Source organism: Salvia splendens, chromosome 14 (assembly GCF_004379255.2).
Source record: "Salvia splendens isolate huo1 chromosome 14, SspV2, whole genome shotgun sequence".
NCBI lineage: Eukaryota > Viridiplantae > Streptophyta > Magnoliopsida > Lamiales > Lamiaceae > Salvia > Salvia splendens.
Genome location: NC_056045.1, coordinates 4,095,422 through 4,156,876, shown reverse-complemented (window position 1 = coordinate 4,156,876; position 61,455 = coordinate 4,095,422). Strand labels below are relative to the sequence as shown.

Below are 61,455 nucleotides of genomic sequence, written 5' to 3'. Positions count from 1 at the left end.
CCACGCCGAGATTCATGGGCGCCCAAATTGAATGGGAAGCGGGCGTTGAAGCAGAAGATGACGGAGATGATTAATCGTGAAGTAGGAGGAGACTAAGAACTTGATGGGTTCACAGAGGAAGCTTTTTTGCTTCTCCATAACTGAATTAGCTTCTCCATAAAAAAACGCCAATGAAGTGGTTGTGTTTCAGAAAAGACGCCAGCGAGTGGTGGCTTTTTTCAGAAAAGACAGGCAATCGGGTGGGCGTCTCTTAAAAAACGCTTAATTCGGAGTGTGCGAGTCAATACAGAATTGAGTTGTTTTTGTCTCGGCAAAAATTTGAAGGAAATTAGGCGAAAGTATAAAACGGCAACAGCGTGTAAGCGTTTTTGAGAAAAGACGCCTTCCACGTAGGCGTCTATATCTGTTATTAAACAGGCCACACCATAGGCGTCTATATCATGTTAAATCACGCCAACATAGTTGGCGTTTTTTCACGTAACACGCCAACCAAGTTGGCGTGTTTTAACTTAACTGTATTTGGAGAAAATACGACGACAATATAAAACGCCAATTATGTTGGCGTTTTTACTTATAGACACGCCAACGATGGTGGCGTTTTTCCCATTTATGGAAGGGATAACAAATGGGTACATTTTCGTTATTTTAGTGGCAAAGTAGCCTATAAACCGATTTTCTCAGTAAAACTATCTAACTATATCTCAATTTCATCAGCAATAGCTGTTCTCAATTTCAGACCTGTCTCACTGATTTTGATTTTTGAAGGATAAATATTCTACAGTAAAGAGAGGTTTTGTTTCTGCATATATTTCCTAGATCTGAGGCTTTTTTGTTATTTTTTAGTTGTTGACATTTTATGCGAGTTGTTGACATTTGATATTCTCTGTATTAAAATGTGAATTATAAGTGTTATTTTTTAGTTGTTGACATTTTAATACGGGCTGTTGACATTTGATATTCTCAGTATTGATATGTGAGTTATAAGTGTTACTTGTTAGTTGTTGACATTTAATACGAGTTGTTGACATTTGATATTCTCGGTATTGATATGCGAATTATAAGTGTTATTTTTTAGTTGTTAACATTTTAATACGAGTTGTTGACATTTGATATTCTCGGTATTGATATGCGAATTATAAATGTTATTTTTTAGTAGTTGACATTTTAATACGAGTTGTTGACATTTGATATTCTCGGTATTCAAATGTGAATTATAAATGTTATTTTTTAGTAGTTGACATTTTAATACGAGTTGTTGACATTTGATATTCTCGGTATTCAAATGTGAATTATAAGTATTATTTTTTAGTTGTTGACATTTTAATGCGAGTTGTTGACATTTGATATTCTTGGTATTGATATGTGAATTATAAGTATTATTTTTTAGTTGTTGACATTTTAATGCGAGTTGTTGACATTTGATATTATCAGTATTCATATGTGAATTGTTGACATTTTAAAACGAGTTGTTGGCATTTATATTCTCGATATTGATATGTGAATTATAAGTGTTATTTAGTTGTTGACATTTTTAATACGAGTTGTTGACATTTGATATTCTCGGTATTCAAATTGAATTGTAAGTGTTATTTTTTAGTTGTTGACATTTTAATACGAGTTGTTGACATTTGATATTCTCGCTATTCAAATGTGAATTATAAGTGTTATTTTTTAGTTGTTGACATTTTAATACGAGCTGTTGACATTTGTTATTTTTGCTATTGAAATGAAATGACGATAATACCCCTAATTGACATAATCTGCTTGCATTTGACATTTAGAAATGAGTGGCTGAAAATGCATCTCAATTATCAATTAAGCTAAAAAATCTCAACGTAACATGACCCTATATATTCATATGATATTTACTGTTTTAGTGCTCACAGTATTTGGCACTTTTGTAATTCGATTTTTTTTTGTAAAAGTACAAAATATACATATTATTAATGATTGACTTTCTTCTTTTGACCTTTTTACTCGTGATAACGAAGATCTATTAATTTTATGTTGATTTTTTTCAGTTTTATTCTTAGTAATTATCGTTATTCTTTTTTTGTTTTATTCTATTGATTATAAATTTGATAGGGAATGATTTATTTAAGTATGATTTAAAGTTTTGATAAACTAAGAGCATCTCCAAGGGGAGAGGTAAATGGAGAGGTAAACTCTTATAACTATCATATTTAACTTTATCCATGAAAAATCATTCTCTAAGGAGAAAGGTATTTGAGAATGTATTATACCTTGGAGAGGTATCTTTACCTCTCCACTAATGGAGAGGTAAAATCTTATAACTACCATATTTATTTTCTTTTCATGAAAAATCATTCTCCAAGAGAGAAGGTATTTGAGAAAGTATTATACATTTATGTTTTGGAATGCATTTTGTACTATTATTTAATTTTTAAAATTAATTTACCTTTTATATACCTTTTTCCTTTGAAATGTGTTAATTTTTGAAAGAGTATATTTCACTTTTTGAGAAGATAAGTAGAGGATATATCTCTTTCATTCATCTTTCCTCCTTGAAGATGCTCTAACAAACTAGTGGTGACGAACAACCCCAATCATTTGAAAATTGACTATATAATTAATTACTCCCTAGTATCCCAGTCTGCAAATAAGAGTCATGTTTTTCATTTTAATCCGTCCACAAATATGAATTTCGATTCAGTTTTACTAGTAGTGGTAATAGGGTCCCACATTTTATTCACATTTAAATTTCGTGATCATTTTAACTCATTAATTTACCTTATACTTATTCCGGGAGGCGCAAGTGCAGCCACCCCAACAAAATGGCAAAGCTCAAAGCTGAACTTAAGAATGTTGTTGGAGATAAAAGCATTGTGGAAGGATCCGACATCTCCAAACCCACAATCAATGAAGTGTTGCGATTTCACCCTGTTGCGCCTCTATTGGACACACAAGTAAATGGTCCAACAACACAAAGGTAATTGTCAACTTTTGGGCAATTACAAGAGATCCAAGCATATGGAAGAATCCTGAATCATAAGGATGAAACAAAATACAGGTAATGTGTTAAATAGATAGGCTAGGAAGCACATAATTAGTAAGTACTCCATTTGGGTTTTAAATTTTATATGTGAAAAGAAGAGAAGTGGAGTATATGTTAAGGATGATGAAGGTTAATCATCAAAAACACATGCAACCAAAAACAAACACACACACACACCAAATCGCGCCAGCAACACTGTAGCAAGAAAAGAAAGATGGGCGATAGGGAGATGAAGATCGACATGACTTTCGAAGCGATTCTGGCTTCAAGAAAAAGGAAGCTTGGGTCAGATATGGCAAAGGGCTCAAATCATCAAGAAGATGGTGGTGGTAATCCCAGAAATCTGGAGTTGATTCGCCTACTTAAGGATGATGGAAATGAGGGGCTCTTGGGCACGTCTAATGAAGAAGCAGATGCTGGAAATCCCATCTTGCATCCTCTTCAAGAAGATGATATCGGTAATCCTAGAAACCCTAGTTTATTTGATAATGGAGAAAGGGGGAGTTGGGCATGTCTAATCAATAAGAAGATGGTGAAAACAAATCTTGCTTCCCCTTTTCTAGAAAAGGGCTGTTGGGAACAAAAAGTGAAGAGGATGTTGGAAACCCAAAGGCTTCTCTTCAGGTGCAAGATGATGCTTATGGCAATCCTAGTCCACTTGTTCTATTTGATGATGGAGAAAAGGGGCGGTCGAGCATGTCTAATCAAGAACAAGATGGTGGAAGCCCAATCTTGCTTCCCCTTTTCGACGATGGTGGAGAAAAGGGGATGCTGGGAACAAAAAGTGAAGAAGAAGATGCAAGAAAGACTTCTCTTCAAGTTCAAGATTATGCTTCTGGTAATCTTACAACCCCTATTTTGCATCCCTTTTCCTTTAATGATCAAAACATTTGGGTCTTCTTCTCAACCCAGTTAATATTGGAATATTAATAGATAAACTTAATTTTGTAACGGAAATATCTACATGTTACGTAAAATTGTCTGGAATTAGACATGAGAAAATATCTAAATATTTTAGTAGAATTCTTTAGAATATACTCTCTCCGTCCCTAAATTTTGTCACACTTTAACCGGGCACAACTTTTTAAGAAGTGTAATGAAAAGTGAGTTGAAAAAGTTAATCAAGAGTGGGTCATACTTTTATATATTAGTTTTATAATAAAATGTGGTTGTAATGAGTTAATTGAATATAGGGTCACTAATAAAAATTGTAAAAAGTGCAATGTGACAAAATTTAAGGGGCGGAAGGAGTACTAATTATCTAAAAATATTTAGATTTTTATAGAAAAAAAACTAGATATTTATAATATAAAAGAATGAAATAGAGAATTCTAGAATAGAAAGTGGATGCCTATAAATCATGGAGAAATGATCATTTTGTACAACTTGAGAAGTTTGAGAAAAAGAGTTTCTTATTTTTCTCACTTCACATCTTCTAACCATTTCCCATAATATTCCATCTATTGTCTTCTCAAATATTTCCTCCAAACTAAAATATCTCATCCAACATATTGTATCTTATATTCCAATAATCAATACATTCAACAAGATGTTCCAATTCAGCCGGCTGATAAGAATACAATCTAATGCTTACCAAAGAGCTCAGTGCTCGTGATGTCAATCTTGACGTCAGTCTAATGGTCATCGCGAGGCCGACTCCTAAAAATTGACCAATACTTTAACCGCCGAGAAAAGAGAGAAAGTTGAAACCGTATATTAAGTGTTGTCGTGGCTGATCAGATAGGGCTACGTATACGTTGGGGTTGAGAAAGCATGGCAATTACCTAAATCTCGGTATGGAATGAGGATTGCTGACTCTATCAAATCAACTTAAGAAATAAGAAAAGAGATGTGGTGCACACGGGGTGGGCTTCCAGAAAAAATGGTCTCTTTTATTTAGTTCGATATGTTTGATGTAATAGTTATATGTTGTTGCTTTCCCTCTTCTTTTACTTATGGTGTAGTTCTGGTGTAGTTCGATTTTAATGTAATCATAACGTGATGTGACTTTCCTTTTTTCTTATTTGTGGTGTGATATCAAATGTTTTATATCAAAGGTTGTCCCTCGTCCCCATCGTATTTTACATATTTCCTTTTTAATGTATTTTTAAAAAATTATAATAAATAATTAACATGAAAAAATAATAAATAATTAGAAGAGAGTTACACTTAAACTATGGTTGGATCGGTACTGTATACCGTACTGAATATGGGCATACCGCGATATCGTACCGAAAAGTACAGTATGAGAAAACATGATACGTATCTTGCCGATTTTTTCCGGTATAAATGCGGTATACCGAAAATGCGGTATATGAAAAATATGAAAACCGGTTACCGTACCGACATTTCGGTATACCGTACTGTGCTGCGTTATACCATGGTAATACGGTATGCCGTGATATACCGCAAATCATACCTATTTGATATATAAAAATATAAAATATTGAAAATAACATTTTATCTTAAATATAATATTATAAATATATAAATATGTTAAATATATATAATTATTAACGGTATATACCGCAAAATTACACTATATACCGTAATTGCGGTATGATGCGGTATACCGCGGTATATACAAAATTCATACCTTTGTCGTACATAAATCTGTCGGTAAGGTATTATATCGTACCGAAAAGTGCGGCATACCGAAAATTTGGTATTTTTCGGTATTTTTCAATACGGTAAGTGCAGTATTTTGATATTTCGGTATATTTTGTCAGCCCTGACTTAAACAAACCTAAACATTTTTTTTCAAATTTTGTTAATAAATGGATAAAGTAAAATTATTTATACTAAATAGATTTGAGTTTAGTGTAATAGTTGAAAAATAGATTTAATTTTCATACAAACGGTTAAAAATGCTTTTACAAGACGTACAATTATATAAACCTGGGCAATTTTCATTGATTTAATTTTGAGGAAAGATTCTTTTTGCATTTGTCGATGATATGGTGATATGATATCACCTTTGACAAATGTTCATAAATTCAGTAAATAAATGAATATGGTGATATGATAAATTTGTTAAATTTATCATATGAATTGACGATATCGTTATTTCGTAAAGCAAATTAAATAAAAAAGAAAAGAAGGTTGAAGTTTTAGTTCATCTTGTGATTCTTGTTATTATCCTGTAGTGAAAGGGAATGGGAATGTTGTTAGTTAATCCCACAGCGAATGGGAAATGGAATTGAAATTGAAACTCAAACTCGTCTATATATATCAATCAATCTCAATCTGCAAATACCTCTCATCAACACAATTCATCTTTATATATATTCCTACGCTGCCAATATATCTATAACAGATTGAAGCAAGAATGAAGCTGTTTGGAAAACATATTGACACTAATGGCAATCTCTCCCGCTCTCCAACTGATGAAACTGATGATAAGAGTTCGATGGACGAGACTGTAGAATTGGGTAATTTTATTGCTTGATTATTCACAATGGTATAGTACAAGATATATAGGCTAGACTATAACTATACAAGGTAAGATATTCTCCCAATTAAATCTTGCTAATTATGTGGTAGAGATATTCCGTAATCTTCTTCATTCAATACGTAATATTCTCCTTTGATTTTGTAGATGCTCCGGATCTCTTTCCAACACTCCCCCTCAAATTAAGTGACGGGATTTCCAAAACTTAACTTGCCCAGTACTTCTTGGAAATTCTTCGCGGAGACGGCCTTAGTCAAGACGTCAGCTAACTGGTCTTCAGATTTCACATACGGGATCTCCACTATCTTCTCTTCAAGGTTTTCCTTAATGAAGTGTCGACCAATTTCGACGTGCTTTGTTCTGTCATGCTGCACTGGATTCTCTTAAATGCTGATTGCAGCTTTGTTGTCGCATAGCAGCTTGCAAGTCTTCGGTGGTTCCAAATCCAACTCTCTCATTAATCTTCTAAGCCACAGTATCTCGGTTAGCCACTTCGAATGCCTCTGAATTCAGCCTCGGCACTTGAGAGTGCTACTACCTTTTGCTTTTTACTTCTCCAAGTTACCAAGTTCCCACCAACAAAGGTGAAGTATCCTCCCGTGGATCGTCTGTCCATCACGTTCCCTGCCCAGTCTGCATCAGTATATCCGTGGATGTTTAGGTGACCATTCTTCCGAAATAATACTCCATGTCCAGCAGTTCCTTTCAAGTATCGTACCACCCTAAGCGCTGCCTCCCAATGTTCGTCTTGAGGACTGTGCATGAATTGACTGATGACTCCTACAGCATAGGCAATGTCTGGTCTCGTGTGGGATAAGTAGATGAGTTTCCCAACGAGTCTCTGGTATCTTCCCCGATCCGTAGAGTTTGCACCTTTCGTGATTTGGAGCCCATGATTCTGGACTATAGGAGTGTCTGCGGGCCTACAGTCCAGCATTCCTATCTCTGCCAAGAGGTCCAGTATATACTTGCGTTGGCTAATGAAAATTCCTTTTCCGGACCTAAGTACTTCGATCCCGAGAAAGTACTTGAGGTCACCCAGATTCTTCATTTCAAATTCCGCTGCCAGATGCCCCTTTAGTCGCTCTATCTCGGCGTCATTATCTCCTGTGATAATCATATCATCTACATAAATTATCAAGCAAGTAATTTTCTCACCTTCTCGTTTGATGAAGAGGGTGTGATCGGAGCTACTTTGTTGATACCCATACTTCTTCATTACTTCCGTGAATCTGCGAACCATGCTCTTGGGGATTGTTTTAACCCGTACAGGGTCTTCTTCAACTTACATACCTTCTCTCGCCCGAACTTCTCTGAAAAACCTGGTGGGGCTTCCATGTAAATCGGGTCTTTCAATTCTCCATGAAGGAAAGCGTTAGTAACATCATACTGATGGAGAGGCCAGTCTTTATTTGCCGCTATAGACAGAAGTACTCTTACAGTGTTCATTTTGGCAACTGGAGAGAAGGTCTCAGAATAGTCAATACCTTGAGTTTGAGTGTATCCTTTCGCCACCAGTCGAGCTTTGTACCGTTCAATACTTCCATCTGGTCTCCTCTTGATGGTGAAGACCCATCTGCACCCTACGGTATGCTTCCCTTCAGGCAGTGGACTGATCTCCCATGTGTGATTTTTCTGCAAGGCTTTCATCTCAACCAGCATTGCTTCCTTCCAATGTTTGATCTTTATAGCTTCTTCAAATGTTCGAGGTATCTCCTCCTCGTACAAGGCGGTCTGGAATGCCCTCGCCATTTTAGAGATGTTTGCTTCAGCAAAGCTTGCTATTGAGTATCTATTTCTCCTCCCTATTCTCTCCGGCGAATATCTCTTGGGAGGAACTCCCCTTGTACTGCGCGGCGGAAGTACATACTGTCCTGTGTCTTGATCAATAGTGGTATCTTCCTCTGTATCAGGGGGGTTAGGAATAACAGTCGTATCCTCAGAAGGTGTGCCAGAAATTACCTCGGATTCCGGTTCGGTTGGATCAGAGGAACGCGGCAGAAGCACTGAAGAGCTCATTTCTGCAAACAAATTCAGCTCATGAATGGTACCAACTTGCTCTGGTGGTCCCATATCAAAGTGACTTGGCACATGCCACCGAAGGGAGTCGCTTTCTTGGATCTCCCCCTGTCTCTCACTCTCCCCCTGAGTCCCAAGGTGGTAAAAGAATTCTGTTTCGAGGAAGTTGCAATTCATGGTAGTGATAATTTTCTTAGTTTTAGGGTCATAGCATCGATAGCCCTTCTGAGTAATCCCATACCCCATGAATACACACTTAATCGCACACGGAGAAAATTTGGTTCTTTCTTGTTTTGGAATGTGAACGTAGACGGTGCAACCGAAAATTTTGGGTGGAAGGGATAAGGCTGCAGGAATTTGTGTTAAGGTAGCCAGATGATCCAAGGGTGTTTTTCGATGTAGTGTTTTTGTGGGAAGACGGTTGAGAAGGTAAACCGAAGTAGCAACTGCTTCAGGCCAAAAAATGGGTGGGACTTTGGAATCAAAAAGGAGTGCCCTAGTCATTTCAAGGATGATCCTATTTTTCCTTTCTGCTACCCCATTTTGTTCTGGCGTGTGAGGGCATGAAGTTTGGTGGATCAACCCGTTATCCCTAAAAAACTGAGACATAGAATTGTTCACAAATTCCCCCCCGTTATCTGACCGTAGTATCCTAATGTTTGTTTGAAATTGGGTTTGGATCATTTTATAAAACATAGTAAATTTTCCACCAACTTCTGACTTATGTTTCATAAAATATACCCATGTAGCCCTACTGCAATCATCAACAAATATCACAAAGTATTTAAACCCGGAATTAGTACTAATAGGTGTCGGTCCCCACACATCAGAATGTATTAAAGAAAAAACAGTGTCAACACGTGTATCATTGGGTTTAAAAGAGTTATATTTATCATACTCCATTAAGTAAAGATCTCGTTATTTTTTTTTAAGAAAATAAAAAAAAAAGATTGAAGTTTTAGTTCATCATCATGTTATTATCCTACAATGAAAGGGAATGGGGATTTTGTTAGTTAATCCCACAGCGAATGGGAAATGGAATTGAAATTGAAACTCAAACTCGTCTATATATATCCAATCAATCTCAATCTGCAAATACCTCTCATCAACACAATTCATCTTTATATATATTCCTACGCTGCCAATATATCTATAACAGATTGAAGCAAGAATGAAGCTGTTTGGAAAACATATTGACACTAATGGCAATCTCTCCCGCTCTCCAACTGATGAAACTGACGATACGAGTTCGATGGACGAGACTTCAACTTCAAGGAGGAGAAAGTTGGCGACAAAAAACTCTAATCAAGAGGATGTCTATCCTCTTGAATTTTTTATGAAGCCGTTTGGCGATATAGATATGGGCGAGAGTTCACCAGAAAAGAGAGAGTTGACGACAACAAGCTCTAATCAAGTCAATGGCTTATCCCTCGAATTATCTCTGGGACCGAATGGCCATGTCGATACAGGTGAGAGTTCACGAAAAAAGAGGAAGTTGAGCCCTAATAAGTTATAGGGAGTAAGTACTACTTACTAACCTTGTCTTCAAAAGCCTAAAAACTCAGAAAGCTAAAAATATTAGTTAGAAGACGCAAACTTATAAGTTGGAGTATAAAGAGATAAAGATAGGCTGACTATCATCTCTTCAATAAACTGATCTACTTCTAATTTAGGTTTTGTAGGAGTTTTATAAATATCTCCATCTTTTCTTTTGAAAATTATTACTCCGTATATCTTCGGAGGATTATTATAGATTTTTAGGCATGGTAAAGGCGTTATTATTCTTATTCTCATTCAAATTTGTATCTATCTTTACCAATGAAATTAATTTTTTGTGGAGGAAAGAAATAGAGATTCTGACCCATCCAACAAAAAAAGGCCACATATTTATCATCTTTTTCATCTCCAATTTCTATGCTTCCTTTCCCCTTTTGTTTTTCTCATGCTCAGCCACTTAGCTCAAGTTTCAAACAGCTAAATCATGGCTTCTCTCTATACTTTTGCGCCGCCGTCATACTCAATTGGAATTCTCCGCCGTCCCTCACTCGCAATTTGTTCCCCTTTATTTAACCGCGTTGTTCCTGCCGGCCTTAATTTGAACGCCAATCTCAATGTAAGGTACACGTTCTCTCATTTTCAAGCTCCAATTCATCATCAATTTTCTCTATATCGACGCATTCTCGGTTTTCTCTTATCTGATCTTGTTAAAAAAAAATATGTAATGTAGCGATTTTTCCGGTTTAGATTGGATATTTGGTTTCGCGACTCATTGAGCTGAGAATATTTGTAAGTATTGCTTCTAGTTTCTGACTGAAGCTTTTTGCGGTTGCGATTCAGATAGTGACGAGTTCATCTTTGTGTAGAATTGGGTAATTTTATTTCTTTATTATTCACAATGGTATAGTACAAGATATATAGGCTAGAATATGACTATACAATGTAAGATATTGTCCCAATTAAATCTTCCTAATTATGCGATAGAGATACTCCGTAATCTTCTCATTCAATACGTAATATTCTCCTTGATTTTGTAGGTGCTCCGGATCTCTTTCCAACACTCCCCCTCAAGTTAAGTGACGGGGTCTCCAAAACTTAACTTGCCCAGCACTTCTTGGAAATTCTTTGCGGAGACGGCCTTAGTCAAGATGTCGGCTAGCTGGTCTTCAGATTTCACATACGGGATCTCCACTATCTTCTCTTCAAGGTTTTCCTTTATAAAATGTCGATCAATTTCGACGTGTTTTGTTCTGTCATGTTGCACTGGATTCTCCGAAATGCTGATTGCAGCTTTATTATCGCATAGCAGCTTACAAGTCTTCTGTGACTCCAAGTCCAACTCTCTCATCAATCTTCTAAGCCACAATATTTCGGTTAAGCCACTTCGAATACCTCGGAATTCAGCTTCGGCACTTGAGAGTGCCACTACCTTTTGCTTTTTACTTCTCCAAGTTACCAAGTTCCCACCAACGAAGGTGAAGTATCCTCCAGTGGATCGTCTGTCCATCAGGTTCTCTGCCCAGTCTGCATCAGTATATCTGTGGATGTCTAAGTGCCCATTCTTCCGAAATAGCACTCCATGTCCGGCAGTTCCTTTCAAGTATCGTACCACCCTAAGCGCTGCATCCCAATGTTCTTCTTGAGGACTGTGCATGAATTGACTGAGAACTCCTACAGCATAGGCAATGTCTGGTCTCGTATGGGATAAGTAGATGAGCTTCCCAACGAGTCTCTGGTATCTTCCCCGATCCGTAGAGTTCGCTCCTTTTGTGATTCGGAGCCCATGATTCTGAACTATAGGAGTGTCTGCGGGCCTACAGTCCAACATTCCTATCTCTGCCAAGAGGTCCAGTATATACTTGCGTTGGCTAATAAAGATCCCTTTTCCAGACCTAAGTACTTCGATCCCGAGAAAGTACTTGAGGTCACCCAGATTCTTCATTTCAAATTCCGCTGCCAGATGTCCCTTTAGTCGCTCTATCTCGGCGTCATTATCCCCAGTGATAATCATATCATCCACATAAATTATCAAGCAAGTAATTTTCTCACCTTGTGTGTGATCGAAGCTGCTTTAATGATACCCATACTTCTTCATTACTTCCGTGAATCTGCCGAACCATGCTCTTGGGGATTGTTTTAACCCGTATAGGGTTTTCTTCAACTTACATACCTTCTCTCGCCCGAACTCCTCTGAAAAACCTGGTGGAGCTTCCATGTAAATCGGGTCTTTCAATTCTCCATGAAGGAAAGCATTAGTGACATCATACTGATGGAGAGGCCAGTCTTTATTTGCCGCTATAGACAGGAGTACTCTTACAGTGTTCATTTTAGCAACTGGAGAGAAAGTCTCAGAATAGTCAATACCTTGAGTTTGAGTGTATCCTTTCGCCACCAGTCGAGCTTTATACCGTTCAATACTTCCATTTGGTCTCCTCTTGATGGTGAAGACCCATCTGCACCCTACGGTATGCTTCCCTTCGGGTAGTGGACTGATCTCCCATGTGTGATTTCTCTGCAAGGCTTTCATCTCAACCAGCATCGCTTCCTTCCAATGTTTGATTTTTATGGCTTCTTCAAACGTTCGAGGTATCTCCTCCTCGTACAATGCAGTCTGGAATGCCCTCGCCATTTTGGAGATATTAGCTTCAGCAAAGCTTGCTATTGAGTATCTATTTCTCCTTCCTATCCTCTCTGGGGAATATTTCTTGGGAGGAACTCCCCTTGTACTGCGCGGCGGAAGTACATATTGTCCTGTGTCTTGATCAATAGTGGTATCTTCCTCTGTATCAGGGGGGTTAGAAATAATAGTCGTATCCTCAGAAGGTATGCCAGAGATTACCTCGGATTCCGGTACGGTTGGATCAGAGGAACGCGGCGGAAGCGCTGAAGGGCTCGTTTCTGTAGACAAATTCGACTCATGGATGGTACCAACTTGCTCTGGTGGTCCCATATCAAAGTGACTTGGCACATGCCACCGAAGGGAGTCGCTTTCTTGGGTCTCCTCCTGTCTCTCACTCTCCCCCTGAGTCCCAAGGTGGTAAAAGAATTCTGTTTCGAGGAAGTTGCAATTCATGGTAGTGATAATTTTCTTAGTTTTAGGGTCATAGCATCGATAGCCCTTCTGAGTGATCTCATACCCCATAAATACACACTTAATTGCACACGGAGAAAATTTGGTTCTTTCTTATTTTGGAACTTGTACGTAGACGGTGCAGCCGAAAATTTTGGGTGGAAGGGATAAGGCTGCAGGGATTTGTGTTAAGGTAGCCATATGGTCCAAGGGTGTTTTTCGATGTAGTGTTTTTGTGGGAAGACGGTTGAGAAGGTAGACAGAAGTAGCAACTGCTTCAGGCCAAAAAATTGGTGGGACTTTGGAATAAAAAAGGAGTGCTCTAGTCATTTCAAGGATGATCCTATTTTTCCTCTCTGCTACCCCATTTTGTTCTGGTGTGTGAGAACATGAAGTTTGGTGGATCAACCCGTTATCCCTAAAAAACTGAGACATAGAACTATTCACAAATTCCCCCCCGTTGTCTGACCGTAGGATCCTAATGTTTGTTTGAAATTGGGTTTGGACCATTTTATAAAACATAATAAATTTTTCAACAACTTCTGACTTATGTTTCATAAAATATACCCATGTAGCCCTACTGCAATCATCAACAAATATCACAAAGTATTTAAATCCGGAACTAGTACCAATAGGTGCCGGGCCCCACACATCAGAATGTATTAAAGAGAAAACAGTCTCAACACGTGTATCATTGGGTTTAAAAGAGTTACGGTGGCTCTTGGCCAAAACACACGATTCACAAGAAAAATCTTTCGGAACAAAAAGTTTGGAAATAAAGATTTCAAATAACCCGGAGAAGTATGACCCATTCTTCGGTGCCATAGCCAAGTCTCCTAATTGGTGGGTCCGTGAGCAAGCATCGCCGTACCATCGTGTCGAGCGATCTCATCTACAAAATAGAGTCCACGGCGTTCAGTGCCACATCCAATAATCTTCCCCGTCCGGATATCCTGTAAGAGACAAAAGTTCGGTTGCATCAGTAGGGTACAGTTTAGCTCCTTAGTCACGTGACTAATGGACATCAATTTCTGAGATAAGTTCGGCACATATAGACAGTTCGTAATCTGCACATTCGGGAATATTTCTATAGTCCCTGCCCCCTCAACTGGAGTCAACCCCCCATTGGCTGTTTGAATGTGTGATTTATGGGTTTCGTAAAATTTCACAAAATCCCTTTTATCAAAGGTCATAGTATCCGTGGCACCACAATCAAAAATCCACCCGGTATCATCAAATTCATCACAATCTCGGGTTTCAAAAGCATATGATAAATTTTCTAGGGGGGCAAATGAATTTTTACATATAATGGGGTCAAGATCGAAAATTCTCCTAGTCTGGGGGTCAAAATTAAAGGCTTTCTTTGTCTGGGGTTCAATTTCCTGAACAGGCAAAATCGAGGGACTAAATTGCAATTTAGGAGAAAATCGGGGATTTAATTGCAAGAGTTTAGATTTAGGGCTAGGGTTCGGCTCCCCCAGCCCATTACCTCCTCCTTCCTCCACGCCGCTGCCCAGCTTCAGTGAGGCCACCATTGCCTCGGCCGTCCTCCCTCCTCCGCCGTCGCCACGTCGCCCTCCGCCGGTTTGGAGGCCGCCGGCTTCGGGCTTCCGTTCCTGCACCGCTTCTCGGTTTCCTTCCACCCCTGTTCCATCTCCATTTCGTCCACAGTCTCCAATCGCCTTTGCCGATTTCTCCTCTTCCCACCAGTCGGGATATCCGATCAATTGAAAGCATGTGTCTTTGGTGTGTTTGTGCATTCCACAGTGGGAACACCAAAGTTTCGACTTGTCTGGTTTGGTGCTTCCCCGGCGGGTGGTGTTCTGGCGTGGTGGCGGTGGTTGGCTGCGGTGTTGGGGTTACGACTGGCGGTGTTCTCTGGCTCCAAAGCCGAACCCTACTCCCAATGATGAGTCGTTTCCAGCAGCGACGGTGGGTGATTCGGACGCCGGTGACATGATTTTCAATCGAGCTGCCTCCCGTTTCACCCACCCGTACGCTTCATCGACTGAGGGATACGGATCCTCCTTGAGGATTTCACGTCTGACCCAATCGCATCTTTCGTGTAGTCCGGTGAGGAATGTGAATAACCTCAATTCTGACTTGATGCTTCGATATTGTGAGACTCCCTTATCGCAGCAATCAACCGTTTTGTGTGGGCATCGGTCGATATCCATCCACAACCCATGGAGTTTACTCCAATAGGCTTCTAAACTTGAGTCTCCCTGGATGACTCTGCTTGCTTTCTCTCGCAGGTCGTAAATCAGGTACGAATCGGCTGAGCTTGCGAACGTCACGGCGAATGTATCCCACAGGGACTTCGCCGTCTGATGATGCACAAAATCGGCTATGATATGCGTCTCCATGTTGTCGATGATCCACGAGAAGACTATTAAGTCTATCTCCTCCCAATCGGTGTAGCCCTTCTCTCCCGGTCTTGGTGGAGTCGGGATACCCGTGATGTGACGGTAGACTCCCCTACCGCCAATGGCTACCTTCATTAGGCAAGCCCACAGTGAGTAATTCGATCCATTAAGCTTGAATGCCACGGTAACGCTCTTGCTTGATCTGATTTTTTCGGCAATTGGTTCGATTCCATCTTTGTTTTCGTCGGTCATATTGAATCTGGTTGGTTCTCGCCGTTTCGGTCGAGAATTGTATATTTGGGGCTAGGGCTATGATGATATTTCTCTGAGCCAAACCTGCTCTGATACCATGTAGAATTGGGTAATTTTATTTCTTTAGTATTCACAATGGTATAGTACAAGATATATAGGCTAGAATATGACTATACAAGGTAAGATATTGTCTCAATTAAATCTTCCTAATTGTGCGGTAGAGATACTCCGTAATATTCTCATTCAATACGTAATATTCTCCTTGATTTTGTAGGTGCTCCGGATCTCTTTCCAACACTTTGATTTGTGTTAATTTTATTTTATGTAAGATATGCGTTGTAGTTGTAAATCTGGAAAAATGCTAGAGGAAGGATGCACTCAATCACTAGTATAGAAGCTTGAGAAATCTGGAAAAATGCTAGAGGAAGGATGCACTGAATCACTAGTATAGAAGCTTGAGAAATCTGGAAAAATGCTAGAGGAAGGATGCACTGAATCACTAGTATAGAAGCTTGAGAAATCTGGAAAAATGCTAGAGGAAGGATGCTCTGAATCACTAGTATAGAAGCTTGAGAAATCTGGAAAAATGCTAGGGGAAGGATTCACTGAATCACTAGTATAGAAGCTCTCAAGCTAGTAATTGAACACTGTGAATCGAGGGGAATAAAGTTTGATGCAGTACCCCTCTTGCTTAGCTCTATCCTAGCCTTCACTGAGGTGTAATTTTGTCTTTCCTTTTTTTAGAGCAGCATTTTGTTTTGAAAAATTATTATGATTTTGGTTTTGATTAAACTTGGGAAACCATATAGATGTGTTTCTGGATGCCTGATCACTGTTATTTGGATATATCGACCTACAATGTTGTGTAAGAAATAGTCTAATAGATAAACGACGAATATGTTGTATAACACTCGCCTAAATTTCCCAAATTTGATCAACTTGGCCTTGGTGATTCTTTGATGTTGAACTCAAGTTTGTTATGTCTAACCCTTTCAGATTCGGTAAGGAACTTTATCTGCAAGAAAAGAAGAGGCGGATTCGAGTATCTGCATCAAATACGAACCCTGAGAAAAAAGCGGATGACTCTAAATCAAGTGATGGTGCTTCGAGTCCTCCATTCCTAACGATTTTAGCTGGTCTCCTAGTCTTCCTATTCATATCTTGGATAATAGGATCTGTTAGTAATGTGGATTGTTGGCTTTGTTTTACATCCTCCACAGTTGAAATGAGACCGAGTTTAACATCGTTAGATTCTCTGTTGCATAAACACGAGGCAATATTGAGAGTATACTAATGTGTTGCTCGCACCAGTGCTGACTTTGGGGTTTCATTCAAATTTGGTCTCAGCAGGCTTTTGCACTGGTTGATCATGTCATATTACTAGTTGATTCTCTCGTGTAGATTGTCGGATATAAAATACTTCTACTCAATCTATAATTCACATATGACCTTTAAACTTTGCAAAAAAAATTTGGAATAAATTGTATCTATAAATCACGGAACTTTGGCTCTGTTTTGTTTATCCAATTACTTTGGCAATCTACGATGTTTTGATTTTTTTCAAAATTGTCCATGACGATTAATTCTGGTAGTCGGAGCTGAAGTGGAAGCATGAAATGCAAACATGGAGCTTATCAGTCGAAGTGAGAATAAATGGACTTGTTATTATACATCTTCAATAATGTAACTCACGTCTCTAGTAACATACATCACACACATTATCACATATTCAACTCCGTACGCTTCTAGGCCTGAGTTAAATGGATATAAAAGGTTTATCTCATCTCGTTCTCATGTAATAAAGAATTCATATTGGGATTATTCAGAAGCTACAATTTCTCTGGTTATGATCTTTACCTCCAACACCATCTTCTCAGCCCTTGTTGTAAAAAGTACGTCTTTAATCAAGGTTCAGGTAATAACCGGCATCCAGACATTCAGCTTGTAGGTGCTTCAGAGAAGCACGGACCTGCGGGTCTCAGCCATATTGTTTGAAGATATCAACTCATCACACAATGAATCAAGCTTGCGGACAATTTGTCCAACTCTTTTGCTGATCTCAACTAATTTGGAGAAAAATCTATTCTTTAATTGAATGATACCACAGAGAGGAATTGAGAGATATAACACAGAAACGAGGTTTATATTATTAAACGAAAGGCTCGTTGCCGACTATTTTTCCGACCAGCCCGTGGTTTCCGGAAGATTACTTTCGGCGCCGTTTTCGCATGTCAAAACGCTTGTTTATGCGTATTGTCAACACATTGTCCGCCCGTGTTGAATACTTTCAAACAAGAACAGATGCAGTCGGTCGGCAAAGTCTCTCGGCGTTGCAGAATTGTACGTGTGCCATCCGACAACTTGCTACTGGGGCAAACGACTGACCTCTTCGACTAGTATTTGCATGTCGGTGAGTCCACTGGAATCCTTTGCCTTAAAATTTTTGCGAGGGCGTTCGTTCAACTTTCAGGGATGAATTCCTTCGGGCACCCACCACCGATGATTGCCAACGGTTGCTTCGTCTTCACGAAACAGTCCATGGTTTTCCGGTATGCTTGGCAGCATTGACTGCATGTATTGGAGGTGGAAGAATTGCCCGACTGCTTGGAGGGGGCAACACTTAAGCGGCCACAAAGGCGGCGACCCAACACTTATCCTTGAAGCGGTCGCCGACTACCGCCTATGGATTTGACATGCATATTTCGGTATTGCCGGATCCAACAACGACTTGAACGTGTTCTATTCTTCACCACTCTTCAATGATGTGTTGAATGGTGTAGCACCGACGATCGACTACACCGTCAACGGAATACATACCACATGGGTTACCATCTCACCGATGGTATCTACCCAAGGTGGTCGACTTTCGTGAAGACGCTCAGCAACCCGCAAGACCCGAGACGGGTTCTTTTTGCGCAGCATCAAGAGTCCGCTCGTAAAGACGTCGATAGAGATTTTGGGGTCCTTCAAGCCCGATTCAACATTTGAAGGCCCCGTCTCGGCTATGGTACGTGAAAAATATCGCCGACATCATGTACACGTGTATTATCTTGCATAACATGATTATAGGCGACGAAGGACCGAGGGCGGCTAGCTTTTACGACGAGGATGAAGCCGAAAGCTCAACCGCGAGGTCTCCCCCACGCCGATGTGTGCATACGACGGTGGGTGAGAGGATCGAAATAAGGCACACAATGCGCGATACCTGAACCCACGTTGAGCTACAAGAAGACCTAATCAAACACATTTGAGCGAAATTCGGCCACGAGTAGTGGGTTTTTTTAATATTATGAATTTAATTATGTAATTTTTAATTTTTAGGATTTTAATTATGTAATTTTTATTTTTTTTGTAATTTGTAATATTATTTAGGTTATTTTTAATGCATTTTAATATTGTGGAAATGTTTTTATTTAAATTGAATAATAGAATAGTGGGACCCTTGAGTGTGTCCTTGCGGGAGAGTATGGATGTGAGTGTTGTGCTATTGCCTAAGAGCAGAGAGTAAAAGTGGGTTCGGGCCTACATCCGTACTCTTTGGCAAGAGCACGAATGTGGTTGCTCTAACAATTAAAAAAAATGTTCATCTAAGTATAATTACGTGGGTAAACAAATTTGGAAAGACGGTTTGTCCCATTGAAAAGCAAGCCTGCTGTATTCCACAATATTCAACTTTGACAGCTCGTTATATGCATCTATATTGCTTGCTTCTTTGACCAACACAAACTACACCAATTATAAGTTGTTTTATAGCTAATAATTTTTATGCTATCATTAAAAATTCTGTTAATAATTTCGATGCCTCTTTTTTTGAATAAATAATACACCTCTGTTTCAATAATAATGACCTATGTATTTTAATTATGTCATAAATTAATCGGTTTCCTATTTAGGACATCTTTATTGCTCACAATTTTAAATAGGCATCTTTATTACGCACAATTCTCAATTAGCACTATATAATAGTCTTCCACCTTTACACCAATTTATGATTCTCTCTCTCTTAATATTTGGATGAAGTTTTAAGTCATTAATAGAGTCAATCATGATATAATGGAATGTAATGAATAGAGAATGGAGATAAGATTGGAATGACAATTTTTTGGGTATTTTTATTCTACTATTATCTCCTCTATCTCATCACATGACTATTCCATTTCGTTACATCAATAAAATGAATGGAACGAAAGTAGAAATCACATTTTAGTCTATTATCAAAAAGAGCCGGTCATTAATATATGAAGTAATTCTCTATAAAACTTTTGAAATTTCATTTTCTTAATTTGAGTTTCTTGGGTAAATCATCATTTACATATATATGCTCCCAAGTGGATAATAGGTTGATTAGTGCATCCATAAAATTGACCCAAAAATCAGCAGGTATAATCCATTTTTTTAAAGCTGTGACGTTAGCATTTTCTATTTTAATCATATTAAGGACGATCTAGAAATTTATTTCAATAGACTGTATATTCCAATTTTTTAATTTAGAATTTTGACATAATAATTTATAGTATTTTTTTTGAGATAATAGAGACTTTTCCTAAATAATCTACACAATATATTAAAAGTGCGATAAATTTATAATACAGTACTTAATTTTTATCTTGATAGGCTTTACTAGGATAAGGGTGTACCGTGTACACGCCTATTAGACATAATTGTGTATCTTTATTATTAATTTTGACTAGATTCGTTTTACAGCTAGCTAGTAGTATCATACTACAAATATGAGTATAAAAGAACTACAATAAAATTTGTTACTTCATATATAAAAATACAATACAGAGTTGCATTGTCAAATAACATATTGGTAAATAAATTAAATATAAAATTTAAAGATTATATCAAAATAAATTCAAATATGTAATTTTGACTCAAACATTAATCACTCTACTACTACTACAGACCAATACAAGCACACAAGTACATTTTTACTTGTAGTTGAGGAAATTCTTAAACCATAAAGCATATCTTTTAGGAATTCTTTTAAGCTCATTCTCGTAATCCACATAGTAAAACCCAAATCGAATCGTGTAACCCAACGCCCATTCAAAATTGTCCAAAAATGACCATGCAAAAAAGCCTTTTACATTTACACCCTTCCTGTCATAAAGAAATAAAATTACTGATTAATAACAATTGTTGTATATATATAGGTCTATTATTTCACAATAATACTATATGAATGTAAAGAAGTACTTACTCAATGGCTTGTTGAACAGCTCTAATATGACCATAGTAAAAATCAATTCGTTGTTGGTCTTCTGTACTACTATTGTAAAAGTCACCTATACCTAAAAATAAAATAATAAAAATATGTTTAAAAAATAACATTTACTACTATATAGTAATAATAAATTAAAGAATATTTACAAATACCTGTTTCTGTTACGTAAATAGTTTTTGTAATGTTGTAATTTTGCTTGGTGTAGAGTAGAATATCATGAAGTCCTTGTGGGTAGACATAGAATACGCTAACTACATATGTAGTGTTGAACTAACAATAATCAAAAAAAGAATTGTTCATTTGTAGATGAGATAGATAAAATTGATAAGATATATAGTACTACCTCTCCCTCAAGCATTAGGAGCCCCAGTTGAGTTGGGTGTAATAATTGGAGTATGTGATAATGGAAGGTGAGACCCATTTGCATTATTATTTGTTTTATTCTTTGGATGTGTTTTTACTTGTGCTTTTTAGTGTTTTATTTTATAATATTTTTATTTCACCTTCTATGGAAATGTCTAACCGGGACTCCTAATGCCGAACAGATGAAAATGATCAACCGAGACTCCTAATGCCGGACGGAGGGAGTATGTAATCCACGAAAATTTTAGGAAGATTAACAATTGTTCCAATTGGGTTGGTTGTTAGAGCATCCACATCCGTGCCCCACTTTTACTCCCCTCCTCTTAGGCAAGAGCACAACACCCACATCCGTGCTCTTCCGCAAGGACGAGCACAAGGACCCCACCACTCCATTATTCAATTTAAATAAAAACATTTCCACAAAATTAAAATTCATTAAAAATAATCTAAATAATATTACAAATTACAAAAAAATTACAATTTACATAATTAAAATCCTAGAAATTAAAAATTACATAATTAAAGTCTTAAAAATTAAAAATTACATAATTTAAATCCTAAAAATTAAAAATTACATAATTAAATTCATAAAATTAAAAAAACTCACTACTCGTGGCCGAATTTCGCTCAAATGGATGATGAATGTGTGTATTTATATACTATAATTTTGGGATTAAATTTTTTTAAAAAAAATTCAAAAAAATGGTAATAAAATCTGTATATTTTTGGAAATCCGAAAAAATATATTTTTTTTAATTTTTGGTATTATTTTTTACTTTAAAAAAAAGAAAAAGAAAATGCCAACGGCCAATAGAAACGTGTTACGTCGCCCTGCTCGTTGGCACGGACGTGCTCTTAGCTAAGAGCACGTCCGTGCCAGCGCAAGAGCGCACGGACGGACGAACGGAGCCTGCTCTCCGATGTGGGATGCTCTTAATCCCTTCTTGATATGAATCGAATACATAAGAGAAGAAATAAAATAGTGATTCTTACTCCATAATATTCATTTGCTTAGTATAATGAATATAAGATGAAATGGAGGAGATAAAATGAAAAAGGCAAGAAATTATTATTTCATTCACAATCTTCATTCTAATAATTTCTTTAATGTTTCATCTATATTCTATTATATCGTACCATAATTTCATTATGTTTCACCTTTATTCTGTTATATCATACCACGATAAGTCATTAGAGTGCAAACCAAAATAGCCAAATCATCCATCACCGACCAAATTAACGCAAAACTAAATATTCAATTAAGTATGAGTAATTTTTTTAGATCTTGCTTTATCACTAAAACCAATATGTAAAGGCGACTCCCATAAAAACAATGTTATGACTTACCGGATCACCAATTGGTACACCGTCAATATCCGCTGTGAAATCATTGCAAAAATACAAATAAATAATAATAAAAATACTTACTACATATATATGAATAGAATTAATATTTAAAAAATGATAACGACTTACAAGAAAGATGAACCATACTTACTACATATATACTTGCATAATTTGCTGTATAATAGTTTAAATCCTATGAAATCAATGACCCTTTCAGCATTAAGCTTTCCTCCTCTGTAAATTTTGGCAATCGATTTTTTACAATGGAACGCATTATTGCTGGAATAATCTCCATATACTATTGGATTCATAAACCTACAAACAGGCGTAAATGAATTAATTCCACATTTACAATATCAAATAAAATTACTGAATTGAAATCAACTTAAATAAGATATGAATTATATTACTGGGAGAAATATATATTCTCTTCAAAAAAATAAGAGAAAAAAAACATATATATTCAACATGTCTTTAGTGAGAATGAAATCCTACAACTGCAGATTTTAAACTAGTTATAACTTATAAGTTAAATTATGGATTTTGTAATTACTTGTCGATTTAGGCTAGAATTATTAGTTTCCTTAACAGAGTTTTTCCTAGTATTTTAAAAATAGACCACCCTATTGATATTGACATACCCATAAATTTAGTGGTACTATGTTTTTTAAAAATTGACCCGGCCCACTTTCTAAGCAAATGGCATCATTTCAAATGGTCGTGAAAAATCACATATTATGTTATATAATTCCAGTATAAATCTTAGGCAATTTTCACATCTAAAATACTTGAAAGCTAAATAAATTTATTATTATTCCCAATATCAAAGTAATAGAAAAGGAGAATAGTAAAAATATAATATTAGCCTATAATCTTCAAACATATAGTATTTCATACCGTTCACTATCAATAATCTTATTAGTAGTGTATGATACAAATTTTAAAAATTAATAAAATAGAAAATAAAAAAGTTAAATATTTTTAATTGTAGGTGGATAAATATATACTTGTAAGAAAGAAAGAAAAAATAAAGAGAAAAAATGATGGGCCATATTACCAAAAATAGAAAGGAATTAATTTTTGTGAACATAGAAAAATAGAAAAAGACTTTTAATTATGGACGGATAAAATATTTTTTTTCATTGTAAATGTGTGAGAGGTAACTCACCATCCATACATAAAAGCAAGGGCTCGTTGTGCAGCTTTGATATACAGATCGATGCTCGAATAAGGTACAATCCAGTTGGATACTTGTGTTGTGCCTATTTCTCCCTTTTGAGTTGCCTATTTCAACCTTTAATTATTTATATTTTTTGATAATTTAAATATTAAAATTTTTCTTTAGATATCAACATACGCTTAATCACTTATATAGAATGTTAACTTAAATACATAACCATAAATTAATATATATTAAAATGCCTCAAATATAAAAGGACTGTTACATAAAAAATTTGCATAATAATTTTAAAATAATCAATATATACAATGTAAAATGAAAATCAATGTATACAAATATAAAATTCTAGATCTAACATTCATCTAGCATTCATCTAACATTCATCATTTGCATCTCTCTCATGCTACACTTTCAAACTATACAACACAAATACCAGGTTTGATTTCATCATTTGCATGCATAAAGTATTTAAACTTCATTAATTATTTTTATTTATATTGATATTAATCGTGGTAGGCGACTCAAAAGGGAGAAATCGGCATAACACTATTATCCAACTGGTTTGTACCTTATTCGATATCAAAGCTGCCGAAAGAGCCCTTGAATTTATGTATGGATGGTGAGTAAACTACTTGTATATAATTAATTTGATCGATATTGTAAATGTGGAACATATTTGATAATTAATGTAAATGTAGGTTTAGAATCCAATAGTAGAAGGAGATTATCCAGCAGTAATGCGTTCCATTGTAAAAAATCAGTTGCCAAATTTTACAAAGGAGGAAAGCTCAATGTTGAAAGGGTCATTCGATTTCATAGGATTGAAATTATTATACAGAAATTATGCAGCTCATATCTCCACTCCCAATGCCCAAAATTATACATATGGCTTTGCAATGTTTGTTAGTTTTCCTGTTTCTGCTTTGTTTACTTTGCAAAGAAGCAGTTGTTGTCTCTTCTTCTCACTCAATTCATAGTTCAAAGCCTCAATTCCAAACAATCTCTCCATCAAGTATGTCTTTCTTACTCCTATATATTTTCAATACCATATATATGGAGTAATATACATATGTGATATGCATCGTTTTCAAGATTTTATACTAACTTCTTTTTTGGGCAAATTTGTGTCACAGATATCGGATGGAGATGTTTTTGTTAACACAGATAAAACATTGGATTCATGGAGCATTTTAAAATCAAGAAACTTCAGGTTTTAATTATGCATCACTTTTATCACTTGTTTTAAGATAAAAAATATTTATATTGTATTCTCATTATTATTATGAAAAAATATTATAATTACGTATATATTGCAATATTTGTCACACTTATTTTCTGTAATTATAAATTTATACTGTGTGTTCATGAGCGGCAATGTAAGGTTCGGTTTGCAGAGTCGCCTTGAGGGCAAGAGGAGCCTCTCCCTGGCGCGTATCGTCCGTACAACCCTCCATCGTATCCATTTAGAGAGAAAATATATGCCTCGTTTACTGTTATCCAATGCTTAATCCGATCACCAAATTCTTTGAAACAAACTTCTGCCAAATCTCTAAAATCATCTCTGAAAAACCCAAAACCATAACTATGTTAGTACTGCTATCGTTTTATTTTGCTAATGATCAATGATTATGTATGTATGCATAGATTGACTTACATAATGAGTGGACTTAGGAATCCTCCATACTCATCTTCTAGTGCTTGAGGAACGTCCCAATGAAATAGTGTCACAAATGAATGGGGTTATACCTTTAAGAAAAGGACATAAATAAGATTGAAAGTTTTACAAATGCAAGTCAAGCTATTTTTGTAATTTTTTAAAAATCAGGCTATATATAATTATGCATGAGATCAAAAGTTGAGTTATAATAGTAAGATTTTATTTTTCTATAAAGTTGGGGATTAAACTTTGAAGAATAAAGATTTTTCGAAAATGTTTACCATAACCATTTGCTATGAGCTCATTGAAGACGTTGTTGTAAAAGGCTACTCCTTTGTTGATTCCACCACTTAGCTTCCCACCTGATAAGAGTTTTTGTGTGTAAATGCTTCAGTTTATTATAAAAATTAACTCTAACATTTCACAATATATAAGCTACGTAATCAAAATATCAATATCTAGTAATTTACTTATTCTTACGAGGTAATATTCGAGGCCAAGAGATGGACATTCTCAAAGCATCAACTCCTAAATTCTTTACCAATTTGACATCATCCTGCCAAATCAAATTAACACATCAAACAATCAAATATTTATTCATGCAAGATGGATATAACTCGATAATAATATTCGGACGCGCGTCATTTTCAATTTTATGTATTTTCCATAGTCATAATTATTCCAAATTTTGCATTTTAGTAACAATCCTCAATTTATTATGCTCTATAATAAATCATTTTAAATTTAAAAAATTAAATTATCCGAATGATCTAATCATATTCATCTCATTTACGAGAGGAAATACCCTCTATAAATTTTCTTGAAGGAAGAAGATAAGGGTAACAAAACCTTTTTATAAAGATTGTAGAAATTTGTAGCCACGTCACCGTTGGTTCCGTCTGATATTTTACCTGCAAACTTTTAATTTCAGTGAATGGCAACAATTTTTCAGAATTAAATCAATTTTAATTGATTTTTCAGGCCTTAAATATTCACAACTAAAAACATATCATTCCGCCCAGTTAGAATTTAGGGATATAGGTGCATCCACTATATCGCGGACACTTCCATAGCCCCGCCTCTTTTTGTCCACAGCCCCATTTATTTTGTCCGCAGCTATAAGGTGTACACTTCCAATAGCCCCAAAATTTTTAACCACTTTTCATTTTTTTTTCGTTTATTTTAAATCAATTATAATTAAAATTATCGGAATGTAAATAATTAGAAAACGAGGTAATTGAGATCGAATATTCGTTGTATTGGAAACGGGTGATTCGTCGTCTCCCACCGTGCATTTTTTGAGAGTAAAAGTGTAGAGAGTGAATTAATGGAGAGTGGTTTGAAAAGGGTGTAAATGGGTTGTGGAGGAGTGGTATTTATAATACAATTTTCGAAAATAATTATAAAAAAAAATAATTTATTGGGGGCGGCCGGCGCGCCTATAGGGGCGGCAAGGTGTGACCGGCGCGTCCTCGCACCCTTATCGCCGGAGGGCCTTCCGCCCCAAAAATGGCGTCCGCCTCGGGGTGGACGCTCCATGCACTATAGATCGGCGGGGCGGCGACGGATTGGAGGCTGCCGGCGCGCCTCCCCTATAGTGGATGCCCTAATATGCATATCCACGTTATACTCTTTTCCCCTGGGTAGTCCTAAACATATAACGATTCATACTATAATTTCTTTAGAAAAATATTTAAAAATCAAACACTGATCAAGTGGGGGCCAATCCATACTATAATTTCTTTATATTTATTTAGTAGACTTAAGGTCATTTGTGGTCCTAAACATATGACGATTTTACGATTTTAGTCTAAAACATTATCTTTTGAATTATTGCATGCTGAACAAATGAAAACGGTCCGAATTTAGTCCATTTTGGATGGAGCCGTCAAATTTTAACGGTCAAACCCACAATTAATTGAATTTTGGCTGGATTAACAACTTTTAATTAGAATACTTAGGACCACAAATGGCTTTTAGTCTTTTTATAATAAAACAATAACAAATGTTAGGTTATAGTATTAAAAGAAAATTGAGGGGTCTCCTACTTCATATTCTAATTAAAAGTTGTTAATCCAATCAAAATTCACTTAGTTTTGGGTTGACCGTTAAAAATTTGACGGCTCCATCTAAAGTGGACTAAATCCGGACCGTTTTTATTTATTCAGGATACAATAATTTAAAAGATAATGTTTTGGATCAAAATCGTAAAATCGTCATATGCTTAGGACCATAAATGACCTTTAGTTTATTTATTTATTACGTACTCCTATAATATAAAGATTAAATATTAAAGTGGAATTGACAAAACCTGGCGTGTGGCTAAATGTGTCCCATATACTTTTTCCTTTTCCCCCTTCAAATGCAGCGCCCTCATACTTTCATGTCACAAAATAAATTTTATCTTCAAACTCCATAACTCAATCAATAATTGCAAGAATGGGAAAAAAATGCCATTTTATTATGTAAGTCTACTTAAATGTTATGAAATTTGATCATTTTTCGTGAGTTATTTTCGAAAATTTGAAAAATAGAATAAGGTGTGTCAGCTATTGTCAAAATTGTGTATCTTTAGTGCTCATGTTGGTTGGCTACTTTTTATTAGCAGTAGTATCCTATGTTCCAAACAAAAAAAAGAGCCAACATAAATAATAAAAATGTTATACATGTTTTGATATAATAAAAATACTAACTATAAAAATACTACTTACCATATATAGTTTAAGTGATACATGACTCTTATTATGGGACGAACGGAAATGACAAAATAAGATTCTTATTGTGGGACAATGTGAGTCTAATTTTTAATTTATTAGCATATTAATATAGGGATGTAATCAGATGCAAACTCTAAATATTGTACAAACTCCAAACTATCATCATAACCGTTAGAAAATATCAACAGATGACAAAATAATAGCAACAGAAAATGTCAACAGAGTGCCAACTGTTGATGCTGTGTTGACATTATGTTGAAACTGTGTTGACATTTTTTGTTGCTAATATTTTGTCTATCTATTGACATTTTTAAATAGTCCAAATCACAGTTTCGAATTTATACAATAATTAAAGTTTGCATTTTATCACCAACCATATAATATAAACATTAAAAACCTGTCGTATGGCTGAATGTGTCCCATATAGTTTTTCCTTTCATTTCACAAAACAAGCCTCAAGAAATTAATAATCATAAAATTCCATAACTCAACCAATAATTGCAAGAATGGGAAAAAATATAGTTGTAAACATGTTGGGGAGATATATAACCTACGAACCTATAGTTGTAAATGCGTCGGGCTTTTTAATTCCTAGTAACCTACTAAACCAATCCAATTCCAAAAAAATCCAATAGCTCTAATTACTATGTAATGTTAATTATTTATTTTATTAATCGTCAGACAGTAAGGCCGTAGTAAGAGCATCGGGTTGTGATGCTGCGACGTGGTGGCGGAGGGGCGCGGGTGGCCACGGGTTGTGGGTGGGCGGCGGGAGAGACGCCTTGGGTGTGGAGGGGCGATTGGGCTCCCCCCGCTCCCCACTTTTATTTATTTATTGTTAATTTCTAAATCTATAAATACCACCCAAATCTAATTCATTTCATCAACAATCTCACAATTCCTTAATTTTTTCGGACCAATTTCACATTAAAACTCGTATTTGTCACAAATAAGACTACTTTTTTTGGATGGATGAAATAGATAGTTGTTGATGTACTAACACATAGTATGTGATAGATCGCAACGAAACCATGCACTTTCCACCGCCCACTTGCCCGTCATTTGTCAGCCAACACAACGGTCGCGGCTCCTACGCAGTTGCGACAGTCTATCGAATGTGTTTCGAATCTATAAAATTGATGTTGACACAAGATGGGCAGCATCAGTTGACTTATGTGTTTTGATAGAAATCCATGGGTTCCATCCTAAAACCAATTGGTGATAGGAGGAGGGGCTCATGAGACTTATATACTAGTTTCAGTTTTCTCTTGACACCGATGTGTGACAGTTATATGTTATATTTTTAGTTTCAATTGCCAACACTCTCCCTCAAACCCTTCAAGGTGAACCTTGGAGGGGTTGGACTTTTTTCTAATCAATTGGACAATCGGCCCAATTTTTTTTTGATCAGTTGGACCACTTGGCCCAATTTTTAAGTCCAGATATACTGTTGGGTCAGTCATTTTTTCAGTTTCGGCCCAGATATACTGCTGGGTCAGTTAGATTTGACCCACAGTCGGTGACCCGCTCTGATACCATGATAGAAATCCATGGGTTCTATCCTAAAACCAATTGGTGATAGGAGGAAGGGTCCATGAGACTTATATACTAGTTTCAGTTTTCTCTTGACACCGATGTGAGACAGTTATATGTTATATTTTTAGTTTCAATTGCCAACATGTTTTATAAAATAATGACAATAAAAATCCAATTGTAAAATGATGTCGTTATGTCATGTGAATATGTCGCTTATTTACTAATTTAAATTTATTTACATTTAAATTGGTACTAAATCTATTTATTGGCTAAACAAAAACTATATCTTCCCCATATCCTAATATCGCCTAGCATTAGTTTTTTTAAAATATTTGTAATACTACTTTTAATAACTTTTATTAAAACAAAAATAGTGATAAATTTGTTGGGCTAGATTAGGGATAAATTTTTTAAATGAGTAAAAATATTATTCCCAATTGTAATTGTTTATGAGGTGATACTCTTCATGGTTCATACAGTAGCATCAGCCCAGCCACAATTCTTTTTGCCACGTCAACAGCCCTTCCCACAGCCCAACCACAAATTGACACCTCTGCAATATAATATCAACAGCCCAACCATTTTAACTTTTTTAAATATATTAATTGAAGAAAAAAATATAGAAAAACACAGAAACAAACTGAAATAAAATTATGACTTCACACTTGTTCAATAGTACTTTGGTCATGCCAAACAGTGCAGTACTTTGAAGTCTACCTAAGAGCATCCACATTCGTGTTCTTGTCAACGAGCATGGATGTAGGCTCGGATCCACTTTTACTCCCTGCTCTTAAACAAGTGCACAACACCCACATCCGTGTTATTCCGCAAGGACATGCTCAAAGGTCCCACCATTCTATTATCCAATTTAAATAAAAACATTTCCACAATATTAAAATACATTAAAAATGCCCAAAATACTATTACTACTTACTAAAAAAACTAAAAATTACATAATTAAAATCCTAAAAATTAAAAATTTCATAGTTAAAGTCTTAAAAATTAAAAATTACATAAATTAAATCCTAAAAATTAAAAATTACATAATTAAATTCATAAAATAAAAAAACCCACTACTCGTGGCCGAATTTTGCCCAAATAGATGATGAATGTGTGTATTTATAGATGATTTTGGGATTATTTTTTTTTAATTTTTTTTAAAAAATTAAAAAAATATATTTTTGGGAATCTGAAAATATTTTTTTTAATTTTTGGTATTATTTTCGATTTAAAAAAAAAAGAAAAAGAAAATGCCAACGACCAATAAAAATGTGCCACATCGCCCTGCTCGCTAGCACAGACGTGCTCTTTGCTAAGAGCAAGTCCGTGCCAGCGGCAAGAGCGCAGCGATAGACAGGGACGTCCTTGCCAGCGGCACGGACGGACGGACCTTGGTCGCTGTGGATGCTCTAAAGATTCTCCAATAATAATGTGTATACAGTCTAGATTATTATAATATGAATGATGTTATTCATCCTTTCAAGAACCAAAAGGCCATTCTAGCTTTAGTTACAAAGTAGGGATAAGAAAATTAATTAATATACAATATGTAGTTTAAAAACTAGTTACGCATATATATTTATGTAAAACAAAAATTCTTGTTTCTTCAGATATCATAGTTCTTGTCATATAATATCCATTCATCTAATAGCATCCCCATCCGTGCTCTTTGGCAAGAGCGCGGATATGGTCCCGGAGCCACTTTTATTACTCCCTCCGTCCCTGAAAATTTATCACCTATTTCTTTTTTCATCTGTCCCTAAAAATTTGTCACCTTTCACTTTTACCACTTTTGGTAGTGGACCCTACATTCCACTAACTCATTCACACTCACATTTTATTATAAAACTAATATATAAAAGTAGGACTCACATGCCACCAACTTTTTTAACCCACTTTCTATTATATTTCTTAAAACCCGTGCCGAGTCAAATGGTGACGAATTTTGGGGGACGGAGGGAGTACTTTTTTACTCCCTGCTCTTAGGCAAGAGTACAACACCCACATCCATGCTCTCCGGCAAGGACATGCTCAAGGGTCCCACCATTCTATTATTCAATTTAAATAAAAACATTTCCGCAATATTAAAATGCATTAAAAATATTCGGAATACTATTACAAATTAAAAAAAAATTAAAAATTACATAATTAAAATACTAAAAATTAAAAATTACATAATTAAAATCCTAAAAATAAAAATACATAATTAAAATCCTAAAAAATAAAAAATACATAATTAAATGCTAAAAAATATCCTCGTGGAAGACTATTCCTCTGGTCCTATCTCCAATGTTCTTCGGAGACCCCGTATCCTTGCCAAATGTGAATCAAGTTGCTCGTGGGTCATATTTGACCTATCAGCCAAATTGAGTTGGGCCAAAAGGGTCCACAACGAGTTGGTGGAGGGTTGAGGTGGCACAAAGGAAGCGGGGGCGGATGGAGTTGCGGCGCGACTGCGGTTGGCAGTCGCCTTCTTCCTTCCTTGCGGTCGGCGTTGGGAACTGCTCGGGCCGGCTTCGGGGCTATCCAAGTTAGGTCCGGCAAGCTGGCTAGCCACCTCATCCTCGCCGGCATCGGATAGGGATACCGACCTTGACCGTTTGCTGGAGGAGCTGGAGGATGATGATACGTCTCCCCTATACTTCGGATGCACACGCACCTTTTGCCAAGCGCTGAGGTACTTGAACGGTTTGTAATTTAGGGATTGGAAGGTTGCCAAGGCGGCACTGATGATGTCGAGCTCGCTCCTGCCGCTCCCCGCCGACCGCTCTTCCTGGAGGTAATACCCCTGGAACTTTTGGATTTCTTCGTTGGCTCTGAATATGGCATTGCACACCATACTCTCATTGCGCTCGATGGTTCCAGCCGGGCGGTTTTCATTGTACCGGCGAGAGACGCGCCACCAAAATCTATCCCTGCTTTGGCTCGTGCCTATCTCCGGATCTTCGAAAATAATCAAATAGGCTTTGAATAATTGATCCATCTCCGCCAGAGTGTACGTGGTGCGGACACCAAGAGGAGTAGGAGTAGGAAGAGGAGGAGTTTGAGAGCCGCCGCTCCCTCCCGATCTGGGTTCGGGTGCCCACCCGTATCGCCCATCGGGGGCATCTTGGTCGTCCACCGGGTAAGGCCGTTAGCCACCCGGAACTTGAGAACCTTGGATTTGAGGAGGGGCCGAAAATTGCGTTTCCAGACTAGGGAATGGTTGTGAGCTGAACCGCGGGAGTTGATGGGGTAATCGTCGGAGCCGGACATTTTTTTATAAGAGTGAAAGATTGAGAATTGATAAGAGAAGATGAGAGAATTTAGATGAGAATTGTGTAGTGTGGTGTGAATTTTTGGTGTGAAAATGGGGTATTTAAAGATAAAAATGTGAATTTTGGGAAAAAAATTGAAAAATAAATTAAAAGTGGGGAGAAAACGGATATAATTTATTGGGAAGTGGGGAAATTTTTTTTTATTTCAAATTGATTTTTTAAATTAAATTTGTTTTTTTGAAAAAAAGTAAAATCGAAAATGCCAACGGCTTTGCTGTTGGCCAATCAGAACGCACTACGTCAGCCTGCTAAGCGGCACGGACGTGCTCGATGCATCGAGTAGCGCCGTGCCAGCGGTGGGAGTGTAGCAGCAGCAGCGACAGCGGTGCCGCGGCAGCGGCACGGACGCCGTCCGTCCCAGCGAGCACCTCTGCGGATGCTCTAAGAAAGCATAATCGAAAACTAGCTAGGCTACAATATCTATCTTTGGAATCTCAGAACCGCGACAAGAAATAGCTTCAATACTTTTATTTTTAGAAAAAATATCTATACAATGACAATAGATATAAATAGCTCAATTTATTTTGAAAATTTTCCATACAATAACAATTGATGTATATATCACCAGAGGCGGACCTATGTGGTGCCTGGGGTCCCATGGAACCCCCAACTTTTGTATATATTAGGTTCACACAAAGCTTATATGCATGTGTTAGTGCTAGACTGCTAGTGGCTCAGAATTTAGCCTTCCATTTAGAGGTGTAGGTTCGAATCCTGTTAGGGCTATAATTTTTCTCTGTCTTTCCCATTAGCATTGCTTTTTATTTTGTCAACACTACCTTTTTCTTCAAATAAACAAGCTATTAATTTTAAATTGGGAAATTAGTCTCTAAAACCATGAACTTTGCCTAAAATTTGGTATTTCCCATGAACTTTTAAATTGGTCTATAACATCACAAACTTTGCATTTTGTTTGGTATTTCCCAAACTCACTCAAATATGATATTTTTATCAAAATCTTATTTTATATAGGCAACCGTGATACGTTTTATGATACTTTAAACCACTTTTTAAGTTCATAACATGTAGGATAAAAAGTTACATTGAAAACCACGTTGATTTGATTGTGTCAAGTATGATAAAAAAAAGCCTCATAGAGACCAACATCCCTTTTAAATTATACCCACTTTGCAATAATTTTTATTTTATTTTATTAACACTTCCCATTTTTCAACTACTTTTAACGAGTATATGTATAAGTAGTTATTGTCATCACCCTTTTAATACTTTGCCACTGTTAATACTCCCTCTGTTCAGTAGTAGTGGATGCATTCTTTTCCAGTCGGAGATTAAGAAAAATTGTATTAAGTGAGTTAAATAAAGAAATAATACAGTACGAAATGAAAAAAAGGTAGAGAAATGAAGAGATAATAAAGTAAGAGAAAGTACAATAAGTGAGAAGAAATATGTTGACTTTTACTAAAAAGAGAAATGACTCAATTACTATGGAACGTACCAAAATGAAAATGACTCTACTAATATGGAATAGAGGAAATAGTAATTTAGACCCCGGAGTTGAAATCCTATATCCGCCACTGTATATCACCACAATAATTTGCTCTCTTACCGGTGTAATTAACCCAGTTAAATATGTAGTAGGAGTACTAATAAATACTATGAATCTTTGTAATACTGAACATCCAATATTATGTGTTTTTCATGACATATTACTTACTATACTATTTACTTGCTCGTTTGATAATAAAGATGAGATATACGAAGATTTGCAAAGTAAGATAAGAAATGCGGGCTTCATGTCAAGAGAAACCCAGATAAGGGTTTTTTCGTTGTTGTTTGGTAGACAAGAAATGAGGCAGAAATGCTATCCGACCAAATTTGTGAGATACATATCCTTGTATTTTGAGGAAAAAACTGTGGGCTTGGATAGACCATAGAGGATAAAACATGCTTACATGATAGGTTAACTATGATACTAAACACTTGAAATAGTTAAGTATCTATATTCTAGGCATTACTAACTTTTCAAATAAGTGGGGTTAATTGTCAATTATACTACTATAGATATATCAAGCTCTCTATAAGTATAAAAAGTAAAATTTATTTTGCAATAAATCAAAATTAAGAGGCAGTACTGACATTGCAAAGTTTCGAATGTATGTTAAAATTGAAAAATTGTTTAAAGTTCGCTCATTAATCTTCGAGTAATCCATTTCTCAGGCATTAAAGATATTTATAATGACGTTATGCACGGTTGCACTTGCACCTCAAAATCGTCTTGACATACTATTTTAAAGTTCATAAATTAGGTTGTATGAAGAGGATATTTGGGGGGCCTGTTCAAATACAAATTATCTTTGTTTATTAATGGAGACATATATAGTAATCTCTGCGACACTTTACTTTCTCTGAAGAATCCATTTTCTAATTATGTTCGGTCATTTTTAATCTACCACGTGTGTTTTACTGTGTTATATGTAGGACTCTACGTCCCATAAAAATATGCACATTTTCTATTTTCGTCCGTCACATAAAAACATGAGCATTCCATTTATAGAAAGTTGTTCTCAACTCACTACTTATACGCATCAATTTATTTACAACTTATACCACTATGACACACTATTACAACCCACTTAACACTAATAATAATGTGAGTCACATTATCCACTTACATTACTTTAACTATTTTTCTCACCATCTCTCTTATTTTATCAAAATTGTGCATTAATTCAGGTGGAGTATCATTTTAATCGCACATATTTTCACGGGACGGAGGGAGTGAATTTAATACTATTATCCTGATCCAATAAATAAATGTTGATAGTTTCTTGTTGTCTTGTTCTACAATGCTTTTTCGACTGTATCTATTTTGTTATTACTTGAAATGACAACAAGATTTCATTAAATGTGGACATCTTGTCTGTGTTAACTTCTCATTGGTCCAACCCTCCTTTTTCTTGGAGGTGTATTATTATTATTATTATCTTTACACCAACTTTTGTATCATACTTTGCTTATTTTGTCAGGTGGGCTTCTTTGTTCTTGGCTAATTTGAAGGTGCCAATGATCTTTAGATTGTAGTTTAGCATCAATTTATTTATGTAACTAATTTATATGCTCTTTTTTCTTTTCTTATTGTAGCCCTTTCGATAAAGATGAACAATCATCTCTCATCCATCAGTTTGCAAAGTTTGTGCTACAAACTTTGCTTGTTATCACAGAAAGGTCTCATGCAGCCTCATTTAGGTGTGTAAATATTAAGATTTAATCTTTTTTTCTAATTTTTTCTTTTTTAAGAAATTGTTGATTCCATGGATAAATTGTTGCAGATTATGAGCAGATTCCTTTGCCGGAGAAGATCAATTGTCACAATTTTCAGTCAAGAGACACACTGCAATCACTCGTAAAATCTTGCTCCTGTCGTGATCTGAGCCACGGTCGCAGCGACGGCGTTCAAGAATGCAAGCTTCATCAGCCTCAGCAGAGAAACCTCGGTGAAAACTCGCTCATCAATTACTATCATCATAAAAATAATATTGGTGTGAGTAAAAAAACCTTATTTTCATCTTCAAATTGATCATTAGTGTTGATGGCATAGAAATTATTTATGAATTTGAATGTTGTGACAGATGGAAAAACATTATTACAGCAAGGCAGTGCAGTTAGAGAGGCAACATTCAACTAGTTGTGGTGGGACTAAATTGATTGTCCCTGCTTCAGAAAAAGAGCAGAAAAAACGAATTAGATGGACTGAGGATCTTCACAAGAAATTTATTGAATGTGTGGATCGTCTAGGTGGAGCCAAAAGTAAGTAGAATATATTTATATAGAGATACTAATAAATTTGATGAATTTTTTTTGGAATGGCACTGAATGCAGAGGCCACGCCAAAGGGAATCCTCAAGCTAATGCAATGTGATGGATTGACAATTTTCCATATCAAAAGCCATTTGCAGGTTAAACAAAAACTACTCTTGATCTCAAATTTTAATTTTTGATTTCTCAAAAATTTTATGTTTTGTTTCTTAGAAATACCGCGTTTCTGAAGTAATGCCCGACGATAAAGAAGGCAGTTCTGAGCAGATTGCATTTAAATCGTAAGCTATATAATGTTTTGTACAAATAATCTCACCAGATTTTGGTCTAATTACTCATCGTTGTTTCATGTTGATACAACAAGTTATATCTCATCTGTGTCTAGACGGCGTCAATTCTTTGCCTACATGGGGTACAAAACATGAAACAAGTACTATAATATATACAATCTGTCCCCAAGTAGGCCAAGAATTGAATTAAACACGTACGGTGGAATGTATTAAAATGAAATACAAATGAACTTTTTATATACAAACTTCACACCTTTTCAATATATGAATCAATGTTGAAACATTTTGTATGAATAGTACTTATAATGAGTCAGCATATTTTTTTGTTAAAAATAGTTGATGATCTATAACAGGGGGATGCAGATTGTGGAAGCTCTAAGGCTACAGATAGATGTTCAGAAACAATTGTATGATCAACTAGAGGTTTTTGGATTTAAGTTTTTTCTCTAATTTCATAAATTCATAGTATATTTAGGTTCTGACTTAATTTGGTTTTGTTTAGAGCCAGAAGAAGTTGCAGATGAGGATTGAAGAACAAGCGAAACAGCTTCAGACAATGCTTGAATCTCAGTGGAATACAAAAAATTAGTAGATTTTTGTAACTTACGATTCGTGAATAACATGTAGCTAGCTAGCTAGCTTGTTTACCCTACAATCGTATAAATTCTTTCACAATTAACTTCCCGACATTTTCAAATGACATACTCTATCCGTGTCTATCAATAATCGTCCTATTTTACCATTTTCGTCTATTCGCATATAAATGTCTCATTTGCTTCTTTTTTTTTTTACTACTGTTAGTCTATTACTACTACCTTTTACAACAAATCTCACATTCCACTATATTTTTCCATTCACTTTTCGTAATATTTTTTAAAACTTGAACCAAGTCAAAATAAACCTATTATTCATGGACGTTGGAAGTAGAATATTCTTTTTCCTAAGATGACTGATACATTAAGACATGTAAAATACACAAAAATACTTTAATAAGAATGTTCACAACTTTTTTTCTTTAAATTTTCACAAGTTAATTCATGCACAAAAGATTACTCAAATCCACAACGACGAAGTGCAACCATGATCCAAGCCCCCTAGCTCAAGTGGTTGAGGAGGGAGGCAAGCATACCGCGCCATCCTACAGGTCACGAGTTCGACCCTTGGGAGGCGCAGCTTGGGGATTAGTTTCCCCTGGGGAGTTCTTGAGTCCTGGCCTGGACCCAAGCGCTGGGGGAGATTGGTTAACTTGGTACCCTTGATTGGGTTGATACAGTTAACTGATCTGGACCCGTGCTTGGGGAAAGGTTGACCGCTGGGGGAGATTGGTTAACTTGGTACCCTTGATTGGGTTGATACAATTAACTGGTCTGGACCCGTGCTTGGGGAAAGGTTGACTGACTCATTCCTTCCCATCCCGACAACGAAGCGCAGCTCAGTAGTAAGACGCTTCACCTCCGACCGTTAGGCCGGGGGTCCGAGTCACTTCGGGGTAGATGAGGAACCATCGTCGATCCTCCTTAAAAAAAAGTGCAACCATGATGGCAAGACACTTCATCTTCAATAGGTTGGAAGTTCAGGACTGACAAACACGGATTTTGCATGTTTTTAAGAACTAGATTTGGTTCCTTTTAAATGTTAATCATGCAGATTAAGTTCTTCAATTGCATATGTTATACATTTGGTACTTTGACGTATTTGTTGATAAATGATATAAAAAAACAGAAAAAGGTGCAAAAAAAGGCCAAGGTGCAGCAGCCTCTGTTCTAGCCCATTCTTCCAGCTATTTTGAAGTCCAATCAGTGCTTACTATATACCATTCTCTTCGTCTTCGAAAGAGCTTCGCATGGATACCTTGAACATCTAAATCGGAGTTCTGTGGAGAAAGTTATGGTCATTTTACGAACATCGCGCAGTGCAGTCAAAAGCTGATGGAAATTAGGTGGAAATTCAGGGAAGAAAATAAATATTGCACAAATCTCTCCCATTTCTTGTAGGGCAAGAAAATTATCAAAAATAAACATTTTTCCAGCCTATAAATACCTCTGAACCTAATTCTTATTCTCTATCTCAGAGCCTACAATCCTTCTCCACCTCTACACATTCTTCCATCCCACAATCCACACATAATTCATCTATCTTCCATTGGAGCGGAGCTCTGCAAATCCAGGCAAGAGAACACTGAAGATGATTCAACCTTGAATTTTATCAATTTCTTTCATGTCTTGTACTTTTATTTATTGCTTTTACTTGTCTACGAGTAAAACGTCATTTATAGAATTTTTGGTTAAGATATTCGATTGATTTTCTTTGTTAGCTCTTGCAGTTATTTGATTTATCCTTGTGCTTTCTATGTTCATTTGATTAGCTACATCTTGAATACATGTTAGAGTTGATTAGAGTACTCTGGAGACACGAAATAATTGACTTGGAAAAGGGATAATTCACACTTTAATTCAATAAAACTCGGGAGGGTTGAGGTTTCACGTGAGGTCATTGGTCTTAATGATCTTTTGGGAGTTAGATGTTAGAGATTTAAAGGGGACTTTGATTTCAACACCTAATCTATGGATTTCTCACCTCGGGAGGGGGTTTAATCTAGTTTAGTGACCGACTTAATAACTCTAGAGACCATAATTCAAGGAAGTCGATTGTGTTTTGGATCCTAAAATTCAACATTCATTCGCTTGTTTTGTATCATATGTTTTTACGGTTTCTATTATTTGTTTATTTATTTCAGTCTAGCTTTATAAATCAAACCCAAAAATCCCGTGTCTCTAGATAGTATATGACGCTTAGTATATGGTAGTCAGTTGCAATCTTAGTCCATGTGTTCGATATCCCGGTACTGACCTTTAGCTATACTAGATCTATCTTGTATGTTTGCATGTATTTTTAGTGCTAATATAAAATGTAACAAAGAAATATGGAGCGAAGTTTGTGTAAGTTAGTAACAAAAAAAATAAGGACCAAGTATTATTTAGATTCTCAGTAGCAGAACGTACTTCGTTACTGTGGTTATAGTTATTTAAAATAGGATTACAGTGAATATACCACTTGGATAAAAATTTATACTATAATGCATTAACATTAGTAGATAACACCCTATTGGATAAGAATTTATATAATGCATTAACATTATTAATGGGTAAAACATTATTGTGTAACATTCTGCCCCACTTTTACATATTTAGTTGAATAAAATTGTGACACTTTAAATATTTGTAAGATCAACAATAACAATGACAGACATGAGTTTTTCCAACAAGTTTGCAGAAACCTCCTCGCTCACAGTCATTGATGCAGTAAAGCCAACATTTCCCATCATTTTCTGGATTATCATCTACATTTGGTCTGCATTTCCCAACACTTGGGAAATTCCTACAACATTTCCCACCTCCATCTACACTTCCGCTACCTGAATTTACTCAAATTATAACATATTCATAAATCATTATATTCACATAATAATTTTGATCAAAATACAAAACTAATATACAGAAATCAATTAAAACAAAGAACCTTAATTTAATGTGGCTTATGTGTGAATTTTTGATTGATCACTTATCCATTATTATAAATGCATATACATATACTCCTTAGTAGGTCACATCCTTAATTACCTTATTTCTAATTATTGCATGGAGGCTCAAAAACTAAGGAATCAGTTATTTCATGATATCGTATTCATTTGCATCTTTACAAATTCGAAAACAAATTTCATTATAACATTGAATTCATGTCACTATATGCATAAAGTTAAGGCATTATAATATTCATTACAAAATGAACACTGTTATAATTCAAGTTATATTGTGCAGATTTCTTCGTACGTAAATATGCAATTAGAACTTTTTTCATAATCATGATATAATTACTTTTAATTTGATATATATAGGCTTATGAAAAATAATTTAAATCGAGAAAACTATACAAAATAAATTACTAGTATAAGGGTTGATAATAAACATATGGTCGAGAACTTACCGAAAAGAATGACAAAAAGCATGAGAGTTATGAAAATAGAAATATTCTTCATTGCAACCAATCGAGTGTAGTAATATGATCCTTCAATTTATGTTTTCTTCAACCAAGTGTAGAATTATGATCCTTCAGTTTATGATTTCTTCTAGCTTAACATTTTCAGAATTTATAAGAAAATAAAATGCATATATTTTGGTAATATTTAATTTAATGATAGATGGAAAATAAAAAAGCACGTGTATATAGATGATTGTTTACCATAGTAATTGTTGCTACTACTTAATTTGACTTGATCTTCAAACAATCAACCTGTCTATGATTGGAATTTGGCTATTATTAAAGTGAGATTTAATCCTACTAATAAGGTGACAATTGATATGCATGAATTAGTTTAGATGGGAAAAAGTAGATTTGGAAATGGAATAAATAAGATAAGAATGGAATGAAGTGAAACACACATTTTTATGACTCGTATATATGATAAATGATTAGAGTAACAATGAAATTAATAGTATTATCAAAATATTAAATACATACACATGCTTCAAAATAATATTATGTAAAAACATAAAATCATACTCCCATCGTCCACAATCAAAAGTCCAATTTTTAGCGCGAGATATAAGAAATGTGAAAAAATAAATAAATGCGACATATGCAGCTTTGGAGTGGGCTTATGGGAAATAAATTTTGATGGGATATTAGCGTTGATGATATGATAACAACTGTTGTTAAACAAGTAAACTTATTTTTCCTAGCTTCACATTCATGGCCCTTTTCTAGTTGATAATGTTGGAAATTTGGGCTTCCACATGACTAATTTAATGTGTATGGCTATTTTTCAGTTGTCCAATTGTGATCTATTAAAGATTAAAGTTTGGGCTAAAGTGTATTTTTATTTGTTATGAAAATAAATGTAGATACCATATGTGATTTTCTATTTGATGAGGGACTGAATAGAAAATAAAGGGACTTATATTATGTATAAATATAAGTTAGGGTTATGATCCTCAGACGTTAGAAGAACATTCGATATCTTTGTATTCTCTCAACAGACTATTGCGAAGAATGTCTCTGATCGGTTGGAAGATCCATAGCCGCTGCAAAACAATTCAACCATTCAATTTGTTATGGATCAAGGTACGCTTCCGCTCTACAGTTTATACTCCTTCTCCGTCGTTCTTGGTTAATCATCATAGAGAGCTTTATGTAATTGTTCAATCATTTATTCCAACAAGTGGTATCAGAGCCACTCTATTGATGATTCTCTGAGAATTGCAAAAGGAGAATTAGGATTTTTGTTATTGTAGTTAATGAATCCATAAATATTAGGGTTTATGTTTTATGGATTATTTTGACGGTTTTAAGGATGAATTGGCCGAGAATTGTATGATTATTCTTTATTTCCGTTTCACGGTTGTTTCATAATTATGGTAAAGATTTCATTGTTGATTCAATTCACTCTGTGCATTTACGACAATTGCTTTTGATTAAAAATTGTGATTTCAATTCACAGTTGTCTCGATTTGAATTTGAGCACAATCATATATTGATGTTTTGTATAGTTTCAATTCATGAATGATAATTATTGTAAAGGAGTTGATCGAATTGATTATTCAATTCAAGGTTATGATTGTGCACGTATGTCAATACGCTTTTGGTAGTTTAATTTGAAAAGTTCATTGTGAATTATCTGGATTGATGAATATACATGTATTGATTGAGAATTGAGGTTTGGGAACTGCGCATAGCTACACAAATTTGGATCTGAATCGGGAATACAGTTTCGCATGTGTTCGTTTATGCATTGATTCTGTTTTGTATTAGAATGTCGCAAACTGTATTCTTGTTCGGCGATGAAGGTTTTCTCTATTGCATGTTTTGGTGAATCTATAAATCTATGGTCTATGTTTTGTAGATTTAATTGGTTGTTATTTTGGGTGTTGATTTTGGCGGCATATGTTTCATTGGTTTCGTTACTGGGAAACATCAAAATTTGGATTTTGTCGATTTTAGTTAAAATCGAATTTGGCAAAATTATATGGAATCCCATTAGGAGTCAGCGATTTGCGATTTGCTGGGGAGCTATTGGGCTGGCTGTAAGGATTTAACGACTTGCTGAGTTTGCAAGGTATGCGAACCCAGTACCTCGTTGGCTAGCCAATTTGTTTTGGAAAGCTATTAACGACTCGCTTGTGAGCGTATATATTCGGTTTTAAGTTTAATTTTTGAATTCAAATTTTCAGGTACATCTCATGTTCCTTATTTTCTACTAATGAATGTGTATTTAATGCGGATATTAGTCGGCTAAAAGGAAGATTAATATTTGGCACGAGATACGCATATACTTGAGGTAATAAATATGTGACAATTATTCAGTTTTCATGTGAGTACTGTGATGCCAAAAGGTGGACGCTACTTAACATGATCTTATTGTCAGTGTTTAACTACTGTAAGGAGGTTGTCATTTACAAGTTCATATTACTGTCAAAAGACTTGATGTGGATGTTGTGCTCGGAACCTCGTAATGTTTTACTAATGTTCAAAGTAGATTAATCGACACATGACGTTGCAAAAGTAACCTCTCTTGTCTAGACTTCTTTATTGTGAATGTTAGGACGGTATGTGTGTGTGTATTTTAATGCGGATATTAGTCGGCCAAAATGAAGATTAATATTTAGCATGAAATACATATATTCGTGATAATTATTCAGTATTCATGTGAGCAGTGTGATGCCAAAAGGTGGACACTACTTGACCAGATCTTATTGTCAGTATTTAATCACTACGATGAGGTTACCAATTACAAGTTCATATTACTGTCAAAAGACTTGATATGGATGTTGTGCCAGTACCTCGAGATGTTACCTTCTTATTTGGATTTTAGAATGTGAGCATGACAACTATTTTGGCTTTGTTCTCTGTTCAATTATGATGTCTGCTTTTGCAATTTCTTCCAACATGAACAGTATGTTAGTGTTGAGTGGGTCAAATTTTAAGGATTGCAAAGATTATATTTTGATTGCTCTGGGTTGCATGGATCTGGTTACACGCTAAGGATTGAGCAACCTACTTCTCCTAAGGACAGTAATACTTCTTATTAAAGGAGAAACTACGAGAAGTAGGAATACTCAAATCATGTAAGTCTACTGATCATTGGGTTTAGCATCCCAGAAGCCTTTCGAGGCACTATATTTGAAGATATCACTAAGGCCAGTGAATATCTTGCCAAAATTAAGGAACGTTTTGTGAAAAATGATAAGATTGAGACAAGCGTGCTTGATCTCAATAAAGTATATAAAGGCAAGGGCAACATAAGGGAGCACATTATGAAAATGTCTCACGTTGCTTCACTTAAGCTTCAATTCTAAAGACTTGTTTGTGCATTTGGTGTTGCACATTTGGTTCGTATCTCAAGAAATAAAGTAAAGGACATTAAGAGAAAGTGTATTGAGAATGTTGCTATGGATAAGGGTTCATCACAAAAGAAACAACATAAGGATAATGATAGTTGTTTCTTTTGTGGTAGACAAGGATATAAAAAGAAGAATTGTGACAAATATAACGCATGGTGCGCAAAGGAAGTTACGATTCTTGCTTTGGTCTGTTTTGAAGTTAATTTGGATTTAGTCTATAATGATATTTAGTGGGTAGATTCTGGTACTATTGCTCACATAAGGTTATCAGTGCAAGCTGTCTATGCTGCCGAAAGTCAATTGATGTTGAAAGATACATCTATATGGGATATGACAAATCGATGGAAGTAAAGACTATTGGGCATTGTAGATTGTTATTAAAGACTGGAATTATTCTGGTTTTGAAGGATACTTTATTGTACTGTCTTTAGACAGAATTTGGTTTCTATTTCTGCTTAGGATAAATTTGGTTTCTCTTGTTCATTCAGATATAGTAAGTTTATTCCTTCAAATAATTCCAGTATTGTGGACAATTATGTTAAGTGTCTATGACAATATTTACATTCTTAATTATGTTACTTCAGATTCAGAAGCTTTACATGTTAAATCAAAAGGGACTAGGCAAAAATTAAATAATGAAATTTCAACAATTTATGGCACAAACGTTAGGTCATATCTCAAAATCAGAAATTGAGAGACTTGTGTCAGATGGTATATTGAATAAACTTATCTTTTCAGATGCTGATTTGTGGGTTCAATGTATCGAAGGAAACAGATCAAACATTGGAACTGTGTGCCAATAGAGATACAAATGCCTTAGAATTGATATATATGGGCATTTGTGATCATTCCCTTCAGATTCTTGGAATGCTGAACAATATTTTATGTCAATCATAGACGATTGTTCTCATTATGAGTACCTATATTCAATCCATCAAAAGTCCAAGGTTCTAGACAAGTTTAAAATATTTTGGGCTGATGTTGAGCTCCAACTCAACAAAGGCATTAACAAAGTCAAATCTAGTCGTGGTGGCGAATACTACGAGAGAAATGACTGCTCAGGTGAACAATGTCAAAGACCTTTTGGCCTCTATTTGGAAGAGTGATCGTCCATTAGTACACCATGTCGGGGTCGCCTAGCATGAGTGGTGTTGCTGAAAGACTAAATAGAACTCTAAAAGATATGTGAAGGAGGTATTATTTATCATTCTTCCTTGTCACATTCGCTTTGGAGAGAGGAATTAAAGACTGTAGCATATATTCTCACTTTGATTATCCAGAAAAATTTAGGGGTTTTTAAATTTTATGATCCCACAAAAGGAACTGATTTTTGGGACGAGAAATATAGTATTCCTTGAGGATGTTGGGGGGAAGAATTTAATAAGTGACATTATGTTTGAGGAGGTGTCTGTATCGTCACCTACTACTGCTTCTGACAATGTTTATGTATCAATTACTATCATTGAATGTAACGACCCGCTAAGCCGATATTATTAGAAACAATATTATTAGCTTGATTATATATATATAAGTGACTTTTATGCAATTAAATCCGAACTAAGATAGATCGTCGTTGTTGTTTGTTTTGACGTTAGGTAAGTGAATAGAACACGTAGATATATTACACATGCATAAATATAATAAATTTAAATAAATAAATAAGATCCCAAAATTTAAAATTTTAATGTCCGATATATCCAGCAAAATTTAATACATCCCACGTTCTAAGCAAATCGGGTGCTTCAGCGCAGGCAGCCACGAGCTTGAACCGAGTTCTTTCCTACACCAAATTAATCAATAAATACAAAAAATATATATATAATAAAGTAAATTAAACATAAAGAAAATGAGTAGATAAGTTTCGATCATGAAAGGATTTGCTGCATTAAATGACATGTCAAAATAATCATTATTCTCTCTGCCAAAAGAATACTGCATTAAATGAGACGTCAGAGTAATTATTATTTTCTCTGCCAGAAGAATGTTTGGATAATAATGGCAGATCACTTTGTAATCACGTATATATACCACACCGCCATCACTTTCACTACCCCACCTCCTACCAAACAACACACTTCTCCAAAATACTTCCAACAAAAGCAGAAAAAGAAAGAGAACGTATACATCATAGTTGAAAGTTGCAGTAAAGTCTTTTCCTCACTATTAAAAAAAAGGTATGTAACAACCTAAATATTTGTTTTTTTCCTTTTCTTTTCCACATATGCATATAGGCAAGATTTTAGCCCTGCCAAGAACTAGAAAATTTCAACTATAGCAAAGAACATATTAATAGCAAATCCTAGCAACTAACAACCACCAAAATCGTGACTTTCACCCATTTACATGCTTCAAACACCAAGAATCTTACATATGTATGAATTAACAAAGTAAAAATCTAGAGAAAACTAGGATTTCTTTTCTTACCAACTGGAGGAGGTGGACGGCGGTTGTGGCGTTGTCGGAGAAGGGAGTCAGTGGTCGCAGAGTGTGGGGGAGGGCCTCGGCGACGTTGGCTGAGGCGGATCCACAGCGGTGGTGGCGGCGGTACAGCGACGAGAGAGAGAGACGAGAGAGGAGGCGGCGACGGGTGGTGGTACTGAGGCCGGCGACGGTGAGGTTGGCGGCAGTGGCAAAAACGTGGGAGAAAGGGGGGGCTGCTGTTGTGTATTTGGGAAATGAGGGAAGAATACAATGGTAGGGTATTTTGTATGTGGGTTTCCTATTTTGGGCTCATGAATTTATTTAAATGGGTGATACAATTTATTCGAGCCCAACTACTTCAAATTAATTTGAGGCTTCAATGCATTTCAATGCATAGTGTATTTTGAGGCCAATTTCGAAATTTAGTTATTTTTGGTTAAGTAAATTAGTTGTGACTCAAGTTGCTATTCTTTTATTTTTATTTTTATTATTTTTAAGAATAATTAGTAAAGTATAGAACACCAATTTTAGTTGGAACCGAACTATCAAACGAAGTAGTAATCAATAGGGTAAGTTTTGGAAATTTCTTAATAATAATAATAATAACTATAATAATAGATTAGTTTAAATCTTAAGATTTTCTTTCTTATTTAATTAGATTAGTTTAAAACTAAATTAGCATTTTCCTGTTGTGATATTATAAAAAGGGTACGTTCGCAAGTAAAGTCGGAACGAAAGATTCAAGTTAAGGAAACTAAGCGATCAAGGTGAGCTTCCCTATACTAAAAATACAAATCATATGTCTTGAAACACGAACACATGTTCGTGATTTTTTTTAAGATGTTGACTCGCCATAAATGTTTTTGTATGATGCCTATCTGTTGGCTAATGCCAAGTGAATTATGATTGATGATATATAAGTCGAATTCGGGTCCCAGTGAGGGTGGTGTCCCCGCTCGGACTAGTGTACACGGGATACCTCTGACCGTGAACGACAGAGAAGGTGACTGTGGAAGGTGGCCACCTTCCCGGCACAAGGATACCTCTGACATGATGGGCAGAGAAGGTGACCGTGCGAGAACACCATCTCGACGGCACAATGTGATCAGATATGGCTAAGTACATGAAAAAGGGCCCAATATGAATATTTTTAGTAAGCTCGGTCTTCCAATAAAACCCCCGAGTGTTACTGTGATGATGGCTTGACAATATTTTCAAATGTATATTTGTATTTTTGGCAATGTGTTCACTGAGTACTTTTGTACTCAGCCCTGCATATATTTCTAAATGTGCAGGTTGAGTCGTGAAAAGGGGGAGGGAAAAGTGTTGTGGAGAGCAAGCTAGTAACTAATTATGAATAAAACTCTCGGAGGTTCATGTCTCCACACATGGACCGCGTTCTTTTGTTTCCGCTGTGCCGGTTAAGAGGCAGTGCTTATTTTACTTTTGACTCTGATAATCGGAACTTGTATGAACAGTCACTCGATTCTGCATGATCGAGTGTATTTTGTTATAAGCATTTCCCTATTTGAGTTTATTCTATGCGTCTCGTCCTGCTTTGGCTTTAATTTCCCTTAAATTCTATCCCCGCTTCTTATAATCCCTCCTTAGTCACGAATTCCCCGGGTTATGCTATTCTTAGCTAACCGACGGTCGTGACATTGAAGAAGAAGCAGATTAAGAACCTCATTTAAAGTCAATCTCAACAACCTCAATTAAGACTCTCGTTAATGGTACCACAAATTTTATGAAGCAGTTCTTTCATTTGGATTCTGAAAGAATGCTATTGATGATTGTGTGTATCATAAGTTCAGTGGGGGCGAATGCATCTTCTTGGTATTATATGTCAATGACGTTGATTGTGATTAATGATAAGGATATGTTGCACTAACACTAAGAATTTTCTCTTGAAGAAATATGAGATGAAAGGTCTTGGGGGACCCTCTTTTGTATTTGGAATCGAAAGAAATAATTTTCGATTGTCACAGAAGGGATATAGTAAAAAGGTGCCTAAAGTATTTGAGATGCATAATTGCAAGTAAAGAAATACCCCCTATGACAAAGGGAGACAAACCTAGTCTCATTCAGTGCCCTAAGATAAATCTTGAGATTTAGAAACTACAGAAGGTTCCATATGCTTCGGCGATTGGGAACCTAATGTGTGCTCAAGTGTGTATTAGACCCAATTTGGTTTTAATTGTTTATATGTTGGGGAGATATCTCAATAACCCGATATGTATAATTAGGAAGCAGCAAAACGGGTTATGAGATATTTATAGGGAACTAATCATTACATGCTCGCATATAGAAAATCAGATCATTTGGAGAGATCTTTAGGCATTTTGATTATGATTTTGTTAGATGCCAATACAGTAAAAGATCCATTTTAGGTTACGTGTGTCTGATGGCTGTAGAGCCATTTCGTGGAGAAGTGCTGAGCAAACACTTGTAGTTACTTCTGCCATGACAACAGAATTCGTAACTTGTTTTGGGACATCTAGTTATTGAATATGACTGTGAAATTTTGTCACTAGGCTGCATACTGTAAGGTATTGAAAGACCGCTTAAGTTATGTTGTGACAATAACTCTGCAGTATTATATTCCAAACAACAAGAGCTCTACTATGTCATAGTTTCTTGGTTGTAAATTAAAGTTCAGAATGGACAAATACCTATAGAGCATAAGGGAACACACTTGATAGCAAATTCGCTCATTAAGGGACTAACTCTCAAGGTCTTTCATGGGCATGTAGCCCAAATGGGTGTTATGTTGTTTAAGGATACCTCCGTTCAGTGGGAGTAATTTTGGTTATTGCTCTATATTGTGTTTTTGAACATGCAGTTATAAAACTCATGTTATTCTCTGCAGAAATAAAGTATTATGTTTTGTCCATTACTTGTGTAATTTGGTTTTAGTTTGGTCTCATTAAGGATTTGGGAGGACCAGTTGGAAATAGGCATGTATGATCACTTTTTTTTAAAAATTAACTCCTATATAAGGGAGGAAATTACAAATAAACTCCTATACTATAGATAGGAGAAAATTACAACTGATGTCAAGAGGGCTCGAACTCGGCACCTCATGCAATAATGTCTAAGCTCCTTGCCGCTAGGACAAAGGCTCCTTGCATGAAATTTCCATGCTACACTCCACAATTGATCTGTTGTTGATTATATTTGCATATGTGATTACTGATGGGTTTAATCATGAAAAAATATGGTGACTGCCTCTTTAGCCCTATGCCGGTATGGTTAATAATAAGATTGTTCGGGAATACACTATATGATAGCATATTTGAGCTCTCATTCGGTTTGTACACATTTATTTGGTGTTATGTGTTACCCAAGTTGGAGATTGTTGGAAATTTGGGCTTCCACATGACTAATTTAATGTGTATGGCTATCTTTCAATTGTCCAATTAAAGTGATCTATTAAAGATTAAAGTTTGGGCTAAAGTGTATTTATTTGTTATGGAAATAAGTGTAGATACCATATGAGATTTTCTATTTGCTGAGGGACCGAATAGAAAATAAATGGATTTATATTATGTATAAATATAAGTTAGGGTTATGGTCCCCAAACGTCAGAAGAACATTCGATATATTTGTATTCTCTCGACAGACTATTGCGAAGAATGTCTCTGATCGTTTCGAAGATCTATAGCCGCTGCAAAGCAATTCCACCATTCAATTTGTTATGGATCAAGGTACGCTTCCGCTCTACAGTTTATGCTCCTTCTCCTTCGTTCTTGGTTACTCATCATAGAGAGCTTTATGTAATTGTTCAATCATTTATTCCAACAGATGATAGTTAAGTTTTGATCTTCGAATGTGTAGACATCCCTCATTGTTGCCCAAGCTCTCTTGCATTCATAATGGAACGGTGTTGGGATGCGAACCCGAATAAACGGCCGGAGATGGATCAAGTCGTGCGAATGCTCGAGTCAATCGACACCAATAGAGGCGGCGGCATGATACCGGAAGACGAGTCAAGAATAATCGTTAATTCCTAATTTATTATTGCTTCTAATGTTGGTGTATTTCTAAGTGATGGAGAATTTGGTTATGTTACGATCAAATTCCAAACTAAATAGAGAATAAGGAGGAGAAATACCCATATGGAACAAGAGGAAGAATAGCGACGCCCTATAAATACTCCATGTTAAGTACTCTATGTTTTAAGGTAGTTGAGACATAATATTTTAAGAAATTGATGTGTTAAAAGTTAACGTGGAAATAATAAAATGTGAGAGTGAATAAAGTATGTGTGAGATTAGAGTATATGCCAGACTCAACTACCTTGGGACATGAAGAAAATGAATACTCCCTTCGTTCCTTAAAAATATGAACTTTTGAAGGCACAAGTTTCAATACATAATTGATAATGTAATAAAGAGATTAAAAATGATTGAAGTACTCCCCCGTCCCGCAATAGGAGTCCTATTTGGTTATGACACGAGTTTTAAGAATGTAAAAAAAAGTTGGTTGAATAAATTAGTGGAATAGAGGTCTCACTTAGTATATTAGTTTTATATTAATAAAATGTGAGTAGAATAAGTTAGTGGAATGTGAGGCCTATTTACCATTTATAGTAAAAGTAAAAGATGACTCGTATTATGGGACTGACCGAAATGACAAAATAAGACTCTTATTGAGTAATTATAGATATCCAACGGAGGTCTTGTTCTATAAGAAGTTGCAGTGTAGTGATAAGGAAACTCTTGACATCAAAGGAACAGAGTCTTACACTAGATGAGAGAAGGAAGGAAGGAAGGGAGAGAATGGTTTCTTGAGCTTCCAATGGTTACAGCTCTACTGTGATAGCAACTTAAAGGATGGGGATTGGGTTTTTGGGTGGGGATATCGCAATCTGCATCGCAAACATTATGGCTTGCCATAAAAATAAAATAATGTAATAAAATTTTGATGTATTTAATACTGATTCAATGTGATCAATTCACTTAAAAAGCATCAAATATTTTTGGTCCATTGTACCCTTTTATTATTAAATCTGTTTTTGCTTATATACTCCATAAAATAACTGAATCTATTCAATAAATCTATTACAATTGTTGTTGTTATTGTTATTTAATAAATTATTACCAAAATTGTGAATTCTAATACAAAATCATAATATAATGATTATTATGGTCTTGATCATAATTTTATTACCTAAACTTTGATGTAATTCAAAATTATTGATATTTGTTTTCACCATTAAAAAAATTATTTTACAATCTTATTTTAATTATTACATAAATTATTTAATTTATTATGTCGTTAACTGTATTCAGTTAAATGATTAATATAATTGTATAAAGATTTTAATATATTTTTTAATATTTCCAATATTTGATAAATAATCAATTGCAAATTTATTTTTTAAAATCTTATTTTGTAAAATTATAATCCTCTACTCCCTCCGTCTTTAAAAATTTTGTCAATTATTTTCATTCTGTCCATCCCTGAAAATTTTTCATTTTTTAAAAATAATTTTTAGTAGTAGACCACATATTCCATTATTTTATTTTCACTCACATTTTATTATAAACTACTCCATCTGTCACATAATAGATGTCGCACTTTCCTTTTTAGTTCGTCCCACAAAAGATGTCACATTTCTATTTTTGAAAAAAATTCCTCTCACATCAATATAAAAATTATATTTTATCTCTCCACTTACCACACAAAATAAAACCTCCTAAAATCACGTGTCGTCCCATAAGTGTGACATCTTTTGTGGGACGGAGGGAGTATATGATTCTTAAAACCAGACGGAGGGGGTATGGAAATTTTTATCAATTTGTTTAACAATTCCAAATCATGATAAATAATCAATAAGAAATTCTATTTGTGGAATCATATTTGAGGAACCATAATCCTCTATTATATTACTATTTCCTAAGACTATAGTAAACTAATGTTATTGTTATTGTTATTATTATATAAGTAAATTATTATTAGAATTATGAATATTAATAATGATTTTTTATCAATAATTTATTAAGTAAATTTCATGTAATTTCAAAATTATTGATTATTATTATTATTATATCAATAAATTTTTTTTAACACAATTATCAAATTATTAAGTCAATTAGTTAACTAAATTCAATTAAATATTATAATTTTAAAAATGCAGACAATTTTTTGATATTTCTAAAATAGAATATACTACTAATATATCATAAATTATATTTCATAAAGTTCTAATAATTTCTTTAATATTTCCAAAATATGATAAATAATCTATCAGAACTTTTTGTAAATCATATATTGAGAAAGCAAAATCTTCAGCTATACTTTTGTGATAAACAAAGGAGTCCACTTGAAATGATTTCTATAAATAGAACACATGTGGAGTAGAATTGATATGGTCACACAAACACACACACACACACATTTAGAATTGTAGCAAAAGAGTAGAGATGGCAGTTATAAGAAGCATCTATGAATACAACTTGAGAGACCCAGTGTGCGGCATAACTTACTTTGAAAATGGATGTTTTTAAAGAGGAAGAGAGAAGGAAGCTAAAGAGAGAAGGGTTTCTTATGCTTCTAACAAAGGATCCACATTGCGCTTTAAGTATAATGCTGCCACCGGCGAGGCTAGGATAAGTGAAGACTGGTTCGAGATTTTTATGGAGAATAATTTGAAGGAAGGGGATCACGCTACCGGCTGGGGAAAATACTAATGCTATGATACGACTATATCTACAGAATATCCTCATATCTCTATTATTTTATATATTATTGATTTACATATCTTTTCTATTCCTTGATCATTAAGCTAGGTTAATTCTATTATAAACATGAGCCCTTGTTATCTTTTTAAGTATTCATGGAAGAAATATAATTTTCTTTTATCTTTCCGTCTTTTACTTTTTCTGCAATTTACTTTTCCGTTTTTGTTCATTGGTTGCTCGACGGAGACTCCTCCGCGAATGGGCCTTCAATATATTATCACCAATTATCATTGATACGGGTCTCTCCGTATCAGTAATACAATAAAATACTTCTTTCCTCAAACCCTAATTATCCTTCGAACCGTAGCCTCTAGCTAGGTGTTCTCTTTTATTTCCAACAAACTCATGGAGTGACTTTGACGTGATGCTATTAACTGGTAGTTGAGACATTTCTTTTGGCTATGTGAATTAAAAAATTGATGTGTTAAAGGTTAACGCGGAAAGAATGTCAGACTCAACTACCTTGGGACATGCCGAAAATGAACACTCCCCCCGTCCCTTAAAAATATGAACTTGTGAAGGCACGAGTTTCAATGTATCCCACAATAATGATTGAAGTAATTATAAGTCGTCCCATAATAAGAGTCACATTTCGGTCCGTCTCACAATAAGAGTCGTATTTCACTTTTAACTAAATGGTAAGTAGGGCACCACATTCCATCAACTTATTTCACTCACATTTTATTATAAAACTTATATATACTCATATAAGTGGGAAACATAGTTCACTAACTTATTCAATCCGATTATCTTTAATTACATTTCTTAAAATCCGTGCCTACACTAAATGTGACTCCTAATATGGGACGGAGGTAGTAAAACGTTCCTTAACTAAAAAAGTTCACAATATTAAGAGATGGATTAAAAAATGAAATAGTAGTTCACATTTTTAAGGGCCGAGAGAGGAAGTGAATAAAAGAAATGATAATTAATAATATACGCAGGATCTTGAATTCTTACAAATTATAAAAGAAATGATAATTAATAATATACGATCTGAGATTTAAGGGCCGAGAGAGGAAGTGGAAAAAAAAAAGATCGGAGATGAGGAGGGGAGAGGGTTCAAGTTCGTCGTCGATGAATACGATTTCTTCGACGAAAACCGCATCGGCCCCGTACGCAGCCACCACATTGGCCCGCCTCTGCCGCTGCTCGCGATAAGCAGCGTAGTCAAGGAAGATGATGTTCGAGAAGACTCGTCGATTGCAGGCAGAACAATCTTTTCTTGAGGTCGGAGGCGATGGTGCTGTGGGCGAGGGAAGGGTTTCTTGAGGTTCCGACGGTGGATCCGAGTGGAAACGGTTACAGGATGCGGTTGAATCACAGTCCGACGACGAGAATGGCTGCGTTGAGGGGATAAGGTTCAGGGTTGGGCGGTTCGAGGCCAAGACGGGCGCCTCTGCTGCGTCCTCACACTCATGCACAGAGTCAATTGACCTACACACCACTTTCTTCCTCTTCGTGTGATATTGGTTTGAATCTTCTATACTCAGGATTTTCTTCGTCTTATGGTGTTATGTTGTTTCTTCTCTCTATTTTTTTGTGTTTATTTATCATTTCCACATTTGCACTACTGTTTTCCTGCATGATTAATTCTCCAGAAATGTCTAGTTAAGTTTGAAACCGGAAGAATTGGTTTTCCAGGGTTTATTTGAAACAAAATGAGATGTGCATATATTGGTTAGTATATTATACGTATCAAAATATTTCTTTATAATTTTTTGCGACTGCAATTCAAGAATCGATTTCTTGTGTAAGTGCTTCATGGATCATTAGTTTAAGTGAAAAATCAAATATGTAGTTGAAAGATAACAACTTAAAAATTAATTAATCCATTTGGTAAATTAGTTCTTCTTAATTATTTATCCATCTATGTATCTTATCATTCAAAGTAGACACGTACGCATCTCATGCATTCAAAATAAAGTTAGTTTACATGCAATAATTACAGAGGCAACACCTCATTCTAACAAAACATAAATAAAGCAGAAAAAAACCTAAAAATAAAAATATGGAAATTTGGCATTTATGGTGTTAAAAAAACTTCAATGCCCTTAATAAAACAAGTAAATAAAGTACTCCTTGGATGATTTGGAATATTATGTTGGATTTGGGGAGGTGGCCAATCGATTGGATCTCCTTTGTGCTCGCCCTACTATTTTCCTTTAATTGTTGTTTTTTTAGTATTGGTTATAACTCTTATTAAACTGATGATTTCATGCGTCTAATTGAAATTGTTACAAATTAACAGTTTGAGAAAATAAGATGATATAAAATAGTCCGAGAATATATGGAGCAATACACTTTCAAACAACCATAATATTTCACCACTTTGACTCACTTCTTTTGATCTTTTTCATTCTCTCCTTCACCTACTGTGTATGTGTTTACGTTTCAATTGTGACAAAAACTAGTTTTGCCATTTCACTAAGAAATAAATCGACGCTCTGTCAATCTTCACTCACCAACATCATACTTTAATTACTTAATTCAATAGAATGTAGGTGTGATTAGCAATTGATTACCTTAGTCGTAGAGCTTCATACTTTCCTTTCACCACCACTCTCCTGTGCTTCTCACTCGGATTAGCAATTTATTACCTTAGTTGTTTTGAGGGTAGGATTGGGAGAAGGCATACTCATACTGCTGCTTTCGTCCAATCCACCGTGTTCTAAATACTCCCTCCGTCCCGCACTACTCGCACTTATTTCCTTTTTGGGCGTCCCAAGTTACTTGCACTCTTTCCATTTTTAGTAAAAATTTTCACCTACAGCCGTCATTTTTTACTTTTCTATACACTCATTCCTTAATCTCCATGCCGAAAAGGAAATGAGCGAGTAGCCCGGGACGGAGGGAGTACTTTTTTTTTCTTTGATTTCTGTTATTTGTACCTTCGATAAGACATCAAAAAGCTGTAATAAACAGCAAGCTTATAATTGAAACTGTGTAGTACCACAGATTCGGATTCCAAAAAATAATTATTGGTCAAAAACTATATGGGCCATTTTTATTTTTTTATTGATATAGGAGTACTAATACTATAGTTTTGTGGCAGTAATTTTCAAGCTATTTTCTTGCCGACCAAAGCCTAGCATTATGAGTGTAATTAAAATTAAAACTCCAGATAATAGAGTTGTTGGTCAACGATGTTTGGATTATGGCAAGATTTTAAAAAGTTAAAAGTTCAAATTTATTTTAGAAAAACAAAAGAATTAGTTAACAAAATCAAAATTTGAAAATTGTTTATGTACTTGTAGATAATTAAACTAATTTGTTTAGGACGGATGGATGCTTAAACTATCAAATTTGGCAAGTTAATAATACTCCCTTATCATAAAAAACACTCCCTCCGTCCCGGACTACTTGCACTTATTTCCTTTATGGGCGTCCCAAGTTATTTGCACTATTTTCATTTTTAGTAAAAAAAATCACCTACAGCCGTAATATTTGACTTTGCTATACACTCATTCCTTAATCTCCGTGCCGAAAATGAAACGTGCGAGTAGTGCGGGACGGAGGGAGTACAAATTTATTAAAAAATTCATAGAAATGTCACAACTGATGGGGGTATGACTCATTCTCCACTAACAATACTTTAATTATTTTCTCTCTACATCTTTTTTACTTTCTCAATTTTGTATTAAAACTCGTGTCGAATCTAAAATGCATATTCTTTGGAGACGGGAGAGTATTAAATATGTGCGTAAAAAAATATATTAGAACGAAGTCGTCCTAGCAATAAATATGTTTAATTTCCTAAGCTAAAATAATAATTTCGCGATGAATTGAATTATAGATATATGTATAACTGATAGTATTAATATTTGGAATGTTGTATCTGATTTCGCCCTAATTTAGAGCGGGGAATCAGAAGAGAAATTTTTGTTAAATTTCTTGATTGCAACTGATCAATCATTGCATACACACAAATGTTGTGATGGGAAAACCAGCATATATATTTAAAGAATTCTGTTAACGCTAATCAAACATAGCATCTCTCATATCTCTTTGCCAAAAAGCTTATACTTCGTTGGGAATTAATTTGAGATTTTCACCTCCGATAAATGTAATTTTATTGCTGCTACGCTAAGATTCGCACCATTAAATAATTGTACATCAATATTTTTCAAAGCTTGAATTAGAAGAATGATTAAACATCAACTAAATAAGTGGGATATTGATTTTTTGCTATCTTCTCTGCAATGTGTTATTATTATTATTATTATTATTATTATTATTATTATTATTATTATTATTATTATTATTATTATTATTATTATTATTTGGGTTGGTTGTGGTTACTTATGAGTACTCCGATCTTCTCTTTTGTCTATGTAGTTACTATCTTAGTTTTGAGCATAAAAATGTTAGAATAAATTATTATTTATGATCTTAGTCAACGATGATGTGTATAATTTAGATGAGACGAGAAATAGGTCTCTTTCAACTAGCTGCGAGAGTCGCTAATAGGTTTTCTGAATGAAGAATGAGAATGAAAATGGAAGAAAAGTAACTCTTCAAACTAAGTAGCGTAGATAAGAATATATTTGTACTCTTATAAGTACTACAATAGTTACGATGATACATGTTGCCAATAAGAATAATATATTCACTTAATAGTGGTTTTACTTAATAAAGCTATGTCTATATATAGTTATATAACTATATATAAACCATTACAAATCATTTCTCGTTCAAGAAATGAATAATGATCAAATAAAGGTACAATTTGCTTTTCTGATCCATTGTCCGTGATCAATAATTGTCATCGTAATCACTATTATTATTCGTATTAAATTATCTTATTTATACATTTTAGTCTTGTTTGTAATTTTAATCTAGTTGATATATGCTCGGGAGGGATTGTTATACAAGCAAACTACTTGTAAATTAATTAATAAATATTAGTATGATACTATGTTATAAGAATATAAATAGTAGATTAGTAAGTATTATGTATAGTAGTCAATTATTTTTATTTTACATTATCAACATTAATCAACCAAATTTTTTGGCCATCACCTGTGTTTTATGGTGTTTAAGCATTTTGCACATTGATTGAAGGCGAACTATATATCTTATCAAGTGAGCTATTCTACGGCCTCGATCGTTTAATTTTATTAGGAAAAATGAAGCATTGAATCAGTAGGTTGTAGTAATTGAAAAGAAACACATTAATTTAGGTAGAGAGACATAATCAAAGTAAAGATGTTTAGCCATTTGTGCATTAAACTATTACAAGCATGAATTAATGTTATAATGTTGAAGTAAGATTTTCTAGCTACAGATCAACTAGTTAAAACTAATTTCCAACGTCAGCTCAATAGCTACCTGCCGGCGGTGGAACCGCTGCATACTGCTTGTCCACAACCTCGATAAGCTTGTTCGCCACTGCGCTCGCGTACACGATCGAACCCTCGCAAATCTGCACATCATCAAGCGATTGATTACTATAGAGAAAGAAAAAAGTGGTTGAATCAAATGAAATAGCAACGGATTGAACCTTGGAATTGAAAAGGTAACTGTAGTAATCCCCAATTAGTCCACCACCAACATGGTGGAGATCGAGCTGCAATTCGTCAAGCACCTTCGAGACGAAGAGCAGGCAGTTGATCCTCTTCTGCTGCACCAGCTTCACGGTGATCTCGTCGTCGATGATCCGCACATCTACCTCCGTGTTCTTCGACTTCCTGTGCAGCCACGAGCTCCTTAGCGAGGATCCGTTCATGTCTCCCACGCACTTCGATTCTCCTTCATGCTCCTCCATCTTCGGCCGCTTCAGCCTCTCCCTCGCGCATCTCTTCTTCTCCACCAAACCTTTCAGCTCCGCCACCGTCATCTTCAGCTCGTCGATGTACCGGATCGCGTCGCCAACGATCGACGCTCTGTCATTCTTCAATTCAAACCACAATTAATTAGTTGAATTGTACTCAATTTGATGAGATCAATCGATTGATTTCATACCTTAGTTGGAGTAGGAACCAAGGATCTGAGAGCTTGATATTTATCATTCAACAGCACTCTCCTATGCTTCTCCGTCGCGAAATGCTTCGCGTCTTTGATTCCGTCTCGATTTTTACCGCCGATCTCGGCCGCGTTGAATTCGTAGACACGATCCACGCCGTTTTGGTACAGACCGACGTTTGGCTCTCTCTCATCAACGCCGTTAGTGAATAGACCTCCGCCGAGCGAGTAAACCCCACCGCCGTGGGGGAGAGAGTGGAAGAGCTCTCTGAGGAGAGGCGGCTGAGGGGGGAGATTCAGCGGGAGGAGAGGATCGTAGAGGACGCCGCTGGAGGCAGAGGAGCCGTCGGCGGAGGGGCTGACGTTGACGTCTCCGAGCAGCCCCAGCGAGGCGAGGAAAGCCGGGGATTTCTGCGAGAAATTGGGGATGAGAGACGGGCGCGGGAGGGGGAATATGTTGAGCAAATCGGGGGCGTCGGCAACCATGGAAGATGCGGCGGCGTACATTTGGTTGAAATCGGCTGCCGGATTCTGCGATTGGTGGTGGTAGTGGCCGTTCTCGGCGTTGAATCCGGCCATCTCTTGCCAGTTTGAGGAATCGTGGGGGATCTCGGCGCCGGTTTTGTTGGTGTAGCACTGCTCGATCTCGAGCTGCTGCTGAAGCTCCATCTCCAGAGCCGACGCCGCTGCGACGGCGGCAGCGACGTCGTTTTGGGGGTAGGATTGCTCCTCCATTGAGAAATGGTTTTGGGAGAAAGCGTTCTCAGCTTGAGTCATTCCACTTCCGTGTGAAATGCTGCTTTGATCGAAATCGCCATTTTCCTGATGATACATCTTTCTGTTGATTTCTGTGAAAAGGAAACTGAAAAAAAAAACTGTCAAAACAGATGTAATTGAAGAAAGCATAACATATTTGAGCTTTTGTGCAGTTGAAGAGATCTGTACCAAAAAAGCGAAAATCAGAGGTCTGAGTGAAAAGGGAGGTGAAATTTTTGTGGGTTTGGTTGAGTATGGTGTGGGTTAGGAGGGGACTAGCACTTATACGTATATTTATTTTCTCATTATGGAAAAATTATTTTTGTTTTTAGGAACTCTTTTATTTGTATGCTTTCTATTTTCAATAGTCTTTCTGTATATCTCTGTTTCCTGTAAGGAGAAATTTGTTATACTGAACTGTTGAGATGGGGCCCACACATGATCCTCTGCGCATTTCTGAATGATAGACCGTTTATTCTCCATAATTAGGTCTCAAAAGATAAAACCAAAATAACAAAAAAAAAGATAAAAAAGTTGTTCACTTTTGTGAATTTGATTGTTTCTTTGTTACAAAAAGGTTGTATTGCCAACCCCGGCGCCCCCCACCCCCGGCCAGACATCAGTGAGGGGAGGTAAATCACGGTACTCAGCACCCCACTAGAGGGGAGAGTTCAACCCACTATCCCACCGGAGACCCACCTCCACAGAGGCCTCACGCTTGTGCCCGAGAGATGACAGCCTCCTAATAGTGGTAGTGGGATTCGAACACCCGCTCATTGTTACAGATCTCCACCCCTGGAGCCAACTGAGCTAGCCCGTGCGGGCTAATTTGAAATATACTCCTATTTCTCTAATATTGGCAAAAAAATCCCCACCATAGTAAGGTGAAGAAAGAAAGAATTTGATTGTTTCTTCACCTTACTATGGTTGGGAATTTTTTGCCAATATTAGAGAAATAGGAGTATATTTTGGGTAAAATTATTGACAAATTATCAAATTTAATAAATTTTTGGTTAATTCATGAATTTATATATGACAAGGCAAACGGAAAATACTTATGTGAATATTTTTCCGATTTCCTCATAG

The 61,455-nt window shown here is 35.6% G+C and overlaps 4 protein-coding genes, 1 long non-coding RNA gene and 1 pseudogene across 6 annotated transcripts; 2 read left to right on the top strand and 4 right to left on the bottom strand.

Annotated features, from left to right (window-relative positions):
- Positions 1 to 6,951: 6,951 nt before the first annotated feature.
- LOC121764043 (uncharacterized mitochondrial protein AtMg00810-like) lies at positions 6,952 to 7,686 on the bottom strand. Its single transcript, XM_042160136.1, has one exon. It carries the CDS (start codon positions 7,684 to 7,686, stop codon positions 6,952 to 6,954), a length of 735 nt encoding a protein of 244 aa, XP_042016070.1.
- A 1,960-nt stretch (positions 7,687 to 9,646) lies between these two features.
- On the top strand, positions 9,647 to 17,114 carry LOC121765775. Of its 2 annotated transcripts, none has more exons than XM_042162003.1 (2): positions 9,647 to 9,955; positions 16,668 to 17,114. In XM_042162003.1, the coding sequence occupies exons 1-2, from the start codon at positions 9,658 to 9,660 to the stop codon at positions 16,793 to 16,795; spliced, it is 426 nt and encodes a 141-aa protein (XP_042017937.1). In that variant the 5' UTR covers positions 9,647 to 9,657; the 3' UTR covers positions 16,796 to 17,114. The 2 variants fall into 2 exon arrangements, 1 of the variants encoding a protein (XP_042017937.1); XR_006042865.1 differs by lacking the exon at positions 9,647 to 9,955 and adding an exon at positions 10,064 to 10,599.
- Positions 17,115 to 20,605: 3,491 nt separating this feature from the next.
- Positions 20,606 to 30,434, bottom strand: LOC121764042 (annotated as a pseudogene).
- Positions 30,435 to 36,090: 5,656 nt separating this feature from the next.
- LOC121764903 (myb-related protein 2-like) lies at positions 36,091 to 37,757 on the top strand. The gene is made up of 7 exons (XM_042160928.1): positions 36,091 to 36,225; positions 36,309 to 36,520; positions 36,609 to 36,786; positions 36,859 to 36,935; positions 37,009 to 37,076; positions 37,439 to 37,508; positions 37,588 to 37,757. Exons 1-7 carry the CDS (start codon positions 36,135 to 36,137, stop codon positions 37,672 to 37,674), a joined length of 783 nt encoding a protein of 260 aa, XP_042016862.1. The 5' UTR covers positions 36,091 to 36,134; the 3' UTR covers positions 37,675 to 37,757.
- A 2,433-nt stretch (positions 37,758 to 40,190) lies between these two features.
- Positions 40,191 to 41,189, bottom strand: LOC121765160. The gene is made up of 2 exons (XR_006042742.1): positions 41,070 to 41,189; positions 40,191 to 40,500 (listed from the first exon to the last, which is right to left on the bottom strand). It is a non-coding gene; the product is annotated as an uncharacterized LOC121765160 (long non-coding RNA).
- A 17,657-nt stretch (positions 41,190 to 58,846) lies between these two features.
- LOC121764602 (transcription factor bHLH91-like) lies at positions 58,847 to 60,622 on the bottom strand. The gene is made up of 4 exons (XM_042160613.1): positions 60,559 to 60,622; positions 59,614 to 60,475; positions 59,153 to 59,542; positions 58,847 to 59,074 (listed from the first exon to the last, which is right to left on the bottom strand). Exons 2-4 carry the CDS (start codon positions 60,445 to 60,447, stop codon positions 58,970 to 58,972), a joined length of 1,329 nt encoding a protein of 442 aa, XP_042016547.1. The 5' UTR covers positions 60,448 to 60,475; positions 60,559 to 60,622; the 3' UTR covers positions 58,847 to 58,969.
- Between the last annotated feature and the right edge of the window lie 833 nt (positions 60,623 to 61,455).

What these genes read in the sequence shown, in the direction of transcription:
- LOC121764043 (XM_042160136.1), bottom strand. Translation starts at nt 7,686, where the DNA reads ATGAAGAAGTATGGGTATCAACAAAGTAGCTCCGATCACACCCTCTTC.
- LOC121765775 (XM_042162003.1), top strand. Translation starts at nt 9,658, where the DNA reads ATGAAGCTGTTTGGAAAACATATTGACACTAATGGCAATCTCTCCCGC. An exon ending in GAATGGCCATGTCGATACAG is followed by an intron (nt 9,956 to 16,667) that starts GTGAGAGTTCAC and finishes TAACCCTTTCAG; the next exon opens with ATTCGGTAAGGAACTTTATC.
- LOC121764903 (XM_042160928.1), top strand. Translation starts at nt 36,135, where the DNA reads ATGAACAATCATCTCTCATCCATCAGTTTGCAAAGTTTGTGCTACAAA. An exon ending in TCGTCTAGGTGGAGCCAAAA is followed by an intron (nt 36,787 to 36,858) that starts GTAAGTAGAATA and finishes CACTGAATGCAG; the next exon opens with AGGCCACGCCAAAGGGAATC. An exon ending in AATTGTATGATCAACTAGAG is followed by an intron (nt 37,509 to 37,587) that starts GTTTTTGGATTT and finishes GGTTTTGTTTAG; the next exon opens with AGCCAGAAGAAGTTGCAGAT.
- LOC121764602 (XM_042160613.1), bottom strand. Translation starts at nt 60,447, where the DNA reads ATGTATCATCAGGAAAATGGCGATTTCGATCAAAGCAGCATTTCACAC. An exon ending in TGGTTCCTACTCCAACTAAG is followed by an intron (nt 59,543 to 59,613) that starts GTATGAAATCAA and finishes TTTGAATTGAAG; the next exon opens with AATGACAGAGCGTCGATCGT. An exon ending in GTTACCTTTTCAATTCCAAG is followed by an intron (nt 59,075 to 59,152) that starts GTTCAATCCGTT and finishes GATGATGTGCAG; the next exon opens with ATTTGCGAGGGTTCGATCGT.